Below are 72,089 nucleotides of genomic sequence, written 5' to 3' on the forward strand. Positions count from 1 at the left end.
GATTGATTAAGAACTGTTTGGGAACTATAACGCATGTGTGTACAGTATGTTTTGATTCACTAAAAGAACCAGCTAATAAGAATCATTCATTCTGTAATTGAACTACACTTAATGATGCTTTGTATTCGAGTTGAGTAAAATGGTATGTGTTTGATTCTCTAAATAGGACTGTTTTAGAGGTGAACTACAGTGCATGTGCTATACGTTATGTTTTGAATTCTAACTTCCAATTGGATGTTCCAGTCTAGGAACAGGAACCCATTCAAATAGCGCCCATCTGTTTTTAATGTAGCTGACGAAGGCAGCTTCATGTCATCTACACACTCATTAAACTTTGAGGAGTGAGGCACAGAAAATTGACAGTCATTGCGACATTGCAAAGTGATGGCGCTATGGAGCCATGTGCTTTTTAATAACATTTTAGTAGGTTTAACCTTAGATTAGCTCGGAATATACGCTAATTTGATTAGAAACACTGGAGACCGGAAATGCAAAGCATCCTTCTGGTTAAGAGTCTTCCGCGTTCAGGAAAAATGTCTATACAGTATGTTTTGATTCAATAAAAAGAATCAGCTCAAAAGAATCATTAATTTTGTAATACACTGATTAATTTTGTCTACACTGATGATGCTGACTGTTTCACATTGTCAAATGAACTGAGTTACACTGTATGTGCTTGATTCACTAAAAAGAACTGTTTGGGAGTCGAACTATAACGGTGTAACGAAGTGGCTGACGCGTGAAGCAGGCGGATCCATTTGCATAGCTTTATTGATAAAGAAAGGCATGGTCAAACATAGGCTGGGTCGAACATCGGCAACAGGTATATTCAGGCAAGACACAAGAGTAATCCATAAGGTAGGCGATCCAAGGAATCCAAGGGAGGAGGCAAACGGCTAATCCAAATAGACAGGATAGAATTTATTTGAGGGGCGAACAGAGTCCGAAACGACAAGGCAAAAGGTTAAATCCACGACAGGCGAGATGTCCAGGGCAGGCGGAAGGCAGACAAGACAATATAACCAGGCTAGAAAACAAGACTAGGATAAACTAACTAGAAACACGACTAAACTAAGCTAAGGATGAACAAAGTGGCTCCGTACAGCTGCTATCAATGAGAGTGCTAAACGCACTGCAATACTCGGCACAGAATAGTAGGAAGGGCCTCGTATTTATACCGTTCGTGATTGGCTGCAGCTGTGAACGTGGTGAGTGAGGTGAAGCATGGGAAATTAAGTTCGGGGTGTAGTGCAACAGTCTGTGTAATGGCAAGGCGATTTCTGGAAGCGAGCGGACTGAGAATCAGGACCAGATTCGTGACAAATGGTGTATATAGTGACATAGTGGTATACAGTATGTTTTGATTCACTATAAAGAACTGTCTCATAAGAATCATTCTCTGTTTGGACTAATGTTGGTGTCTCTTTCACACTGTCAAATGAACTGAGTTAAAGGAGAAGTCCACTTCCAAAACAAAGATTCACATATAATGTCCACATCCAAGATGTTCATGTCTTTCTTTCTTCAGTCGTAAAGAAATTATGTTTTTTGAGGAAAACATTTCAGCATTTTTCTCCATATAATGAACTGATATGGTGCCCCGAGTTTGAACTTTCAAAATGCAGTTTAAATGCAGTTCAAACAATCCCAAATGCAGTTGTAAATAATCCCAGCCCTGAAAGAAGAGTCTTATCTAGAGAAATGTTTGGTTATTTTCATAAAATAAATAAAATACATAAAATACAATTTATATACTTTTTAATGTCAAACGCTCATTTTGTCTTACTCTGCCTGGACTGTTTTTTTCTAGTCCATGAGAGTTAGGGTATGTCGAAAACACCCATCTCATGTTCTCCCTTAGCTTCAAAATTGTCCTATATCGCTGTTTTACCTTTTTTGTTAAGGGTATTTGATCATCTTTGCATGTTCACTTTGCAAAGACTGGGTCGGTACTTCTGCAGCGATGTAGGATGATTTTGAAATGATTTTTGAAGTTGAGGGAGAACCTACGATTGCAGTTTTTTGACATACCCTAACTGTCTTGAGCCAGAAAACACAGAGTTCAGGGAGAGCGAGACAAGACGAGCGTTTGAAATTAAAAAGTATTTCAATTGTATTTTTTTTATGAAAATAACCGATCGCTTCACTAGATAAGACCCTTCTTCCTCGGCTGGGATCATTTGAAGTCGCATTTAAAATGCATTTTAGAAGTTCAGAATCGGGGCACCATATCAGTCCATTATATGGAGAAAAATGCTGAAATGTTTTCCTCAAAAAAAAAATAATAATAATTTCTTTACGACTGAAGAAAGAAAGACATGAACATCTTGGATGACAAGGGGGTGAGTACATTATATGTGAATCTTTGCTTTGGAAGTGGACTTCTCCTTTAAGCAGTATGTGTTTGATTCACTAAGAAGAACTGTTTGGAGGTCGGACTATAATGAATGTGCTATACAGTATGTTTTCATTCACTAAAAAGAATCAGCTCATTAAAAATTGTTCATTCTGCAATCGAACTATAGTGATCATGCTGTTGGTTTCACACCATAGATTCATTAGCAGTAACACTTAATGAGTAGTATTTCAGTCTGTTATGGTGTTTTGATTTTATCAGCGAAATAATGGACACGCAAGAAATGTTTACAGAACTAAATGGTATTCAATTTTGGTACTTATTTTCAATGGTTATCAGCTCCCAATCCTACTTTTTAATGGTTCTTTTCATATTTATACATTTTTAGGATGTTCTGTTTTGCTTTCTAAGCAGTTAATTCATGGGCATGGTTAATTCAAGTCAAAAGGGCTGAAAACAATTATTATTCAAATATTATTCAATTAATATTCAAATATCTTTTCAGGTGTCTAACATTTTTCTAATATTTTGGCAACAAACCTATACTTGTATTTTTTTTTTTTTTACAGCAACAGAATTCAAACAATGCAAACATCAATTACAGTTCTCATAAAGGAAAACATAATAAACATCATCAATTGTATCCGTGGCGACTGCATAATTATGATGACCCGAGTGAAACAATGGAAACGCTTCAATGGCGATTTCAGAACTCTCTTGGAAGTCATTTGGGCGCCATGGCAACCAGAGTTCTCTCCGTCTCCCAGCGGCTCAGAGGTCAGCTGTCATTGGCTCTCGTCTGCTGTTCTCGCTAACAAACGTGTCACAGTACATCAAGATAACATTTATAACCCGTCCAAACAACAGCGGTACAGCACAGAACTTTATCCCAATGACAGCCGAATGGGAAAAAAGACTTCAAAAGTACTTCCTAAACTGCCTTTTGGGATAAATGACCGAGTTTGTGATTACTCAAACATCGTCGTACTTTAAATAAGGTCAAACGCAAGTCGCCCTCATCTGTTTTAGACAACAGAACAGCATCGATCTAACTGATGGCACCCACAAACCCTTGCTCTTCATGCAAATGAGCCTGAATATCATCACGATTGGCCTGTGTATTGAGTGCTACCTGAGGCATCAACAGCCGCGTGTGTTGTGTGTTTTAACGCGCTGTGAGAGACGCTTTGGAGACCTGTGTAAGAGAGCGTCTCAAAATGCACCTGAGGGGGAATGAAGATGGAAAACGGTTATTCTCCACAGGCGTTGGGCTAATACTTCACGCTCGCTGATGGGAAAACTGCTGTGACCTTTAGAATTGGCAAAATAGAAGAGAGACGTCTCTGAGGCCCCGTATGTGTGTGTGTGTTTGAGTGTGAAATATCTCCTCTTAGGCATGATGTACGGGGAAGAAAAAAAAAAAAGATAATTGAGAATGAGTCAAAAATTTCCATTGCACTCATAATCTGCATTCATAGCACCATTCACCGTGTACAATAGCTATAATTGCTTCAGTGAAGCTACAAAATAACCAGTCAGATCGGGGTGGCTATTTTTTTCAGCACCCCTTTTGTACCGCTGTTGTTTTCTCTTCTTTGCTTTTGTGTGACTTTTTTCATAGCTCAACTTTTCCCCATTTAATCTAATTCATTATCTCAGACCTCTTTGTCCTCCGATCGAGTCGCACAATGCCGCCAGTTCACTACGGACATGTGATTTCTTTCTTCCAGGCATTCCATCCTCTCCTCCCCTGGGATGCAGAATCCAGGAAAAATACCTGAAGCTGGGGTTTTTCCCCCCTTTTGTGTCTGGGAGGTTCAAGACGGGAAGGGCAGAGGCGCGGGATAAACGTTTTAGAGAGGCACTAAATGTGACACCTTTTTGGCCCCACAGGGCCTCCATATGCATGCTTTTGTGCTGATGGGACTCGAGAAGGAAATGAGGGACTTTCTGCCTTTTGATTGACGGTGTGGACACAATACAGAGAAAGGAGAGAATGGTGGTGTTTACAAAATTTAAGACTAGAAAATAATTCAAAATAATTCCCTCTGGCCGACAAACAAATTAGACAGAAGAATAGATTAACTTTGGTGGATTTACACTTGATAAATGGTGTGTATTGTTGTCTTTCCATGGTTGAAATAAAATTTGTTCTGATGTTCAGTCATTTTTTTTTTTGTGCTTTAAGGAAAGAAGAAAAGACAATTATTATTTATGTCTTAATTAAAATATTAATATAATATTAATTAAATATGAATATTTTTTATTCAAAATAAATATTAAAATAACCCCCTTCAAAAGTTTGGGAACGCTTGGTTCTTAATACTGTGTGGTCACGTGAATGATCTACTACTGTTTTTTTTTTTTGTTTGTTTGTTTTGTTTTGTTTTGTTTTTTGATGGTTGTTCCCTTGTTTGTTAACTGATCACTGTCCTTCAGAAAAATCCTCCAGGTCCTGCAGATTCTTCAGTTTTCCAGCATCTTTTGCATATTTGAACCAGCAGTGACTGTATGATTTTATGATCCATCTTTTCACACTGAGGACACCTGAGGGACTCAAACACAACTATTAAAAAAGGTTCAAACATTCACTGATGCTTCAGAAGAAAACACAATCAATTAAAGGGGTGAGAACTTTTGAACAGGGTGAAGATTTAGTACTGCTCTTCGGAAGCAACAGAAGATACCTGCATGTTTCCCGGAAGACACATTAAGTGCAATTTACCTTGATCTGCAAATTCAAAAAGTTTTCACCCCCGGCTCTTAATGCATTGTGTTTCCTTCTGGAGCATCAGTGAATGTTTGAACCTTTTTTAATAGCTGTGTTTAAGTCCCTCAGTTGTCCTCAGTGTGAAAAGATGGATCTCAAAATCATACAGTCGCTGCTGGAAAAGGTTCAAATATGCAAAAGATGCTGGAAAACAGTTTGATCCTTGACTGACTGCTCTCCTCAAGAAAATCTCCCAAATAGCCAAAGACGGCCACTTGCACAGCTGATCCCATACACCCTAATTCTGCTGTTTCCGTGAATAGGAACATGATTCTTTTGTTCTCACTGTTCCTGCATTCCTCTCACTGTCTCTCACACTCAATCACTCATGCTTTCTGTTTCTGCTCTGGATTCTTTCTCAGTCAGAAAAAGTTTATAAGTATAGTTCACATTTGGGGAAACTAAAACCACTATGACTTTTTCTTTCACAGAACAAACATGAGATGTTGACCAGAATTTATGCAGCTCTTCTCCATACATTGGAACTAAGTGGGGATGGATGTGAGCCACACGTATGCATTGTGGTACTCTTATGAACGTGCGGCGAAGATTATTGTTGAAGATAAATGTTGAAGAATTGTTGAATGAAGTCATTATTTTTGTTTTCTTTGCACACAAAAAGTATTGTCGTGGTGTCACATGGACTGTTTTAACAATGTCCATATTACCTTTCTGGCCTTTAAATGTGTCAGTTGTGTTGCTGTCTATGGAGGATCAGAAAACTCTTGGATTTCAAAAATATCTTAATTTGTGATCCGAAGATGAACGAAGGTCTTACGGGTTTGGAACGACATGAGGGTGAATAATTAATGATAGAATTTTCATATTTGGCTGAACTGTCTCCTTGAAATATACACTCTGCCATAGCTTAACTGCATTGTAATCGGTCAAATGACATGCAAGAACTAATTATATTTGACATCACTGTAGTAAAATATTATTGAACTGAACTGAAACAAGCTGAGCTGAATAATAACTCTACTGCCTACATTAGAGCCTTACAGCTAAAACTGAAGTTGTTTGATAATCGATGAGTTCTGCATTAATATTAACACTGTTAATCTTTTCTTTTTTACTGTAAAGCTGCTTTAAAACAATCAGTTTTGTATAAAGCACTATATAGAAAATGTGGCTTAAAACCTGTCACAACGCATCTAGATTTTATACTGTATCTAAGGATTTTCAGTAAGATCTCCAGTTTTGTATGGATGCTTGTAGTCATCTTTAGAGCCCAACAACAGTGAACTAATGCATCTTAGAATTACTGTAATTATGAGACGACAACTCGTCCTTCAATTCAGAAATGGTTCATTTCTGTAGCAACACACATATACGCCAAAATGGATCCATTAACTGAAGTACATTAATTTACCTCATGAAAAACACTAAAGAACAAAGAAAATGCACCTGGTGACACCGGCTACAAAAAGACGAAAATGAGTGAGAGAAGCTGGACCTTTCATAGTTGCAGTTTCAGATGTAATCATGAATTATCAAGGAGATGAAAAAAAAAAAAAAAAAAAAAATATATATATATATATATATATATGTAAAATAAATAAATAAAAAATACAGTAATTCCAACATATATGGCCTGCACAACACACTCTTATGGCAATTCATAACTATGTTATGCTTTTGGCCAAACTGGCAGCTGATTCATTGATGTTTTCATATGATCTTACATCCCAGTGACAGTTTAGCAGTAAAAGTCATCTGAAATCACATCATAAAATAGTTATGTTTACTCAAGTTTTCAGTTCTGATATATACTGAGAGATCAATCAGAAACATTTTCGGTGTGTGCTTTTCCATCTAATGGTCGTCACTGGCTCAGTGCACAGACCTTACACTATATTTATTGAAAGTGCAACACAGATACAGCTCAAGAGGCCTGCTGTCAGTCAAGCTTTGTGTCGAGGTGGTGTGGAAGATCTTCTCTCTCTAATTACACACCATGAGTGACGGGGAGACGAGAGGAAGGGTTAGAGAGGCAGAAGGGCGACTGCTACAGTGGCACAATTAAAACAAAAAAGGGGGAGCACACAAGATCTGCCTCACACACTTCGACCACACACACATACACACGCTCAATCCATCACTCCCAGAAACACTCACTATTCACTCCTTTGAGACCTCAGCGCTCAATGGCTGAAGGCTTTCTGTTGCTATGAGCAGGAAGACACCACCTGGTGCCTGATCTGACAACTTCTTCCACTCCTGAGAGTCTTCCTGAGGATCACTTTTGATTGGATAGAAACGACAAGGGAGATTTCATTTTCTTGACATATGTCACACACACACACATTCAATATCAGTTCTGTCCTGAGATCCAAAGACTCTCTGATATGCAGGTATTTTACTGTTGAATTCCTCCAAGATTAGACTTTGAAAGAAAGATTAGATGTGACAGGGGGCTGTAATAGAAAACTACAAAGAACTATACAGATGAGCCATTTATGGACCTAAAAATGGAGTTAGGATTGATTAAAAGATTTCATTAAATATAGGAATGTATCTAAAATAATTGGCAGATAGATAGATAGATTACTACGCTCTAAAAAATGCTGGGTTATTTTTTTAACCCAAATGCTGGGTCATTGTATTGGGTTGTTTTTAATATTTTTACCCAGGTTTTTTTCTGCACTCTAAAAAATGCTGGGTTCAGCTTGTTGGGTCATTTTTATTTTATTTTTTACCCAGGTCCTGGGTAGCTTTTCTGTAACTAAGCTGCTGGGTCATTTTGTAAATGGGTTATTAAATATTGGTTTATTTTTTCTACCCAACTGCTGGGTTGAGCCTGTCTCAGATGAAACAACCCAGCTGCTGAGTTACAGTCGGAGCGCTGGCTTTTTGCGTCCTCTATAGAACAGAGCGGTTCTCAGCGCTCATGATTTGGTGCACTTCTTCAGCCAAATAAAGGTTTATATACTTTTTATTTCATTTTGAGTGCTGTAAATTATATTATTTTACGCAACGCAACATACAAGGATGAAATGTCAGCCAGCTGCATCAGCAGCAGTTGTTTGTTTCATATGATGGAAACACCTTTTGCCTTACATAACATAAATTCATTTTTTTTGTTATATATGTTATAATCTATGTTTATATTTGTTATAATATGTTCTCTAATCTCGGTACTCGGTTTGTTTAGCAGGTTATGAAGTATGTTACGGCATCTTTCAGCTACGGCCTGAGGTTTGTAGTTCCCCCGGCGAACAACAGCCTATCACCGTGTTAGAATTTGCTGACACACCGACATGAAAATTAGCACCATTTCTGTGAAAAGTGATTACAGAGAACAGTTGAATAAATTTACATTAAAATGCTGCTTTTAAAATGTTTGTTAAACAAGTTTAAATGTATGTAATATTGTAAACTATGCTGTATTCACCCCCCAAAAATTTTATTTGTCTTATATTTTTGTCCATGGATGTTCCTGCTTAATGTTCATCTTTTGATTATTGCTGTTGCCTCTATAATTCTGTGTGTGATTTTTGACATTTCCAGTCCATTTTAAGCCAGCAATACAATAATTTTTAAGCAATAGTTGGCTTAAATAAAACAACCCAGCATGTTGGGTAAAAACATTTAACTCAACCAGCTGGGTGTATTCTGTCCAATATTTACCCAGTGCTAGGTTGCCAAATTGTGTTGTTTTTAACCCAGCATTTTTACAGTGTATAAACTTTTGATCTGCATGCTGTTGCTGCTTCTTTATGGACTTTATGAGGACCACTGGTGTCTTTTGTTCATCTCATGTAATCATGGATGACTATTTCTGAGAGATGTGAACCTTAGCACATTGCACAAACAATGCAAGCACTATATTACATCCTGAAATGTGTTTTATAGCACTATTACAAAGCCAACAGTTGCACTTGCGGTCTTGATGTGCTCACAGCCAAAAACTCTCTTTATTACCAAGTGAAATAACAGGAAGATAAAAAAATGAAGCCATGTGACAGAAAAACACATTAACTCCATAAATTAATCTCCCTCCAACCCATTTTAATGATTTAAATAAAAAGAGAGATCAATCTGCTAATGGTGCATAGCCATTTTTATTCATTATGGAGATTCACAGCAACAAAACAACACATAGCCATCTTTCACTCTGACAATTAATCCCAATTTGGGACTCGTGGAAGAACACGGAAGAAAGTGCCCGACCAACCCCCCAACCCCATAACGGGGCGAGTAATAGCATTTCATTTGCTGTATAAATTTTATCCTGCGCGACAGCGTCTGCTCTTAGGTCTCTGATTACAGCCTGACCACACCGCCATAAATCTCGTTTGCGCGTGCTCCCTATCAGCACTAAAATCTGCGTCCAATGCTAATGTGTGGGCGGGGCTGAGGAGTGAAAGGCGGGGTCAGAGACCTCTGGTCTCTTTCTGATTTCTGAATGTAATCTACTGCTCTGCACGGTGAATGTTAATTAGATTCGGCGTTGAATATACATGACAGGGACTGCTGTTTACAAAGAGAGCAAAGGGGAGTGTTTTTAAATTCAGCTCACGTCGGCAGACACAATAACACAAACACATACACTCATGCATTGTGTATCTTTCCCTATCATTTTACAGCCAATTCTGTGACTGTGTCCCATCTGATGGAGTCACAGAGACGATTGGAGCTAAAACTGTGCTTTGAATGGCGAATACTGTAAACTCTTATATCAAAAACACACAGTATATAAGCAGGATTCCAATTATAAAACACTGATTATTGAGACATAGGACTGCTATTAGGTTTAAAAATGAAAATATTTTCAGTTGTAAATGTTATGGAGGATTAATAATAGAATGTATTTAACACAATTATCTTCTTCAATTTAATTTTATTATCATGATATCAAAACTGACACTTATTGTCTTCTCACTACATCAAAAACAGTGTCCACAGAGAAGGGTTTAATCATTCATACGCTATAAAATGGATAAAAATATATTGTTAATGATAAAAATTAGCTTGTTTTATCAAAAGCAACACTTAATATCTCATACCAAAGCAAGTTTTTCAGTGACACATGCATGTTATATAAGGTTTCAGGGGCGTCCCCACTTTTTGTCAAAACCGTCAGACATTCGTTAAAATAGATCATTTGTGTTCCAATGATATATCAAAATACTTAAATGTGTATCTTGAATAAAAGCTTTATAAACAATAACAGTGTTTGTTGTGTTTTTTTTTAATACAGTAAGTGATTGATTCAATGTATTTGATAGTTAAAATGACTACAGATTCAGATATGTTAACTCTGTCAGATGAATATTTTGATAATATTTCATTATGATATTTTATATTTGTTGTGGAATTGTTGATCAAATGTGAAAGTGTAATCTGTCTGCTAGCATGAGAATGTGTTTTTAAATGTTAAACACATCTTGATTGCCGTTAAAGATAAACTTAAAATTATATTACACAGTCCAAGGTAAAAAGCACATTTTGATAAAAATATGAAAAGTTGGGAGGTTGCATCAAAGCATATACATAATTGTAGTTTCGTTTATCTGAGTACAAGGTTTTATTTTTTCAATTTTGAACCCTGTTTTGTCCCACTTCTCAAGAATCAGTGAAAAGATGTCTCTATAAATAACTAATACGTCTGTGAGCCATTGTAACATCGTTTTGCAAACCTTTGTCTCTGACATCTTACTTTTTTCTGAGGTAATTTTCTCAAGAGGGCAATTTTATAGCTCAGTGGTTCATCATAAAACGATTGTGAAACACTTACCTTAGGTATTTTAGTTCATTCAAACGAATAGGTCCAAAGAAAGGTCTCCGAGCAAAACACAGTAGTTTCTGAATGAATCAGTGTTTGAACGAATCGGTTGATTCAATGATTCAAACACGCACTTATAAGGACAATTTTATAGCTCAGTGGTCCATCATAAAACGATTATGAAACACTCACCTTAGGTATTTTTGTTCATTTAAACGAACAGGTCCAAAGACAAGTCTCCAGGCAAAACACAGTAGTTTCTGAATGAATCAGTGTTTGAACGAGTCGGTTGATTCAATGATTCAAACACGTGCTTATAATTTCGGAACGAACCAGATGTTTTGATCTAATGGGTTGATTAAATGATTCCGTGACTCACACATATAGGCATTCACTTGAATTTGAATAAATACGATTCGATTGATTGATGACTCATTGAATCGCCACCTGCTGGTTAATATATACCCTGCAGAAAGATTCACTGAAAATCCCAATCAAAATGCAGATTGAACATCACATCTTGTCGTGAACTTGTTCCGAAGCGTAAACAACTTTTCTTTTTGGCTGAGGTCACTAAGTCCTTTTATTTTTCAGCTCCTCCTCCAACCCATATTATAGAAACCACTTTTAAATGATCCAATCATTTCTTGATAGATAAAACAGTAATTTCCTTAATTTTTATTATAGGATATATGTTATTTTATCCCAGTTTAACATGCAAAGACAACAATTAGGAATTTGTATGTTGATTTCCAAAAGAACTGTAAATGCCTGAGGGATGCTAAACATCTTTTTAGGCAACCACTGATGTTGAGTTTGGCACAGGAATGTAATCTCAACCAGTAATTTTGAGAACCAGTTTTAAACTGTCATTATTTTTCCATTTGTCCTCATATGATTTTAAATTATGTTTTATTTGTCCATTTAATCTCACCGCTGTCTCGAAGGAGATCTGATATTTTTTCCTTCATGTGAGTCAGTCTCTATTCTTATTTTATGATAAACACACAAGCCATTTAGTCAGCCCAGATACGGTAAGAAGACCAAAGATCCCATCCAGCAGGGAGTTGAGGGGAAAGGGTGAGTAATGTCCCGTCTATCATAATCATACAGGGAAACAGTACTGTTGTCCCATAGGAACCATTTCTATTCCTCTCTCTAACACACGCAGTTCTTCCACTCTGCCATTGAACAATTAGCAGAGATGGGTCACTAATGAGCCTGAACATTTGATGAATAAGACTTGTTTATGCTAATTAAAAAATGGCTAACGAAGCGACACAGCCAATTATGTACAGGTTCCCTCCACTTCCTCCATCACCAGAAAAGAGACACGTGAACATGGCCCATTACCAGAATCACCTAATGAGTATCTTTTCTCCCAGAGATTTATACTGTTATTTAGCGCAAATGAAAACTCTGCTTATGAACATGCTGCACAAATGCCCATGAACAAGTCAAAATAAATCACGCATGGTTACAAGTTAATTAAATATATGCCTTTAGATTTAAATTCAAAGCTACTCAGATGTACCCATGTGGTCTGTACTAAGTGACTGTAATATTTGTGCAAATTATTTTTTCCAGCTCATTGCGAAGACCAAATTAGAGCACTGATAGTCAGCTAAAAGCTCAGTTAAATGCTATCTTTACCATAGTGTAGCTAAACTTTTTAAAAGTGAGTATCCAAGCCCCAAGGACAATAGAAGTGAAACTATTCCAATAATTGTCTGTGGCCGAGGGCAAAAACAGAAAGAAGGTTGTTCAAATGTATGGAGATTCACTGGGGAGCATAGATGATGGTCTCTTGTGGAACTTCCTCAGGCTGTGTTGTGCTCTTATTACATAATTTGGCTGATTTTGATATGGCAGGCTTAAGGCCACAGGAATATGGGTGCAAAAATTGAATATATGCTACATGGGTGTTGAATGAAATATATAACCAGAAACATAGTTTTTAAATAAGAGAATATATTTCTTCATTTATCAAAATATGCATCTTTTTTAGTACTAATGCTGCATGAGCTTCCAATTTGTAGAGTAAGCTACACCTTATTCTCACAGTGCTGTCTTTTATAGACAACACTAGAAATCAGTGGAATTCGTGTGTTGACTAATAAGTGCTGAATATAACAAAAGCAGATGGTGCTTTGGGAATTTGTGGGCGTACTTTTAAGACACAAGCCTGCCCATTTGCAGATTTTATGAAACCAAATCCAGCAATTAGTTTTTTTTTTTTTTTCTTTGTCTCTCTCCCCTCAAAAGCACTCATTGTAATCGTGTTCTGACTTCTAAACGACACTTAAAACCCCTTAAGTCTGTCATCAATGCATCTAACCAATAACATAACAAAAAGTTGAACATAACAGAACATTGAATAGGGGAGAGCAGGGTGATATGAGTCTGTGGCGAAGTTGAGCCACCCCTTGTTTCTAGGCATCAAAATTGGTGATATGACCACAAATATAAAAGCCACTGTTTTTTGCTGTTCAAAGTGAGAGCTACAGTAACATCATGCTAACAGTATAGCCTCATTTTATAACTTCCTAAAGCACAAACACGTGATTTTTGTTTCAAATTTGTCTGTTATTACTCAGACACAAGAATTATGAGTCCTTGAACATTGAAAAAGCTAATCAAGCTCTTACTAGGCATACAACAGAGACTGTCTATACTATAGACTCTATAGATGAGGGTCTGTATTACATTTTGCTGTTGAAAACAGCATATGCTGGTTAGGTATGTTTTGAAGCATGGCTGCTGGTTTAAGCTGTTTAAGCTGGTCATGTGCAGGTCATGAGCTGATTTAAGCTGGTCATGTGCTGGACCTAAGCTGGTCCTGAGCAGGAGCTAGTTACTTAGGACCAGCTTAGGACCAGTACATGACCTGCTAAGGACCAGCTTAAACTAGCTCATCTTCAAAACGTAACTAACCAGCATATGCTGGTTTTTCAACAGGGTTTCTATTGGAGAAAGCGTAATGGCTTGCTTAGATCACATGTGCCCTGATAACCAATCACATAAGCCTTAAAGTCATTGAATATCAGTCACAGTTGTACAGTACTCATTCGCTGTTTACAGATACCATAGCAATAAATCGGAAGTGTTTTTTGTGATAAACTTTAAAAATAGTAAAAACAGTAATATCCAAAAGTATTGTTTAGTGTAAAACATGTTGAAGATTAGCAGATAGGCTGTCAATTCATGCCGTTGCCTTTAAAAAGCTGTGTATTCAGCATATGAAGCCTCTCCTCCATTGTCATCCATTCAAAAAAATGAATAAATAGATAAAACAGTCTCTGGTCTCCTTTCCCACGTACTGCCACATACTTGGCTAATAGTTGCAGGCTTGCTTCTAGTGGCTTTGCTAGAAACTTTCCGACAGGTGTGTTGAGACAAGCTGGAGCTACACAATGCATGACACTAGCTCTTCAGGACAGAGTTTGGGCACCCCTGCTCTAAACTCTTGGATCATACAAGTTTGTTAAAATGGTAGTATTGGGGTAAATTGAGCCAAAAGCTCTGGGGTAAGTTGAGCCAGTGGATCACCCCTTCTTATGATTATAAAGTACACTGACCAAAATTATAAACACAACACTTTTGTTTTTGCGCCCATTTTTCATGAGCTGAACTCAAAGATCTAAGACTTTTTCTATGTACACAAAAGGCCTATTTCCCTCAAATATTATTCACAAATCTGTCTAAATCTGTGTTAGTGAGCACTTCTCCTTTGCTGAGATAATCTATCCACCTCACAGGTGTGGCATATCAAGATGCTGATTTGACAGCATGATTATTGCACAGGTGTGCCTTAGGCAGGCCACAATAAAAGGCCACTCTAAAATGTGCGGTTTTATCACACAGCACAATGCCACAGATGTCGCAAGTTTTGAGGGAGTGTGCAATTGGCATGTTGACTGCAGGAATTAATTGAATGTTCATTTCTCTACCATAAGCCATCTCCATAGGCGTTTCAGAGAATTTGGCAGTACATCCAACCGGTCTCACACCCGCAGACCACGTGTAGCCACGCCAGCCCAGGACCTCCACATCCAGCATCTTCACTTCCAAGAAAGTCTGAGACCAGCCACCCGGACAGCTGCTGAAACAATCAGTTTGCATAAATAAAGGATTTCTGCAGAAACTGTCAGAAACCATCTCAGGGAAGCTCATCTGCATGCTCGTCATCCTCGTCGGGTTCTCGACCTGACTGCAGTTTGTTGTCATAACCGACTTGAGTGGGCAAATGCTCACATTCGATGGCGTCTGGCACTTGGAAGAGTTGTTCTCTTCACAGATGAATCCCGGTTTTCACTGTACAGGACAGATGACAGACAGCGTGTATGGCATCGTGTGGGTGAGCGGTTTGCTGACGTCAACGTTGTGGATCGAGTGGCCCATGGTGGCGGTGGGGTTATGGTATGGGCAGGCTTATGTTATGGACAATTAACACAGGTGCATATTACTGATGGCATTTTGAATGCACAGAGATACCGTGACAAGATCCTGAGGCCCATTGTTGTGCCATTCATCCACGACCATCACCTCATGTTGCAGCATGGTGATGCACGGCCCCATGTTACAAGGATCTGTACACAATTCCTGGAAGATGAAAACATCCCAGTTCTTGCATGGCCAGCATACTCACCAAACTGTAGTTCTTGAAATTGATTCAACAAAATGTTTTTTAAAAGTAAAAATATTTATAGAATTTGTTAGATACCAGATTGTTTTAATGTTAACAAAAATGCTAAATCCCAAGTTCTGTCATGAAACTCTAGCCACTGGTTTTTACAGACAAAGCTTAAGACTAATCCTAGACTAAAAGGTAAATCTGAGCTGTTTCAACAAAACAAAAAAAAAACTTGCACTGACTGATCTTAAAATATATCAGTATCTTAGTTTTGTCTCAAGATCCACACCAGTAATGTATTTTCTAAGCACTTTTATGAAAATTACTTAAATGACCTAATTGAACTATGGCCTAATCCTGGTTTAGTTTAAGCCGTGTATGTGAAACCAGGCCTAGATGGCGCAGGCTGATGGGTTGTTAACACAAACTGCTGATTTTCACAGCATTAAGGTCAATAAGCATGCTGTTTTACATTTAAAAGGCTGATTAGCATTTACTAAAGCATTTCACAGCACGTTTACAGAGTACCTCTAAAACCCTCCACCTCCCCAGCTCCACCTGTATAGATCCGCTACAGGTTATTATATATATGTTACTTGTGCAGCAGCAGTATGTCTTAAATACTCACAGCACCATATCAGCGTATGTATTGGCTGTAACAAGTTCCTATACTTGCTTTGCAGCAGCAATAATCTACAACAACAGCAAAAACCAACAGCAACGGCATAGCAGATCTATTCCGCCAAGACTAAATACATCAATAGTCATAGAAATTATGAATTGTATTTATGAATTCTATGACTAAACAAATAAATAAATGAATATGGACACTCTGGTGAGCATGGATGGCAGATCATGTGCTGTAGTGATCACCTCTTTGTTTCACTCCTTTTATCTTTTTTCCTCAGGAAAGCAAAACAGCAACGTCAAAGATTCTCTATTCCCACAGCGGTTTTCCTGAAGAATTCTGAGCTGGATTATACAAGCAGAGGAAGACAAAAAAGCAAGGATGGGGTTTGTGTTTTAATAGGTCTGTGCTGATGAGAGTGGTTTCTTTCAGCGAGTTGTAGGATTTTGTTTCTCCAGTGAGACGGAGCCTCCAGGGGCGTCTCGTATTCTCTACCAACCGACTACTTTATTTTCTAGAGGAAAATACTTGATTATTATAAGGGGTTTGTCAAAACAGGGCATTTCTGAGCTGTTTTTTTTAACCCATCAATTTTAGATGAGCTGTAAAATGTCATGTTTCTCAGCCATGGAAATCCACTTGCTATAGAAAAGACCTTCGCTCATGAGTTCACTGGGTTTGTAAAAAAGTGTTTTAGTAGGAATAGTCACTTAAAATTTCCTACACTTGTTGCATTGATGTCTTAAGGTTCTATACTCAACAACAGCAAAAATGAACCCTTCCACATTTTTTCTTTTAGTTTACCACATGCACAGGGTGCATTTTCCTGTTGAAAGGATAAAGGTAGATATATTTTCCCCTTTAAAAAGCTGTGTAGAGAAGCAAAAGTCAGCAGATTGAGCCAGCAGACGCAGCACTGATGTGATCCCGGGCTGTCTTGCAGCTAAATGAACAGCAAAATGTGCAGAGAGGGAGTGGACGATGGTTTGCTGCAGTGATCTTTGTGTAATCCTCTCCATATTACCTTTTATGAAGAAAAACACACTTCTAAACGCCATAAAGGAAGATATGATGATGGAACTGCAGAATCATGGTTTTTCCTGTGGTTTATGGGATGATTTTCAAAAAAAACTCTTGTCTTACCTGTACTTTAGTATGTCACCACTGCAGCTGAGTGTCATATTCTTTCTCAGGCTCAATTTTTATGCATTTCCTTTTTATTTTTATGTCAAAAACTGCTTCTGAAATGTTAAAGCAGTGAAAAAGTAAAATAACAAGAGTATTAATAATGAAATATTAATAATGAATTAATATTTTTAATAAGAATAAATAAATATATTTAAAAAGAAAGAAAGAAAGAAAGACAATTTTAAAGAGAACAAATAAATATATTTATATAAGACAATAAATTATTCAAACAATAAATACATTTTTAAAAGAGAAACATTAATTTTACATTCATGATTTTTAAAGACATAATAAATAAATAAATATTTCTAAATAAATATAGTTAATAAATAAATAAATAAATAAATAAATAAATAAATAAATATAGTTAATAAATAAATATTTTAAGAAGAATAAATGAATAAACAAATAAATAAATTGATTTAACACAAATAAATACAAGAATAAATAAATACCAAAAATGCAAAGACCATATTTTAAGAGAATAAATTAATAATTTTAATTAGGAAAAATAAATAAATAAATAAATAAATAAATAAATAAACAAACAATTTTAAAGAGAATAAATACATTATTTTTTAAAGAATAAATTAATCAAAAATAAATATATTTTTAAAAGAGTATACAAATTAGTTAAACTGATTTTAAAGTAAATAAATACATATTATATATATATATATATATATATATATATATATATATATATATATATAAATGAATACAAATATAATTTGCAAAGAGCATAAATACATTTAAAGAGAATAAATGACAATAATGACAATAAACAAATCATTTGTAAAAAAAAAGAATTAATTAATTTATTAATTATTAATTAATTTTACAGAGAATAAATAATTAAATAAATATTTATTGAAGATAGATAGATAGATAGATAGATAGATAGATAGATAGATAGATAGATAGATAGATAGATAGAATCACTAAATGGTCAAGTCCTTCTCATGTGTAACAGTACTGAGATTTAAGAACTACATGTTTTTAGATGCATGAGGTAAACCGATAATATCACTGCATCAAAACGTCACTCAAAGGCTGCACTATGACATGCTGCTTTCTGAAACTTTTTTCCAAGGATGTTTTAAAATAGCTTTGGAGAGTTGTGCGTCTCTGATATGCATTAATATGACATGCAGAGACAGCATGAGTTTTTCCTCTTTCTTTGGTTGTCTAAACTCACTGTATTCTCCGCTCCTCTCTTCTCTCCCCCGCAGGCATTTTCCTTTCAGCTGCATTCTGCCACACGGCCTGAAAACAACAGACTGTTGTGTGAAGACTAAAGAACAGCGAGCATGAGACGCTCTGCTTTAGAGGTGAGAAGAAAATCCTGCCTGTCAAAACACAGGTTATTCTGCACGAAGGAAGCGTGCTTTTGTGTGGCCTGAGGAGATGACAGGAGGGTGTGTTCAGATGCACCACATTTTACATCTCTCATTTATTTCTGTATTTATCCATTAATATTTCAGTTTTTTATCAGAATCACTGAATGAATAATGACTTCTGGCCAGTGTGTCTGATCTACACTGACATTCTGACATTTCTTGGTAGCTTAAAATGAGACACAAACTGTTATTTAGAAAATATTAATTACCAAGATAATCCCCCGGTTTCATAGACCAGGCTTAAGGCTAATACCGGACTAAATGGATGTTTGAGCTGTCTCAACTGAAAATATCTTGCTCTGACATATCTTAAAATATGTCAGTGCCATTGTTCATTGTCTCGAGATGCACACCTGTAACATCTTCTAAGGCATTTTTATGAAAGCTGCTTAAATATCTTAGTCCTTGCTTAAACTAAGCCCTGTCTGTGAAACCAGGTCAATGTGTTTTGAATGAATTGTCAATTATGAATGAACTGTTGTGATTGTTTTCATGGCAGTCTTTACATTTTGTTTTTCAACATAATGATTAAAAAAAAAAACTAAATAAGCATATCATTTTATTATATTAAATATATAAACGTAAAAAAAAAATTATATACTATATTATATAAATTACATAATTTTATTGTAAAAAAAGAAGTATTAAATGAATGAATGAATAAATAATTAATTATATAAAATAAATTTCTATTAAATATATAAATGAATAAATTCTTGATATAATTTATTATAGAAATAATTATATAATTTATTAAAATCATCTCTTATTATATTAAATATATAATTATTATATATTATATCATGCTAAATATATAACATTGTTATATTAAATATCTAAATTTTATAATTGCACACTTTATTATATAGCTTAACTATATTAATGAATGAATGAATGAATGAATACGCATATCATTGTATTATATTTCATATGTAAACTAAAATAATTCTATATTTTATTATATAAAAAACAATACAATTTTATTGTATAAAAATTTTAAACAAATAAATATTAAATATAAAAAGTAATAAATTAATTATATTCTGCATTATATAAATGATTGCTTAATTTATAAAAAATAATTTGTGTATTGAAATATTTATTTATTACATGTAAACTAAACATAATTATATATATATATATATATATATATATATAATTGGATAATTTATAAAAAAGTAATTAATTAATTAATAAGTATATTGAATTATATATTTATTATATATGTTATTATATTAAATATATTAATTAATTACATACATTAAATAAATAAATGAACAAACATATAATTGTATTATATTAAATATGTGATCTAAAAATAGTTATATACTTTATTATATAATTTAATTAAATAATTTAATTTTACAAATGTATTAAATAAATAATGTATTACATAAAATACAATAAAATTATAATAAATATATAAATTAATAAACTAATTACATACTTTATAAAATAAACAATGATCCAATTGATTAAAAACGTAATAAATAAATTAATTAGTATATTAAATAATTCATTTATTATAAAATATGAAATAAAATATAAAATAATATATTTATATTTACATTAATTATATATTTTATCATGTAAAATAAATGAAATTCTATTAAATATCTAAATTAATTAAATAATTATATACATAATTATATTAATAATCACATAGTTTATTTTATTAAAAAAGAATGAATGATTGAATGAATGATCAAATGAATTAGTGAATAAATGGATGAATGAATGAGTGAATTAATGAATTAATGATTTTACAGATACCGATAACTACACTGGCCGATACCGATACATCGACCGATAGTTTTTAAAATGGATACTGAATGGAAAATAAATAGTGCTCTACTATTTAAAAAAAAAAAAAAAAAAAAAGTAGCCTACTGAACCATACTTTGTAAATGAATAAAATATTAATATTAATTATATATTGATCATTACAGTTAGTTCATTGTTCATTAATGTTAACAAAAGCAACTACAATTTTTAAAATATATCAGTAAATGCTAAAATTAACACTTTCTAACAATGAACAATACTTCTATTCTACAGCTTTTATCAATCTTAATGTTACAAATGAACTAATTTTGTAAAGCCTTACCATTACATCAACAATCAAGCTAGGCCATCTTTAAATATCTACACAAAGGCCGCATTGATATTACATACATATGGATATTGTGTACTTTTACAATTTAACTGCTTCTATTCTAGAACATATGTGGTTATCTAATCAAAATATAAAAATATGTTAGTCACACAACGGGCAAAAGTGCAGCGCGGCATCTAGAAGAACTCACAGCTGTCCGGTATCACACACACTGGACGCGTCACATTCGATTCAAGGGGCAGTCTACAAGACTTTATTTGATCACCAAACCTTTCTCCACTAATGCAGCATCTAGTCAACAAATTCATCGCTTAGTAATGACATGAAAACATGCACTACAATATACTGTACACACCGTTTTGTTGTCGATGTTTTAAATCCGCCTTTGATGTGTCCCGCTCTGTGCAGCGCACAGTGTCACGTGTCTAAACAAACTGTACGTGCTGTCAGTGATTTCCGCTACTAGAGGCCGCTCTGGTGCTGTATAACAAAGACTTTAGGGACTTTGCTGTATAATGACGACCTTCTCAGCCGCTCCATCAACGGACCCAACCTGGAAAAAACTGGCATGGATTTTTGCCAATAACCGATAGTTCCGCCAATCAACTATCGGTGCTGATTAATCGGTCGACCTCTAGAAATTAGTATTCAATTATTAAATTAAAGTGTTGATTTATTATGCAAAATAAATAAAATAATGTATTATATTATAACAATTTATCTAAATAAATATTTATATGTTAAGCAGGTTTAATATTTGTCTCATACTATAGTTTAATTTGTGTGAATTTGTCTCATATGGGGCCAGTGGGGCCTAGTGGTTAGAGAGCCAGACTTGTAACCCGAAGTTGCGGGTTTGAGTCTCAGGTCTGGCAGAGATTGGGGGAATGAATAACCAGAACTCTCTCCACCCTCAATACCATGACTGAGGTGAAACCCTTCAACCCCCAACGAATTCCGAGTATGGGTCACCATACTTGGCCACACGTCATGTCCTTCCTTAATTTTTTTCTTTTTCTTTTATCTGGATTATTTCTAAGAGAACAAAAACCATGTTCTTCATGTTCTATATTACCTACACACATGGTGTAGTTCAGCACGGTTCTGTTTGACACTGTGTTATTGTCCAGACATGGAGCTCATCTGTCTGTCAGCAGCGGCTGCAATCAGAGTGGCGTGTTATCAGGAGATGTCTAAACCCTGTGCTATATTTCTCATTGTCTCCGGGCAAGAGGTTAACCCCGGTTATTAATTCATCACTCTGGAGGGGATGTTTGTGCCTCTGTCCTTCGCCTGTTGCTTTTAAAGGATAAAGTGGCATTAGTGAGGGCAGAGATGGCTATCAGGATTCTGTATGTGTGTGTGTGTGTGTGTGTATGTGTGTGTGTGTAAAAGTAAAGAAGACGCAGAGTTTTTGTGAAGAAGACAATGATCTGTATTGGAGGGTTCAGATTTTATGGATTAAAATTTGTGCATCTTTATCAGATACTGGTGCCATTGAGAAATAAAATAAACTCTGTGAGAACAGGTGCAGGTTACTGATAGAATTTAATAGCAAACAAGACCTCCATACTGATTCTGAGAGGACTGGCATTTTAAAGTCATTTCCAGCCTTGATGGCAGCAGTGGAATCTGTCCTGAAACGTAAGAAACAGCCTGCAAAATAGTCTCTCAAGTGACTTTTGAGAAGAAGACGGGGGTCATTTGAGGTGACAGACAGATTTAGTTTTATACCAGGCAGGGTGTGAGTCTGCTGACCATCGCACTCACAGCAGCTCTGTGGGGAAATAAACCACTGCCAGTATAACCTTTCCTGTGACAGACCAGATCTCAGGAATTCTGCTCTTCTCTTCCCATCACACACACACACACACCATCTGCCCTTCAGTATTTGTCTTTCTCTCATTCATTAGCATTTAAAGGGTCAGTTTCACAAACAAATGTTTTACTAGTTTTTATAGAAAGAGCAGTTTTTCATTTGTGTGATGCATAACAAGGCTATTCAAGTTTTCTCAAAGTATTTTGAACAGCTTGACATTCTTATTAACAATAAAAGTACAATCACAGTTATGATAAGTTAAGTCACATTTATTTATATAATACTGCAAGTTTATTGGTTATGATACAACTTCAAAAGCAGCTCTGCAGAAGACAATAGTTTCATTATCCAGCTTAATTTTGTTTTTCAAATTTTGTTCCCACCACAATTGTGTAAGTACAGTTAAATGAGACCTATTATGCCCCCTTTTTACAATATGTAATATAAGTCTCAGGTGTCCCTAAAATATGTCTGTGAAATTTCAGCTCAAAATACCCCACAGATCATTTGTTATATAATTTTGAAAATGCCTATTTTGAGGGGGAGTAGAAACACGTCGTTTTCATGCATGTCTCTTTAAATGCAAATGAGCTGCTGCTCCCCGCCCCCTTTTCCAGAAAAGGGCTGTACCTTTACAGCTCTTACCTCAGAAACTCTACCTTTAAAAAAAAAACATCTGTTTGTTTTTGATTATCATATCTGTCATGCTGAAATCATGCGTTTTAAAGCCATATCAGTTAAACTGATAATATAATCCAAAGCATGCACACAGAAGCATGGACACAGAAAGTGGCTGTCACACGGCATGTAAGTACTAAACTAAGTTCTCTTTCATGTCTTATTGCGCTTAAACTGTCAAATACACACAAGTTTATGTTAAAAACACACGAGTTACAAAAACAGTCCATTATGTCTGTGAAGGTAAACAGCTGGGAAAGAAATTGCATGTTTATATTAGATCTGTGTGGCAGCAGTTTAACATACAGTAAATAAATCAATAAATGCACTGCTTTCTTGTCTCCTTTGAGGCTGGGACTCTAAATAGTTTTCTTTGCTCGTCTGTGCAGTTAGCATGCTTTGCTTGAACCTTTTTTTCCATGGCGTTAGAACTGGAATAATAAGATCCCCTTTCCACGTCATGGCGGGAGAAAAATCTGACGCGCTCATTTTTGTTTTAAATACTTCAGAAAAAGGCTTACCAAAACGAAGTTACTGGGTTGTTCTGTTTCACATTTTTTTGGGTTGGTAGATGTACTGGGGACCCAATTATAGCATCTAAACACAGAAAAAGTCAGATTTTTATGATATGTCAAATAATTTGTTACCTTGCTGCCTTAAAATTTTAAGTTCAGTCAACTCTAAGTTTAGTCAACTTGAAATGTTAAGTTGTACTAAGTAACAACTTAAATATTTGTGTTTGTTAAACTTAACAGCTGGTAAGTAACTCTGCTGCCTTAAAAAAGTTGAATCAACTCAAATATCTAAGTTGTCACTTAGTATAATGCAACATTTCAAGTTGAATAAACTTTTCTTTTGAGTTGACTGAACTTAAAATTTTAAGGCAGCCAGGTAACAAATTATTTTAAGTTGACACTCTTTTAGCACCACTCAATGGACATTTTACATTGAATATCTCATTAAATGTACATGACAATATTTTGCGTCTTACGTTTTCATCATGAGATCAGGTTGGAAAAGTCATGCATATTTAAAAGCCACAATATTTTAAGAAAGACACAGTGTACAGTATCTGTTTATGTGAACATGTCAAAGATAAACGTTTCCTAAACTAAACCATCTCTGCTCAGAATGCCTGCATGTGTGCCGGCCTCAAACTGTCACAAAGCACAGAATGAGGTCTAGAAGAGACTGAACACTTAAGTTTCAGTCTTAAATGAAGAGGCCCATCAGGTCGTCACGTCAAAAGAAAAGCCATTCTTTAATAAAACCTTGTGTCTCAATCCATAGCTCTATGAGACATGAGGACGGTTACAGAGGCACAGGTGACTTCTTAAAAATCGCTCTTTTGACAAGGGAATGCGGTTTCATTTTTAAGCAGTAACTAAAAATCGATTTGTTCAGTGTCACACTGATACAATACTAATACTGCATTCTGTCGGATGTGGGATAATCCTGTTTAATATTTCGGACTTTTGACCAAATAGATGTTCCATCGTTCGATGCTTTTCATTACCTTTGCAAGTGTTAACTGATAGTTCACACAAAAAAGAAAATTCTGTCATTAATTATCTTTATGTCGTTCCAGACCCATAAGACCTTTGTTCATCTTCAGAACACAAAGTAAGATATTTTTGATGAAATCCGAGAGCTTTCTGACCTTGCATAGACAGAAATGCAACTGACACGTTCAAGGCCCAGACAGGTAGTAAGGGCATTTTTAAAATTGTCCATGTGGTTCAACTGTGATTTTTTTTTTGAAGGTACGAGTATACTTTTAGTGCACAAAGAAAACAAAAATAACTGATTTTACTGATAGCACTGAACCATTTTCTAAATTAGCCTTTCTTTTCTTCCTATACAATATTCTCTATCTTTTATCTTTATAAAGTTAATAATTGTGTCTTGTGTTGCATTATTCCAGACTGTTTCTTCCTGTTTTGTCAGTTCCCAGTCTCTCTGTCCATGCTATATCTTTATCTCTTTGCAGTGATATAAAAGGCAAGCCAAATGGCTGCATGAAATATAAGACTGTAAACATCAGATGCTCTGATAAGGAGCTGAATAGCGCAGGAGACTCTCCTGAGAGACGCCGTAAGTAGATCCTCCCGCTGTGGGCCTGTACGGGCGACCACCCATCTAGAGGCCAACGCATTGACTCATCCCTTCATTATGTAATGCTTATTGCTTTGTTGACAATTCTATTCTTAGCATGTAGGTTCTCTGCAGCACTAGTGCAACTGAACATTGGTATTTTACAGTATAAACACAAAGCAAATCGCACAGTGTTTGGATGGCTTCAGGAGGACTGTGGTTTGTGTTTTATGGGCAATAGCTCGGTGCACATCAGCTTAAATGAATCCTGATGGAAATGTCTCGAATGTTTTAGTTCCCAAACAAGGCTGAGCTGAAAAAGTGATCACACGGCCCAGCTGCTAAATGAGATGGTTAGAAAAAGAAAAGCTGAGTAAAGCTGACACGGCAGCGCCTCCAGATGTTGAAGGTTGGTACAGCACTGATTTTTTTTTTTTTTTTTTTAACAGATGAGTTTTAGGAAATCAGTTTAAAAAGTGAGCATGAAATGGCCTTTGCAACTAATTTTAATCATGCACAGCTTTTAAAAGGGAGAAAACAATAGTCATATTTTTTGTCAAGCTGTCAGAGACCATCAAATAAATCATTTTTATTTCCCAGAAGTTAGTTTTAGCCTGAAATCAGTTTGAAAAGTCAGCATGAAATGACCTTTGCATGCACAGCTAAGATAGGAAAATGAACGTGTATCTAATTTTTAAAAAAGAAAAAAAGAATTATTTTTCATTTGAAGATCAGGGTAAATTTGACTGATTTTGTCTTCTGGGAAACATTTAAGTATTTAAGTACTTCTGTAGCTTCTAAAGGGCAGTACTAAATGAAAAAAGGAATGATATTTAGGCAAAACAAGAAAAATGTACAGATCTTCATTCTGTTCAAAAGTTCTCACCCCCTGCCTCTTAATGAATCATTTTTCCTTCTGGAGCATCAGTGACTGTTTGAACCTTCTGTAATAGTTATCATTTGAGTCCCTCATTTGTCCTCAGTGTGAAAAGATGGATCTCAAAATCATACAGTCATTATTGGAAAGGGTTCAAATACACAAAAATGCTGAAAAACCAAAGAATTTGTGGGACCTGAAGGATTTCTCTGAAGAACAGCAGGCAGTTTAACTATTCAGGACAAGCAAGGGACTCATGAGCAACTATCACTGAACAAAACAAAACAAAAAAACAGTTGTGGATCAAGTGTATGTAAACTTTTGAATAGGGTCATTTTTATGAATTCATGTATTTTTTTTCTCTTGTTGACTATATATGTGAAAATTCTTATTTAGGTCAGTACTAAATATAAAATAACATGCATTTTGTATGCATGTTATTCCCTTTATTTCTGTACAATAATTACCAATTTACTGATTCTGCAAGGTGTATGTAAACTTTTGATTTCAATTATATATATAAAATATCATGTATAATGATAAAATGAGTTTCAGCAGGAAATGGTTTTTAAAAATTAGCACATTACAGCCTTTGCAACCCATTTTAATCATGCATTGCCAAGATAGGAAAATAAACAGGCTTATCGGCTTTTAAAAGGGAGGAAAAACGATTCTCTTATCTTTTTTCATTGACGTCAGAGGCCGTCAAATTCCCTAGACAGACTTTTACTTGAACTTACCAAACTAGATGTCAACATGGACAGGATGTGTGACATGCCATCATTTTCAAAAACTGAACAAAACCACACAACAAAACAAAACATGATCATCAGCCACTAACACAAGATGTTCTGTCGAGCAGCCACTTAAAAAATGTCAGCATTGCCTGGAAGCCATGTGTTTCTCCTTTAATCTTGGTTTCAGAGTCTCTCTCTTGTATTTTTCCTCCTCTCCGTCTGTCACTGATGAATGGAATACGTCTCATATTCAGCTGGGTGGTCATGATCAACTCCATCATGCCTGTGAATGTGTGATTTATAGTCTTGCACAGTCTGTCTCTGATATGAGTGACAATGGAGAGAGCAGATCTACCTGAACAACACAACTGCGTCAAACATTGAAGCTGCTGTCATATGACGTCTGACTGTGTCTTCATGTCTGTTCAACGCAATGTAATCAAATCCATTTTATGAGTTTCCACCATCATAAGTATCTCTTTTATTTATTCCAAAGGACACTTCACAATGCATGCTAGGAAACAACTGGAACTGAAAAAAATTAAGGCAGTTTTTTTATATAGAAACAAAAAAATACGGAAAGACTGAAGTGAGGCAACTTTGCCTGGTAATATGAAAATCTTTTTTTTTTTTTAAATACTTGAGCAACATAATTAAAACAAACAGTAAAACTTTGAGTAAAATGTTTAGCCAAAGGCTTTTTAGTAAACAAACAAGAAACCCCTTCAGCAGTGTCTGTTTATTTCAATCACTTTCAGCGTTTCATAAGATTTTTCTATTATTTTGACTTCTAGTAAACAAACAGTGTACGTTTTGGTGCTAAGGCAAGCATGTTTTCAAGAAGGAATCTCGATTGTGATTGGAACAGTCAGTGTGGGCTCATTTTGCACATTCTGGATGCATCCGTTCTCCCTTTATTGGAAAGTGCATTGGAAATGATTTATTGCAATTGAGTTATTATACATTTTCCGCAGTTTTCCTAACAAATGTCGTATGAATAGATGGCAATCAGACGAAAGAGTCAGATTGCATAAATATTTCAATAACCAAGTAAACATATGGGTTTTCAGCTGAGGATGAGATGAAATTTCATTGTGGGGGTAAACACAGCAAGAGAAGATGATCTGAGTTCAAGAACCATTAATAAATCAGCTCTTAAAGGGATAGTTCACCCAAAAATGGCTGTTGGTTTTTTGAAGTCCAATAAAGTGCATCCATCCATCATAAAAAGTGCTTCACATTAATAAATGCCTCCTGAAGTGAATCTATACGTTTGTGTAAAAAAACAATTAAATATTTAAATGAAGTAGGTGTAACTTAAGCTCCAGTGAGTATATGCTAGTCTCACAAGAACCAAGTTTTGTTTACAGCAAAGTAAAACCAGTCTCCGCTTGGCTTATATTGAAATCCTCCTTTGTACTTCTAATTTGTGAACGAGGTTTTGTTTTGCTCTCTCCACTGAATGTTCACCAACATACTACGTCATCTGCTGGAACGCCACTCTCTTTTGAACACCGGAAGCTAGAGATTATGGTTTATAAAGTGTTAAATATTAATATTTTTCTTACACAAATGCATCGATTCACTTCTGAAGGCCTTTATAAATCCCCCCGGAGCTGTGTGGAGCACTTTTTATGATGGATAGATGCACTTTATTGGACTACAAAATCTCAACAGCCATTCACTGCCATTATAAAGCTTGGAAGAGCCAGGACTTTTTCCTTTTTTTAAATGTAACTCCAACTGTATTCATCTGAATGAAAAAAAGTCATATACAGTGGTGTGAAAAACTATTTGCCCCCTTCCTGATTTCTTATTCTTTTTCATGTTTGTCACACAAAATGTTTCTGATCATCAAACACATTTAACTATTAGTCAAAGATAACACAAGTAAACACAAAATGCAGTTTTTAAATGATGGTTTTTATTATTTAGGGAGAAAAAAAAATCCAAACCTACATGGCCCTGTGTGAAAAAGTAATTGCCCCCTGAACCTAATAACTGGTTGGGCCACCCTTAGCAGCAATAACTGCAATCAAGCGTTTGCGATAACTTGCAACGAGTCTTTTACAGCACTCTGGAGGAATTTTGGCCCACTCATCTTTGCAGAATTGTTGTAATTCAGCTTTATTTGAGGGTTTTCTAGCATGAACCGCCTTTTTAAGGTCATGCCACAGCATCTCAATAGGATTCAGGTCAGGACTTTGACTAGGCCACTCCAAAGTCTTCATTTTGTTTTTCTTCAGCCATTCAGAGGTGGATTTGCTGGTGTGTTTTGGGTCATTGTCCTGCTGCAGAACCCAAGATCGCTTCAGCTTGAGTTGACGAACAGATGGGCGGACATTCTCCTTCAGGATTTTTTGGTAGACAGTAGAATTCATGGTTCCATCTATCACAGCAAGCCTTCCAGGTCCTGAAGCAGCAAAACAACCCCAGACCATCACACTACCACCACCATATTTTACTGTTGGTATGATGTTCTTTTTCTGAAATGCTGTGTTACTTTTACGCCAGATGTAACGGGACACGCGCCTTCCAAAAAGTTCAACTTTTGTCTCGTCAGTCCACAAGGTATTTTCCCAAAAGTCTTGGCAATCATTGAGATGTTTTTTAGCAAAATTGAGACGAGCCTTAATGTTCTTTTTGCTTAGCAGTGGTTTGCGTCTTGGAAATCTGCCATGCAGGCCGTTTTTGCCCAGTCTCTTTCTTATGGTGGAGTCGTGAACACTGACCTTAATTGAGGCAAGTGAGGCCTGCAGTTCTTTAGACGTTGTCCTGGGGTCTTTTGTGACCTCTCGGATGAGTTGTCTCTGCGCTCTTGGGGTAATTTTGGTCGGCCGGCCACTCCTGGGAAGGTTCACCACTGTTCCATGTTTTTGCCATTTGTGGATAATGGCTCTCACTGTGGTTCGCTGGAGTCCCAAAGCTTTAGAAATGGCTTTATAACCTTTACCAGACTGATAGATCTCAATTACTTTTGTTCTCATTTGTTCCTGAATTTCTTTGGATCTTGGCATGATGTCTAGCTTTTGAGGTGCTTTTGGTCTACTTCTCTGTGTCAGGTAGCTCCTATTTAAGTGATTTCTTGATTGAAACAGGTGTGGCAGTAATCAGGCCTGGGGGTGGCTACAGAAATTGAACTCAGGTGTGATAAACCACAGTTAAGTTATTTTTCAACAAGGGGGGGTAATCACTTTTTCACACAGGGCCATGTAGATTTGGAGTTTTTTTTCTCCCTAAATAACGTAAACCTTCATTTAAAAACTGCATTTTGTGTTCAATTATGTTATATTTGACTAATAGTTAACGGTTTTTGATGAGCAGAAACATTTAAGTGTGACAAACATGCAAAAGAATAAGAAATCAGGAAGGGGGCAAATAGTTTTTCACACCACTGTATACCTAGGATGGCTTGAGGGGAAGTAAATCATGGGGTCATTTTTATTTTTTGGGTGAACTATCCCTTTAAGGAAGAGAAGGAGAATATGTTAAACATTACATTGAGTAAAATGTTTCATTCTCTGTTTTCATATGAAAAGGTAGAAGTTTGAAACACCTTACATTTGTATAATGCATAGTGATCAAGTCACTGTTTTTTAAGCATTTTGTTAAACAATCTGCACTTAGACAGACATAAAATAATGTGGAGATAAACTCCAAAATAAACCAGTAACAACCTCAAATGAAAGTGGTTTCCTCAAAGGTGCAGTGAGAACACAAACACCCACTGGAGAGTCCAAAATTAGGCCCAATCTTTAACCACTTAAAGCAAACCCCCAGAGAGCAGGGCAATCAAGAAAGGAAACATTAAATTACCATACTGCAGGGAGTAAAAATAAATAAGCTGTTTCCATCACCCTGTTTTTATGCACATTTTGAAGTATCACATCAGAAACAACTGATGGAAACTCCAAATTTCAAATAAAATGTTTTACGCTTGCTTGAGGTGGTTTTTGACTTTTGCCAAAAAGGGTTAATTCAAATAATGGGAGATGTCTGTCCCAGAACTGTCTTACACAACTGTGTTCCCAAACAGTAAGCATCCACTGAAAAAAATTATCACATTTATTGTGTTTCGTCTGCTCACTCTGAGGCGCAAGTAATTATATACGAAAATTACTATATTCAGTGGTTTCTCTTATTTTTCTTCATAATATATAGTGTCAGTTTATCAGGAAATGATGGTTTTGTTCCCTTTGATTTGTTGGATGGAAATGGTGCTTATTCGCAAATGTTTTATGCGATACTTACATTTTTGTGCATACATTAAATTTGCAACTTTGATGCACCAATGGAGCTTTATAATTTATAAAAAAATCAGCTTTATAAAAGCAGCTCTGATCAATGTGTAGTCAAGTGCTCTGATTGGTGCATTTCAGCTCTCACTGGATAACACAATTAACTGTCTCTGGTGGAGACTATGGCTACATCTACCTTAATCTGGATACATTTGAAAACAGCGTTTTCATTTTAAAACGTTCTCCATCCACACTAGCGTTTTCAAGCGTTTTTTTTCCAAAATGTTTCTCATCCACACCAAAACGTCAGGAAATGTAGAATTCTTTAGTGTGCATGCCTACACCCTCAAAAAGAACTCACTGAGACGATATAGATGGAACAGATATGATACGTTTTTAGACAATTCTTCTGGCAGTATCATTTTATTTATGAAAATATCTTACTATTCACTGATGCGTCCAGTTCGCACTCACTTACATTTGTATGTCTCTAAGGCTACATTACACAACAACAATGTAGTCAAAAACAGAATTTTTTCCCTTTTTTTTTTTATTATACACAACAACTTTTTGAAAACAATTTGTCCATATCCATGAAAACTGCCAAAAATGCTGTATTACGTATGCCAGGCCAGTAGTTGGCACACTGTTTGTTTGCGCTTGCCTTCAAAATCTAAAAGGTACTGAACATGTCTACATACAGTACTTAATACATACTACGCATGTCCTCACCATTTTCAAAGACTCCCATATTGGGTGTTTACACAAAAACAATCATGGTGGAGTTCTCAAAAACTTGCACTTTAAAACAGTTTTCAAATGATGTTTTCAGTCCCCAAATGCCATTGCCGCGTAAACGAACAGGCAAAACTCATAAAACGTTTCCTGTTTTTGGCTGAAAATGTTATGTAAACGGCCCCTGAAACTGCCTTCATGTTTTGCTGCAAACAGCAATCACAAGTATATTTTCTGTCATGTTTGTAGGACTGTGATATGAAGAGTGTACAAAGTAACACATCTGTAGTGTGAAAGTAAATAGCACATAACAGGTATAAATATAGATATCTATTTGTACAATGTGTCACATGACAAAGCATGGGTCATCATTTTCAAAAGCCTCTATTTTCACAATCCACACTACAACTTGAAAACAGCGTTTTTAAATTTATCCACTTTGGAAAGCGTTTTCAAAAAACCCAGTTTTCCTTGACAAAAACATTGTCTTAATGTGGACAGAAGGCCAAAACAGAGAGAAAAAGATGCATTATAAACAAAGACGTATTAATAAAGCCTATATGACATATAACTGCTCTTACTTCTGGTTATATACTTCTGCAGCATTACACTCCCAGATATAAAAACTGTCCTGAAATCTTGAACAATACATGGACTGTGATTTTGAGACCAGAAAATCCCTCAAGTGCTCTAGAATGAGAATCCGACCTGCTGATGGCATTTGCTTTGAACTTCATAAATATAAATACTTGTTAATGATCACGGTGACTGTACTGCAGGATGAATGTTCCTCTTGTTTTCTCACCTTTAGACCATGAGAGAGAGAGCTGTCTCTTTCCTCCTCTCTGTCTCTCTGGGAGGGGAAAAAAGGCTCTTGACTTTCAACAGTCTGTTCTATATTTAGCTTCCATGTCATGGCCCTCATCTTTGAACTCTCTTCAGTCTTGAATAATGCTGTGCACTCAACACACACTCCCAGTGCCGTTCCTACTGAGTCTGATCTCTGAGTCAAAGCTAAACCAGTGCGGGCAGCTTGCATGTGGTAAAGCAATTACAAGCATTCAGTGCATAAATGCATCTATGTGAGGATACTTATAATGTTTTTCTCAGACAGGTGTTATTTCTTCCATCATTAGTGCTTGAAAAAAATAAGCTTATTTAAATATAAAATATTGTGGAAAATGTAGTGTCTACTAAATGCACAAATGTAACTGTTTATCACTTATTTTTTTAAGAAAATAAAAAAGAAACATGCACAAGCAATTCAAACTTAAAAATATATAGGCTACATACAAATTACATCGTTTACATTCATTATATCATATCATTTGCTAAGCTGCTTTTCTTTTTAGATCCAATCACAAGTGGTCAGTGCTAAATATAGGTGTAAATGAAGTCTAAAACGCTTGTTGTCAGATCACGTCAACTACATTTGCTGTGAAAACACTCTCTAAATGCGTCGCATCCAGCTCCACCTACTCGCATTTATCAATATTATTCTGGAGGCAATCCAGTGTCGCTGTGAGCAGGATTCGAACCTGCGCGGGGAAACCCCATTGGATTTCGAGTCCAACGCCTTAACCTCTCGGCCATCACAGCTGTGCCATCCCACTCTCATCCACATGGATGGATTTTCAGAGCCCATCTATATTTTATCCAGCATGACAGAATGAAACTGAGAGAATGAGAATGAAGCTGAGAACGTCTGACTGCAGGCATTATAATGGATCTCAGTTATTACAAGCTCACAGACATCAGCAAAAAAAAAAAAAAAAAAAAACCCAAAGGCCCAAGCATCACTCCTTTACCCTAGCATTACAGACCCTTTTACCTTCAGCAGCACTTTTTTAGAGAAGGAACATAAATTCATTATCATTAGTGATTAATCTTTAAAAAGAGCTGAGGCAAGATTAGCCACTAGGCAAATAACTAGAAAAATGCAGTAACCCAGCCAACTTGTCCATGTGGGCCCCACATGGGATTTATCTTGGCTATCAACTTGGCATGGGCTCAGAGTGGGCACTTTGATAGGATGAATGTGAGCTCCAGCTTGGATAAACTTGTGGGCCCCAGTTAGGTTGCCCATTATTGTTTATTTGTGGGTCCCATATGGGCCACATTTGTGCTATATTAGGCTATATTTATAGTTACAAAAACGTTGGGTTGATTAATTTATATACAGTTATGGGTAACTATAACCCTAACAATTTAATAACTTTTTATGTATTTTATGTGTGTGTGTGTGTACTTGTTTTTGCTACATTGTGGGGACCAAATGTCCCCACAAGGATAGTAAAACCTGAAATTTTTGACATTGTGGGGACCAGCCTGCGGTCCCCATGGGTACAAAAGTTTATAAATCATACAGAATGAGATTTTTTGAGAAAGTAAAAATGCAGAAAGTTTTCTGTAAGGGTTAGGTTTAGGGGTAGGGTTAGGGTAAGAGGATAGAAAATACAGTGTGGACAGTATACAAACCATTGCGCCTATGGAGAGTCCCCACAAAGATAATAAACCAGACATGTGTGTGTGTGTGTGTGTGTGTGTGTGTGTACTTGTTCTTGCTACATTGTGGGGACCAAATGTCCAAATGTCCCCACAAGGATAGTAAAACCTGAAATTTCTGACATGGTGCAATGTAAAAAAAAAAAGATTAAAAATAGTAAATGATGTTTATCTGAAAATGTAACAATGCAGACATATTTTCTGTAAGGGGTAGGTTTAGGGTTAGGGTTGGGTTGGGGGATAGTTTGGTCAGTATAAAAACTATAGAAGTCTATGGAAAGTCCCCACAATTTACAAAAACAAACGTGTGTGTGTGTGTGTGTGTTTTAATGGGTCATTCTATAATTAGGGGTCCATTAAGAATTTTACAATGTGAAGAAACTTAGTTGATATTTTTAGTGTTTTGGGCCTATGCTCAACATGGAAGCCTAGAACTACTGAACATATGGTATGTTTAGAAATATATTTTCATAAACAAAATATAAGTTTTAGTTAAACTGTCTTGTTAAAAACCGCAGCAATAATACTTGTGTAACACTGTTGACAGTCAATTAATCCACTGTTGACAGGTTTGCTAGTTTAACCAATATGAGGGGAAAGAGAGAGAACATAACGTCTAGTGTTTCATCCATGTGCTTGTAGAGGAAATATCATCATACTGTGCAAATTATGTGAGAATGGGACAAAAAATTCCTTTTTGAGGGGAGGGTTTAGTGGGTAACTTAGTTGACAATGGTTTTTCGGACACAAATAAAACAAGTTATATCACAATAAACACTTATTATTTTGAAGCGAACGCCCAAATGTCTTGACAACCTAATCTAACTGAAGGCAAAACTAAATGAATTTATATTTGAGGTAATTTTCATGCTTAAATGCAGAGTAGAATGAGCAACTTTACAAAATCATTTTTGAACAAAAGATATGGCTTTTTCAACATATAGTAGTGTGATTGGGAAAAATATAATTGTGTATTAGAAAATTAAGTATTGGGGCTTTATATTGATGAAAATATATTAAAAATATACTTCACGGACATGAGATGTATATGCACAATTATAGAATAACCCATATATATCATAAAGGATTATATCATAATGTACTGTAAATATAACAATCCAAGACCATTTACTTAAATACTTTAATTTTTTTTTTTTTTCAATTTTATTTATATAAGTATCTCAAAGTTTTTTTTTTTTTTTCTTATACTCTAAAAGCACTTGTGTTATGCAGTCATTGCGTCATGCGATGATGGCGTGCGTCTTCCCGCCCCTTCTCAAAAAAAAAAAACAACGGTTGCCACTCGCCACTTCAACACGAGCACCTGCTGCTTGTCAGTTTTTATTTAATTAGGCAGCCCATGCAATATACACAGTGATATGGATCAAAAGAGCAAACCCTTATCTTAGATTTTGATTTCAGATGTTTCTGAAGCATGCTGAAAACTGCTACAGCAAGCACTAGTTATATATTTGAATGCTGAGCAGCAAGCTCATTGGCTATTGATACAGGAAAGAACCAATCAGCTGTGCCGCGTGATAATGATGCCATTGTGTCAGATTGAGTTAGACCTATTGGACTGCACCATCTAGAGTTTCATGCCAAAATTTATATTTAACCCTTATTTAACTAGGAGATAAAACTCTTGAGATACAAAATCTCAAAGCAAATAAAAGTCAAAGCAAATACAATCGGGTAACTCAAGACAAAATCATTTAAAATACACTTAAATTCATTGAAGACAACAACTATCTTGTAACTAGTTCTAATCAGATGAAAAGACAACAATGTTGGGAGCAAAGACCATAATTCTTTACATTTTTTTGGAGTAATATACTGTTGTAAATAAAAAGGAAACAAACCCAAAATAATATTTAATATATATGTAATAAAAATTGATTTTAACCAAAAGTTTGAACTATTGTATGTTCTTATATATATATATATATATATATATATATATTTTAGTTTCCAAATATGTAATGGTTTAGTTTGTGTTGCTCTGAACTAAGTCTTCCACCTCTGCGGGGAAAGTTTTTGCCTGGATTTTAGCTTGTTGCTTACAAAGAGGAAGGTTTTTGTCAGGACTACACAAGCGGCGCCAACGCTGCCAAGAAACACAGACAAAGAGAAAAAAACATTAGAATTTAAGGTAGATTTACTTTTGGTTAGTGTTTTTGGATTGCTTCGGATAAAGTTCAAGTCCCTCTTTGAACTGTTGTTCCTTGTTGATTTCCAAGGGAAATGCATGAATTGATTAAATGCATACCTTGAATGCAATATCTTTACCTGTTTTAGGCTTCCTTTCCCAGCACACATTTGGCCTAGCACCCATACAGGCACCAGCAGAATGGAAGACAGGGCCAGTAACCAGCCTAGTATGTATGCCCAGTCTGGGTACACATACCAACGGTTAAAAGTGAGGGGCTTGTACTTGACCACAGAACAGACAAAAGACACCTGAGAATGGACCAAAGAGAAAATAAATATGCTGTGAAAAAAGAATGGAAAATTACTAAATGTTACAAATTAATATTATTATTGTATTAATTTGTATGAAATCAATAAAAATGTTCACATAGATAGTAATGAGAGGCTTGATTAATTAATTGTTTATAGACTTTTATAAAGTTGATTTCATGATTAGATGGCACAAAACATGCTAATTTCTAATTAGTACTCTCAAAATCAGTTGAAAAAAATGGTAGGTTGTTTATTGACTTTTTGCATCTGTGAATCCTAATGTAGATACCTACCAGGGATACGAGAGGAGTCAGGTATTTCCAGCACAGTATGAATATATAATTGGGCCGTGAATTTGTCATGTCTTCAATGATGTTAAACATCCTCTCAGCCCCTGTAGAGGAGAATTGAACAAATGCATTTGCAGCCTTTGATATTTTGTATTTAACTTCTCTTTTCATTATAAACAGAATCTCTGTTAAGGTACAACTCACCAAAGATCCAACCCATGGCCAGAGACTCAAACACAGATAGCAGGAGAATACAGGCTCCATTACAGGCATAGTTGTCTAGCAATTGGAATACATACATCCCCCCCTGCAGATCACAATACATCATTACAACTCTAGATATAGTAGTACATTTGGAAAAAGGTTGAATTTTACTGTAATACTTTCAAGGTTCAAAATACGCTTTAATTATAGTTTAGCAGTTTAGCAGTTAAGCATTTTGGAATTTCATTGTTAACATTAATTTCTCTCTGTCTCTCTCTGTCACATACACACTCCTCTGACCTCTGTAACCATGATGAGTTGTCCAAGGAAGCAAGTGAGACAGAAGACCAGCAGAATCATTTCTCGACGACCAGCTCTGCGCAGCACCGCGGGGAACATATCCATCACTGATGTAATTATACAATCCATTCCAACAAACTTTGAAGGAAACGGCACAAATGCATTAGAAAAGGCATGTCCAAACCTGTTTCTGGAGGGCCACTGTCCTGCAGAGTTTAGCTCCAACCCTAATAAACACCTGAACCGGCTAATCAAGGCCTTCATTAGAAACTTCTAGGAAAGGATGTCTGCAGGACGTTGACCCTCCAGGAGCAGGATTGCACAACCCTGTATTTGAACCATGAACTATTAGAACTATGAACAGTTTTATTGAGCATAATATTCTAGAATCTATCCACCAATATCAGTGAAATTCATTTAGTGTTCATTGTGCTAATAATAATAAGTGCCTTGCATTCATACCCATATATCCATAAGTATTCATACCCCTTTACATTTTATGTTGCAGCCTTATGTTAAACTGCTTTAAATGACTTTTTTCCCACATCAGTGTACACTCCATACACCATAATGACAGCAAAAAAACAGATATGTGACAACTTTGCAAAATAAAATACTGAAAGAAGTACATTGCGTAAGTATTCATGCCCTTAACTCTGTACTTAGTTTAAGTACCTTTACAGCCTCAAGACTTTTTGGGAATGATGCTACAAGCTCTGCACATCTGCATTTGGCATTTATCTGCCATTCTTCGCCTCACCTTTTTACCTCTCAAGCTCTGTCAGGTTGGATGGGGGCTGGCAGACATTTTTAGATTTCTCCAGAAACATTTGATTGGGTTCAAGCCAAGGCTCTGGCTGGGCCGCTCAAGGACATTCACAGAGTTGTCTATAAGCCACTCTTGCTGTGTGCTTAGGGTCACTGTCCTGTCAGAAGGTGAACCTTCTGTCCAGTCTGAGGTTCTGAATCCTCTGGACTGCGTTTTCATTAAGACTATCTCAATATTTTGAAGCACTGAGCTTTCCTTCTGCTCTGATGAGTCCCTTAGTACCTGCCACTGAAAAACAGCCCCACAGCATGTGGCTCCTACCACCACACTTTACTGCTGAGATGGTACTCTACAGCTGATGAGCAGTGTCTGGTTTTCTTCAAACATGATGCTTGGATTCAAAGTTCATCAGACCAGAGAATTTTGTTTCTCACAGTCTGAGGCTCCTTAAGGTGATTTTTGCTAATTCCAAGTGGGTTTTCATGTGCCTTCACTGAGGAGAGGATTTAGTTTGGCCACACCACCATAAAGACCAGATTAGTGGAGTGTTGCAGTGATGTTTGTCCTTCTGTAAGTTTCTTCCATCTGCATATATGATCATGGAGCTCAACTAGAGTGACAATTAGCTTCTTGGTCACCAGTATAACCAAGCCCCCTCTCCATCAATTGCTCAGTTTGGCCAGGGGGCCAGCTCTAGAAATAGTCCTAGTTGTTTCAAGCATCTTCCTTTATGGATAATGGAGATGTAACCTTCAATGCAGCAGAATTTTTTTCTGAACTTTTCCCCAGATCTTTAGCTTGTCACAAGCCTGTTTCTGAGCTCTACAGGCAGTTATTTTGACTTCAGGGCTTCGTTTTTATGATATGCATTTTTAGCTGTTAGGCCCTTTCTGAGAAATGTGTGCCTTTCCAAATCATACTCATTCAAATAAATTTGCCACAGTTTAACTGCACTTGAAGTGCAGTAACATCTACAAGTGATACCCTTATGAAAATTAACCATGGTTTTACTACAAATAAAACCAAAAACCATGGTTACTAGTTAAACTAATATAACTATCAACAATATAAATTGTTGAATCATTTCAAAAAATTTTTTTACAAAAGTTGTTACAAACCTGTTTTCTGCTTTGTCATTATGGTGTATGCCATGGAGTATAGAATGATGTGGAAAAAAGAAAACTTAAGGCAGTTTAACATAAGGCTGCAACATAACAAATCATGAAAAAATGAAGGGGTATGAATACTTTCGCAAGGCACTGTAGTTAAAAGCTGCAAGAAATATAACATGTACCTCACAGATTTTAGTTTTAGTACTTTTAGTTCACCTGTGTATCTAGGCCCAACAAAATAATCATGATGAAGAAACAAACAGCCCACAACTGAGGAAGAGGCATCATAGCTACTGCCTGTGGATAAGCTATGAACGCTAGTCCTGGACCTGTCAGAGAAAGACCAAAATCTAATTATTTATACTGAAACTTTTTAGTCGTTATTTTAATTTCAACTACACTTGCCTTATAATACCTCCTGTGTTTTACGAAGTGTTTTAATACCTGATTCTGCTACCTCCTCAATGGGGACGCCCTGTGCATTAGCCATGAACCCCAGGACTGAGAACACAGCAAAACCAGCCACTAAACTGGTGGCACTGTTTAGAAGGCAGAGCCACAAAGAGTCCCTGGTAGACGTAGATTATAAAAACACATAAACACAACAGGTTTAGCTATTCATTTGTGCACTCATTCATTTTTTAAATTAATTTTCTAGTACCAGTACTAACCTGTAGCAGTTGTTGTTGTATTGATTATAACTGCCTAGTGAAATAAGAGTGCCAAAACACACACTGTATGAGAAAAAGATCTGAGTTCCTGCCTCCATCCAAACCTAAGCGAACACACAGAAACCCAATTTGTATATATTAAGAGTATCATGTTTTAAAACTTTAATATGTTGTTACTCATAGAATACTCATACTCAAAAAAAAACATATGGTGGGGTTACCTGTGGATCAGAGAGACGGGCCGGTTCAGGGTACAGGTAAAACACAACCCCCTGCAGAGCTCCAGGGAGAGTCAACCCACGAATCAGCAACACAAGCAGCATCACGTAAGGAAATGTGGCTGTGAAATACACCACCTACAAGCACAATACAATAATATAATAATACTGACACTTGGAGCAGAATAAAACATGAATCCATGACAACAAACATCTTAAAAAATAAACTAAATAAACAAAAAATAAGTGGCCATAGTTTATGAGACAGAAAAATATGATGAAAAATGGTCTATGCCCAATGTATATACATACAAACAGGGTATATAGACTATAATATTATCTGAAATACAGTTGAGGTCAAAAGTTTGCATCCACTTTTCAGAATCATTACAAATTTTAATTATTTTACCAAAATAAGAGGGATCATAAAAAATGCATGTTATTTTTAATTTAGTACTGACCTGAATAAGATATTTCACATAAAGGATGTTTACATATAGTCCACAAGAGAAAATAATTGAGTTGAATTTATAAAAATGACCCAATTCAAAAGTTTACACCCCCCTAGATTCTTAATACTGTGTTTAGTACTGTAGCACTGTGCGAGTGATCCACAGCTGTTTTTTTTTTTTAGATTTTGTTTAGTGATAGTTGTTTTGTTCATGAGTCCCTTGCTTGTCCTGAACAGTTCTGCTGAAAAATCCTTTAGGTCCCACAAATTCTTTGGTTTTTTAGCACTTTAGTGTATTTGAACCCTTTCCAACAATGACTATGATTTTAAGATCCATGAGGACAACTGAGGGACTCATATGCAACTATTACAAAAGGTTCAAACACTCCCTGATGCGCCAGAAGAAAACACAATGCATTAAGAGCCGGTTTTTGAATTTGAATTTTAAATTTAACTTATTTTGTCTTCTGGGAAACATTTAACTATCTTCTGTAGTCTCTAAAGGGCAGTACTAAACGAAAAAATATAATATTTAGGCAAAATAAGAAAAATTTACACATTTCCATTTCGTTCAAAAGTTTCCACCCCCACCCCTGCTCTTAATGCATAGTTTTTCCTTCTGAAGCATCAGTGAGCATTTGAACCTTCTGTAATAGTTGCATATGAGTCCCTCAGTTGTCCTCAGTGTGAAAAGATGGATCTCAAAATCATACAGTCATTGTTGGAAAGGGTTCAAGTACACAAAAATGCTGAAAACTAAATAATGTTTGGGACCTGAATGATTTTTCCTTTACAGTTCAACTGTTTAACTGTTCAAGAAACTTTTGCAAACTTTCAACCTCAACCGTATATTCTTGCTTACCTTGCCTGTAGATTTGACTCCTTTCCAGATGGAGAAATAACATATGATCCACATTGTAATGAGACACAGAAGAATTTCCCAGTTGATCTTACCGACCTCCTCAATACCTCCAGAGAGAGACAGCACTCTGCGTCTGTACAATGTGATCAGAAAGACAGAAACAATAAAAACCTTTTATTTCTTTTTTATTTTAATAAAAATCAAAAGTTTTAGACTTCTTATTGCTAATGTTAAAATCTATTTGTGTTTATTTACTCCCAGAATTCAGTAGCTGCAGGTGTAGAATGAATCAGTGTTGTCCAGTTGAGGGTCAAATTTGTTTCAGCATGATTTAGACAGTCATCTAAGACAGAGAGTTTTTTTGTTTTTTTTATTTCATGTTGTTTAATAGCAATTTCAGCTATAATTATGAGTAGATAATATTTTTTCATGTAATGTTTATTCATTTTGCAGATTATCACCTGTGTTCCAGGTGTTGTTACAGCTGGCCCATGGAAGTTGGGAACTAAAAGAGAAGAAGAGGTAGAAAAGCGCCCAGGCCAGAATGATGATGTAATATGTGCAGTTGTACAGCAATGTCAGCTGTCCTGCATAGCCAATACCTGACAAAAGGAAACAGATACACAGACTAAAAAATAATCAAAACCGGAATCAATTTGCCCCAGGACAAATGCAAATTTGAGTGGGCCAAATAACTAGTCTAAGTTTAAGGCATTAAGGCAAATATAATTTTGAATGTAAAATTTGCATTAAGCAAAAACATTAAAAGTGTTTTTAATCTTTTAAAAAAAATTGTAAAGAAAAAAATAATCAATCAGGAGTAAATTAATATTTACTTATTAATTATTTTTTTATGACTCTCACCTTCAGCTAGTGGACAAAGGGAACGCCAACATGTAATAACCCCTTCCTGTGTGTACTGTCCCATAGCGGTTTCTAGCAGGAACAGAGGCATCCCACAGGTAATCACAAATACCATGTAGGGTATCAGGAACGCCCCTGAGAACACGCAAGATAAATAATACATTATCTAAAGCACAGTTGTCAAACTTAGTTCCTGGAGGGCCGCAGCCCTGCAGAGTTTAATTCCAAACCTGCTCCAACACACATACTATGTAGTTATCAAATAAGCTGGAAAGACATAATTAGCTGGATCAGGTGTGTTTAATTAGGGTTGAATATAAACTCTGCATGGCTGTGACCCTCCGGGAACTGAATTTTAAACGCTTTTAAAATATTGGTACACTTTTTACATGGTGAACAAATGTTCCTTTTAATAATGCGTATTTGCAGCACTGAGCATTGTAGCCATCCTTGAATGCATGAATGCAATAGTTTTGTTAAATGAGAACACAGTTTTTAGAAATAATCTCATCAGAAACTAAACTGTAAACACAATATAAAAATTTAATTTATTATAGGAGTGTGGGGCACAACCTAACACTTTTTGAATTCTCAGTTTGTGTAAATCCACGTGGGGTTTAAAGTATAATTTTTTATCCACATTAATTTCACACTTGTCTAGTACAAATATGTTGCTTTGTTTCACAATTAAAGTGTATACGTTTTTCATTATTTACCTCAAAAGAAAGAAAATGTGACAAAATGCCCTGGAAAAAAATATACAAAATAAGCTAAAAATTTGTCAATAAAATTCCTAACTTTTTAAAACAAAATAATGGCCATTTTTATAAATTAAAAATAATCTAATTTTGGATTTTGACAATGAACATCGCAACCATGTTTGGGACGGCACTGATCACAACACACAGCTATATGGTATAGTTTAAAACAATGAGGGCAAATTGATGAAACACATTCAGAAATTCAGAGAAACACTCTCCTCTCTCCAAACACAGCTCTCATAGAACACGAGACACATAAACGAGCCAAAATGCTTTACATTTTTCAAAATATTCATTTCTGAACATTAAACATCGATTGTAAACAGTGGAAATTACATTGTTAATGTCATAGAATAGCATAGTTTAATAATAGCGCAGCACACTGTAATGCAGTGCTACATCTGAATTTCTTCTTCATCTTGAAAACTTAAAGCTGTATAATCTGGATATCTGCAGTCTAAGAATTCCCGAACAAAAAATCTGCTGTTTAAAAATAGATGTCTATTAAAAAAACAGCCATAAAAAATTGTATTGTGTTTAATTTAATATGTTCAATATTTAAGTAAAAAAAAAAATCTAATTTGGAACTGTTAAATGCCACATAATATTTAGTTTTGTTAAATGACACATCAATAAATCAAATTTACACAATTCAAATGCACATATTTTTGTCATACTAGCTCCATAAATGTGCAGCTATAATGAAATCTATAATTAGGCTGTATCATACCTCCTCCATTCTTGTAGCAGAGGTAAGGAAACCTCCACACGTTACCAAGACCAACCACATTCCCGGCCACAGCCAGAAGATACTCAGCTTTACTGCCCCAGTACCCTCGCTCCTGCATTTGTCCTTCTGTTCTGTTCATTTCTTCACTCTGTTTCCAGATCCTGCTCTCTAGACTGCTGTAATTCTGCGGTGTAGGAGGATCAAAGGCATCATTTGTGAAACAAATAGTCAGTGGGGGGGGGTCTAAAATGACAAAATGTGTTGTTTAATATGATGCTTGGTGTGCCTCAGGTAAAATGTGTGCCTGTGTAAATAGCCTAAGTAGCGTTATTTACACTTAGTACAAATAGCCACTGCCGTAAACATATTTATTTAAGGCAGCGGCTATTTACACTAAGTGAAAATATCCTTTCCAATGTTACAGAATACAGAATGTGCCTTTCCAATGTTCGCAGACGTGAACTTGGGTCCTTCGCATTAAAAAAAACACTAGTTACTCCCTTTACTACTTATGCCACTGGAAATCCCTGGTGAAAAAACCAGCATATGCTGGTAGGTATGTTTTGATGCTGGGATGCTGGTTAGGTAGGTTTTGATGCTGGTTTAAGCTGGTCCTTTGCTGGTTTATGCTGGTCCTTAGCTGGTTTATCCTGGTCCTTAGCTGGTTCATGCTGGTCCTTGACCAGCAACATGACCAGCAAAAACCAGCAAAGGACCAGCTTAAACCAGCTAAGGACCAGCATAAACCAGCAAAGGACCAGCTTAAACCAGCTAAGGACCAGCAAAAAACAGCAAAGGACCATCTTAAACCAGCAAAGGACCAGCTTAAACCAGCATCAAAACCTACCTAACCAGCATTCCAGCATCAAAACATACCTACCAGCATATGCTGTTTTTTTCACCAGGGATGTGTTTTAACAGCCGTCTTTTGTAATGTGACATTAGTGGGCAGAGGTAACGTACATAACCCCTGCCAGCAAGGTGACCTATTCCGTTAATTAAAAGGGACCAGACTACAGAAAATAGCACATACTCCAGTAATTTTTTGGGGGAAGGACCCACCCACATTTATTTTGCTTCCGACACCCATGTGTACAACATGGCGGATTCAAACCCTGGTCAAGTGCGGTGAAAAGCGCACAACACGCTTTCCCATCTACACCACTGGAGATGATGTTTAACAATGGTCTTTTGTAATGTTGTCTAGCTCAATCACACGTTGGCAGGCGGAGTTAGTGTAGCCTCTGCCAACAAAGTAAGCTATTTGCACTTAGTGTAAATAAACATTCTGATAATATAATGTCCTGCCCCATTACCTATTTTGTGTTTTGGTTGTCATTCCAGCTAGAGGGAAGTGGTCAAAACGGTGTGACAGAATTGGACTGGGTGATGTGTGGAGATTTCCCTACCTGTGCTACAAGAATGGAGGAGGTATGAAGCAGACTAAATACACAAATATTTGTTGAGATAAACAATTAAATACCATACCTAACGTTTCTGTGACATTATAATAATATATTATTGCACTGTTGTGTTTTCAGGGGTGTTCCTGATACCTTACCTGGTGTTTGTGATTACCTGTGGGGTGCCCCTGTTTCTGCTAGAAAAAGCTATAGAACAGTACACACAGGAAGGGGGCATTTCTTTTTGGCGTCACCTTTGTCCACTGGCTGAGGGTGAGTCAAAAATATTTAAACAAATTTTTTATCTGCATTCATTATTCAGGTTTTGTACAGGCAACCACTACTTACATTTTCTACAGTAAATATGAGACTGTATGAAAGAATATGACCAGCAATATTTAATTTAAAATGCAAAATGGCAATGCAATATGTAAAATGGCAAAACATTTCCCCATACATACAGTGCAGCTTGAAAGTTTGTGAACCCTTTAGAATTTTTTTGTATTTCTGCATAAATATAAAGCAAAACGTCTTCAGATATTTCTTAAAGTCCTTAAAGTTGATTGAATCAACCCACTTTCTCTTTACGTTTTAGTTCATGGACAGCTTTCCTGACATTTTCCTTTAGAATTTTCTGGTATAATTCAGAATTTATTGTTCCATCAATGATGGCAAGTCATCCTGGCCCAAATGCAGCAAAACAGGCCCAAACTATGATACTACCACCGCAATGTTTCACAGATGGGATACAGCTCTTCTTCTGCTGGAATGCAATGTTTTTCTTTCTCCAAACATAACACTTTTTATTAAAACCAAAAATTATGGTCTAATTTTGGTCTCATTCATCCACAAAACATATCTCCAATAGCCTTCTGACTTGTCCACATGATCTTTATCAAACTGCAGACAGGCATCAGTGTTTTTTGGAGAGTTGTGGCTTTCTCCTTGCAACCCTGCCATGCACACCATGGTTGTTCATTGTTCTCCTGATGTTTTTATTTGCTTAAAAGCTATCCTGGGGTTCTTTGCAACCTCTGAAACTATTAAACATCTTCCTTTGGAGTGATCTTTGTTGGGCAGCCACTTCTGGGGATGGTAACTGTGGTCTAGAAGTGCATTAAAATATGAAGGAGCTCTATTATTGATAATCGTATGCACTATTTTTAATTTAATGTTTTCTGATCTGCTTTCTATAGGTAACAAATCAAGACACTTAAAATGTGAAACCTCCACATGCAGTCATTTTTTTTTTCCCCCAATGGCAAAAAATTTACATAATAAAAAATTATTAAACATTACAATTTCCCCAATCTGGACTAAACTACAGATATTCTCTATAAATGCATTTACACTGCAAAATTTCAAATGTATAAAGAATTTTATAAAATGAATGTTTAAAATATTTTTTAAACATACAAATAAACATTGTGAAAAATGGACTGATACTTTTAAATTAGGGCTGGCAAGCATACAAAATAAAAGTTTGAGTTTGCCTAATATATGTGTGTTTACTGTGTGTAATTATGTGTATATAAATCCAAGCACATTCATGTATATATTTAAGAAATATTGAAGTATATGCATTTATTATAATTTTTATAGAATTTCTATTATATATATATATATATATATATATATATATATATATATATATATATATACAGTGGGTACGGAAAGTATTCAGACCCCCTTAAATTTTTCACTCTTTGTTATATTGCAGCCATTTGCTAAAATCATTTAAGTTCATTTTTTTTCCTCATTAATGTACACACAGCACCCCATATTGACAGAAAAACACAGAACTTTGACATTTTTGCAGATTTATTAAAAAAGAAAAACTGAAATATCACATGGTCCTAAGTATTCAGACCCTTTGCTGTGACACTCATATATTTAACTCAGGTGCTGTCCATTTCTTCTGACCATCCTTGAGATGGTTCTCACCTTCATTTTCCAGCTGTGTTTGATTATACTGACTGGACTTGATTAGGAAAGCCACACGCCTGTCTATATAAGACCTTACAGCTCACAGTGCATGTCAGAGCAAACGAGAATCCTGAGGTCAAAGGAACTGCCTGAAGAGCTCAGAGACAGAATTGTGGCAAGGCACAGATCTGGCCAAGGTTACAAAAAAATTTCTGCTGCACTTAAGGTTCCTAAGAGCACAGTGGCCTCCATAATCCTTAAATGGAAGACGTTTGGGACGACCAGAACCCTTCCTAGAGCTGGCCGTCCGGCCAAACTGAGCTATCGGGGGAGAAGAGCCTTGGTGAGAGAGATAAAGAAGAACCCAAAGATCACTGTGGCTGAGCTCCAGAGATGCAGTCCGGAGATGGGAGAAAGTTGTAGAAAGTCAACCATCACTGCAGCCCTCCACCAGTTGGAGCTTTATGGCAGAGTGGCCCGACGGAAGCCTCTCCTCAGTGCAAGACACACGAAAGCCCGCATGGAGTTTGCTAAAAAACACCTGAAGGACTCCAAGATGGTGAGAAATAAGATTCTCTGGTCTGATGAGACCAAGATAGAACTTTTTGGCCTTAATTCTAAGCGGTATGTGTGGAGAAAACCAGGCACTGCTCATCACCTGTCCAATACAGTCCCAACAGTGAAGCATGATGGTGGCAGCATCATGCTGTGGGGATGTTTTTCAGCTGCAGGGACAGGACGACTGGTTGCAATCGAGGGAAAGATGAATGCGGCCAAGTACAGGGATATCCTGGACGAAAACCTTCTCCAGAGTGCTCAGGACCTCAGACTGGGCCGAAGGTTTACCTTCCAACAAGACAATGATGCTAAGCACACAGCTAAAATAACGAAGGAGTGGCTTCACAACAACTCTGTGACTGTTCTTGAATGGCCCAGCCAGAGCCCTGACTTAAACCCAATTGAGCATCTCTGGAGAGACTTAAAACTGGCTGTCCACCAACGTTTACTATCCAACCTGACAGAACTGGAGAGGATCTGCAAGGAGGAATGGCAGAGGATCCCCAAATCCAGGTATGAAAAACTTGTTGCATCTTTCCCAAAAAGACTCATGGCTGTATTAGATCAAAGGGTGCTTCTACTAAATACTGAGCAAAGGGTCTGAATACTTAGGACCATGTGATATTTCAGTTTTTCTTTTTTAATAAATCTGCAAAAATGTCAACAATTCTGTGTTTTTCTGTCAATATGTGGTGCTGTATGTGCATTAATGAGGAAAAAAATGAACTTAAATGATTTTAGCAAATGGCTGCAATATAACAAAGAGTGAAAAATTTAAGGGGGTCTGAATACTTTCCGTACCCACTGTATATATATATATACATTGTACATAAATAATAGGGGTGTAACGATACATGTATTCGTACCGAACTGTCACAGTACGGGCATCACGGTTCGGTGCATGAGGCCTTACAACGAATACAGGAAATTCATTATAATTTGATATAATATTTAGTATTTTCACATCTAGGTGGAAAAAAAAAAAAAAAAAAAAATGAAAAGAAACTTAGAATGTTAAGCATAGTAGATTTGCTTGTTTTTTTTTCCTGTTGTACCGAAATCGTATCGAACCGTGATCCCCGAACCAAGATACATACCGAACCGTGACACCTGTGTACCGTTACACCCCTAATAAATAACATATTTCTCTTAAATATATACATCAATTTGTGTGTATTTATATATACATAATAATTACACAAAGTACACACATATATTAGGCAAACTCAAACTTTTAAATATGAAACCATACCACCAGTAGGTGGCGGCAAAAGACTGTTTTAATGAGTGAGTATGTTTTTGAATCATTTAAACACGTGAATTCATTAATGAAACACCGCTGTATTGCTGGGAGACATGCATAAGTTCTGCTGTGGGTTTGATTGGAACTATTTTCTGCAATGAAATTCAATATTGTGTCTAAAATGTAAGTCGCTTAATTTAAATTTCTTGTTTATTGAACTACTATTGTATAAAATCAGTGGCACATTGCAGTTGTGTTGACATTTAGGGAATCATATTGGGCATGCAGTGTTGCGTACCTAAATTATATTATAAATGTTTGGGGGGTTTTTTGAGTTCCAGGCCACTATGAAAATGAAATCTATGAAATCTTTTGTGTTATTCTGTGTTATTTTTCTCTCTTTAATAAGCGTTATTGTGTAGATTATTTTCTTTTGACAGAGTTGCTATGGAAGAATTACGTGACTGGTGTTCTGAGGAGTGTATTGACCCACAACATGCCTTAATGTGAGTGTTGTGAAAAGATACAGTAATTCCCACAAGAGTTCCAGAGAATGTTCTTCCTGCACAGGGAAGTGCCTATATTGTGACTGACAAAGAGGACAGGCCTGATGCAGGTGAGTCTGAATGTGAAAAGCTCTGACAGGGACAAGCGAAAAAGGTTAACAGATAGTGTCAAAGGTCCAGCATTGGAGATTGTTAAAGCCGCAAGACTCTCTACTCCCGATGCTTCTGCACTGGATTGCATTGAAGTACTAGAAAGGAGGGCTGAGGAGGGGTAATCCCCCCTCATTTCTTAAACTTCTTAATGAAATACATGAGGAGAAAGAGAATGAATCTGCTAGGCGAAAACATTGAGGTACCTAGACAGATTGACTAGCCAAAGAGAAAGGGAAAACGACTCAGTCGGAAATAACTGGAAATAAAGCTGAAGTAAGAGAGTTGCATCTGATGCTTGGTAATGAGAATGTGCCCTCTTCCTCACGGAAGGTAGGAGAAGCTGCCAAAAAGCCAGAGGAGGAATACATGGACCATCAGCTAGATACAGAAGTGCAGACTCTGAAAGCTCAAATTCATCAATTACAGCAGCAGGTATCTGTGTTGAGTGTAGGGTGGGAAATTCGATATAGCCCTGAATCTCGATGGTCCGATGCTGCCACTAGGTACAGACAGGGAGTGTCAGGTAGGAACAGTGAAGGGTTTTCTGTTATAGGTGTGGGGAAGGGGGGCACATAGCCCCAAGATGTCATGCCCCTGAAAACCAAGCACTGGTGATTCAGAAATTAATAGGTCTTGTGCCCAAATTCAAGAAAAGTGGGGTGGTAAGTAACCGGAATGATATGGATGGTAGAGAGAAGGGTCTTGAGAGTTCATCAGCCACTATCGACATCAAAGGGAATGGTCAACCCTGTGCCACTATACTGGACAGTGGGTCACAAATGACCATTGTTTTCGAAAAGTGGTACCATAAGTACTTACCCAAGGTGCCTATTCACCCTACTGAGGGGTTGGTAGACTATGTAGTTGTGGAAAAGGAATTTCCTGCTACTTTTGTTGGAGCTGCTGAAACTCCTTTGGTTCCGGCATTGGTTTTGCCCTGAACCAAATGACCCTAACCAAGTGCTACTTATTGTGGGAACTAATGCCAGTTTCTTCCAAAGATTGGCTGAGCTCTGTAAATGGGACCAGGGTGGACAAATGAGTCACACTTTGAGGGTTCAATTAACTCTCTACCACCCACAGGGAGACCCACAACCGGAGAGGTTCAACCGTACCCTCCTGTCGATGTTGGGAACTCTGGATCCTGCAAAGAAGAGTCTGTGGAGTCAACATTATGGATCATTAGTGCATGCATACAGTTGTACGCAAAATGAAGCCACCCACTGCTCACCATACTTGCTGGTTTTTGGTAGAGAAGCTTGCCTGCCAGTGGACATTTGTTTTGGCTTTCCGTCTCAAAGTAAAAAAAGACTGACTATTCTTAGTGTGTTAAGCGCATGAAAGCAGGGTTACAGGAGTCTTATCAGCATGCCTCGAAGGCTGCTCTCAATAATCATTTGAAGAATACGAAGCACTACGATGCGAGGATAAAGCACCAAGTTTTAGGAGAGGGAGAGTGTTGATTCATAACCCGATTCCCTACATGGTGGTTAAGGCAGAACCTGATTTTACCAAGTACGACATGTTCCTGGATCAACATCTTTGTTGACCCTGGAACAACACTGTAATTAACCAATCAGATTTGAAAAAACAGTTTATAGTTTCTGTGAAGTTTAAGCTTACAATCAGTGTTTGGTGGTTGTACATCGGTGTCATTCATCTATCATTTCCTCTGATTTTAGGGATTACTCATGGGTAAGTTTAGGTGTAGGAATGTGGTCAAGATTAAAATTTTGTTCCAGGGTCAACAAAATATGTTGACCCAGGAACACATCTAACTCAGCAAAATCAGGATGTGCGGTGGTTAAGAATTTTCCTAATTTGCCTGTGCATCAGTTGAAACCGGAGAGTGGGATAGGCAGGGAGCGAACTTTGCTTAGGGATCATTTACTCCGAATTGGTGAGTTTGTCAGATTGTCAAGTCCAGGGGGCACTCAGAAACCTTCCTGTAGGCCTGTTACAAGGTCTGGGTTCAGTGGGAGGAAAGACTGGGGAGGCTGGGAGGCTGGAGGCTGTATTTGACTGTTCAACCTGATACTGTTGTTGTTACCACCCAAGATGAATTCTCTAGTTCAGAAGAAGAAGGGCATTTGTGTTGCCCTGAGGCTGAAAAGGATGAGACAGGTAGTGAGAAAAATCTGTTAGATCTGATTGAAGAGGAGTACAATAATAGAGAAGTAGCTGATGTATCAGTTGAGGAGGACTCAAATTCGGTAGAGGAGGAAAGAGAGGAAGAGGGGATTTTAGCAGTAGTTGAGGAATCCAAAGTAGAGGGAGGAGAAAATCCCACTGATGAGTCCAAAAGGGAGGAGAAGCCTGTTAGTCCCCGCTCAGGAAAAGGATAAAGCCATTCCTCAGACTGAGCTATGATGAGCCTGGGAAATCAAGAGACCATCAGATTATTGGAGTTTATCGTGGTTTGATCATTCAGATGAACACGCATATTCAGCACAAGAAGTCAGTTTTGGGTAAAGAAAGTAGCTGGATGTATGCTTGAGACTGCTCAAATGGGAGTCTGTAATGTCACAATGTAGCTTTAAGGAAACTTCTCGACTACAGGAGTTAGTCAAAAACATACAAAAACAAAGGACAAAATGTGGAATTAGCAAGCAGGTTAGGTTGCTTTAAAGTGATTAGTTAAGATTTTGACAGACAAGCATCTGGGGATATCCCATCTAAAAAACTTTGACAATTCAACAGTTTGATTTCAGGTCATCTCAGCCCGTTTGTACAATAATTTGTCCATCAATACATTTATCAATACATTTATTAATACACTTATCAGCTCTGTGTCTGCTTTGATTATTTCTTATTTGGGAAAGTCTAAGCAGTACAGGTTATTCAGAAGACAGAACAGGATTCCTAAACTACATTGAAACTCTGGCCCTTCGTATAAATAACTTACCTTAGAGGTTTTGGTAGGCTGGAAGGGTCTACACCTATAAGGGAAAAAAAGGTTACTTTTTTGAATAAACTGAAAAACAGATTCTTTTCACTACTCACTATTGCTGTTTATCTCCATTTGTTTTTGTGGTCTTTGTAATATAATCAGCTGTTCGCATAATCAGCTATTATTGCATTGCCAGTGTGCTTACACACCTTGTACAGTTTGTGTAGTTTGGACACACAGAGACATAAAGTGAATATTTTGTTTTAGGTGTTGACATGAACAGTATTTTGAATAATCGCCAAATTTGATAAGTTCTTGTGTCAGTCGCTTTTGTGTGTGTGACTATAAAAGGTTATTGTGTCACAACACACAATGAAAACCTACTACTGCTAATTTTGGCCTTTGTCCTCTTAATCTCATATACAGCTAATATTTACAGATGCAGAGTGTCTGTTTGCACTTAGTGTAAATAGACACTCTGTATCTGTAAATATCGGCAGAGGCTAATTACAGAAACTGTTTGAAACTATATGAAACTATTTACTATTTACACCAACGTGTGATTGGGCTAGTCAACACTACTAAAGACGATTATGAAACAACGGTCTCAGTGGCGTAGATGAGTTCATGTCACAGGACTTTTGAAGTGATCGACCCAGGTTAGAATCTGCTTTTTGCAAAACCTTTTTCTCCTCCCTTTTCAAATCTCACATCACATCAAAAAAGGAATTTATTTTTAATTGAAATGAAATGAATAATCAAAAAATTCAAATAAAGTATTAGGTAGGGTTAGGGTGAGCGTAGGAAGGGCTGTATTGTCCTAATAAGGTGGCATCCATTTAATAATTTAAATTAAAGTTATAATTTACACTCAATACATTATTGTTGCATACTGTTTTATAATGTACTACAATAATGAGGTGCAGATAATTGCCACTATTTGGAATAAGTAGTATAAATAGCAGAAAATCCTGCTATTTTAACATAGTGTAAATAGAATCTAGCTATTTGCACTTAGTGTAAATAGCATATTGCTAAAATATACTGCTATTTTCACTTAGTGTAAATAGAATCTATCACAAAGAAAATAGGCTACTTTGCCTTAGTGTAAATAACATTTAATTGCTATTTGCACAGTGCAAATACAGTGCCCTCCACAAATATTGGCACCCTTGGTAAATATGAGCAAAGGCAGCTATGGAAATAAAGCTGCACTGTTTATCCTTTGGATCTTCCATTAAAAAAATCATACAATTCTAATCTTTCATTGAAGTAAAAAGATAAAAAGTGGGGGGAGAAATCTCATTATGAAATAAATGTTTTTCTCTAGTTCACGTTGGCCACAATCATTGGCACTCAATTATGGCAAAATCCTTTTCCCAAGATAACAGCTCTGAATTTTGAACACCTAACAAGAGATCAGAGACCATTCTTTGGCCCCTCAACGTCTCCTCCCCCCCTCAATTTTGTATTTTTTTTTAATGAATGATCAAATGGATAAATAATGCACATTTATTTAAACAGTTACCTTTGCTCATATTTACCAAGGGTGCCAATATTTGTGGAGGGCACTGTGGTGCACATCCCCCCTCAGATTTTTAAGCCAAGTGGATTTTTAATGCAGCTTCCAAAAGACAAAAAATAGCAGATTAATATTTGTATGCGCCGTGCATTATAACCAATTACTCACGATTCCATTGAGCTTATGAATGCAGTGTCCAATCAGAGGTGTTCAGATGAGTCATCACTGAAATGCTTTGTTTTGTTCAGGGCGCGCGCTCGCTGACTGAATTCTGTTCTCAGGCGATTTCTCATCAGAAACAACTACGCACAAAATGGCGTAAAATGTAAGTAAGAGATTCATTTCACAGTGCAGACAGCTTCAGTGATTATAATGGGAGTTTATGAGACCGAAGTCTTGATACTGAAATAACAATGTTCTTTGATAATGTAAATGTCTTTTTCTGTGTTTCTGTACAATGAAAGTGTTATAATTAGTAACTAACAATGTTTTTTATTAAATTCATGTTAAATACAAAGTCAGTCGTATTAAAACTATTTTATTTTATGGACGGATTTTGTGTGTAGTTAATAGAACATTAGGCTAATTTGCCCATTGCCCGTTATAGATTAACTAACATGATATAAAGTTGAAACATTTACCTTTACAACACTACTTAAGTTTAATTTACTACATTTACTTAATTACTGGGTATTTTTCGAATAGCCTAAAAACGAAAAATGTTGTAACACATAAGCCTGCTTCCTTGTCAAGCACATCCACCCCACCCCCCCCCTCCCTGATAAATTTCCATGAAAGGTTATTGTGCCACAGCCTATGAAAACCCTAAACCCATGAAAACCTATTACTACTAATTTTGGCCTTTGTCCTCTTCATTTGGTATACAACCGATATTTACAGATATGAAGTGTCTAAAATAATAAGTGCATGGCATGACGCAATGGACCTCGGCAACGCTTGAGAGTTAACAGTGATGCCTCTCCATTTACTTTGTATTGTGGGAAGCTGCCTCGTTGTCATTTCTGATTTATAACCAAAAACAGAACAATGTCTAAAAGCTGCTATGTGACAAGGTGTACAGTAAACAAGCTACAAAGCAAGCAAAAAAGCAAAAAAAAAAAAAACTACATTTCTATAACCTATTTATGGGTAATTCTATAATTGTGGGTACATATCATGTCTGTGAAGTACATTTTAAATATATTTTCATTAGTATAAAGCACCACACTTTATTTTCTAGTACACAATTATATTTTTCCCAATCACACTACTATATGTTGAAAAAGCCATATCTTTTTGTTCAAAAATGATACTCATATCACATACAACCTTGGTATTCAGCTGTCCGATTTTGTAAAGTTGCTCATTCTACTGTGCATTTAAGCATGAAAATTACCACAAATATAAATAAAATTCATAGTTTTGCCTTCAGTTAGATTAGGTTATCAAGACATTTGGGTGTTTGCTTCAAAAATAATAAGTGTTTATTGTGATTAAAACTTGTTTTATTTGTGTCCGAAAAACCATTGTCAACTAAGTTACCCACTAGAACACCCCCCCCCCTCCAACAAAGGAATGGTTTGTCCCATTCTCACATAATTTGCACAGTATGATGAAATTTCCTCTAGTAGCACATGGATGAAACACTAGAAGTTATGTTCTCTCTTTCCCCTAATATTGGTTCAACTAGCAAACCTGAGTCAAGAGTGGATTGACTGTCAACAGTGTTACCCAAGTATTATTGCTGCAAATTTTAATAAGACAATTTAACTAAAACTTATGTTTTGTTTATGAAAATGTAATTCTAAACATACCATATGCTCAGTAGCTCTAGGCTTCCATGTTGAGTGTAGGCCCAACTTCTGAACATCTGAACCCTTCATATATATACAGGGGGTACGGAAAGTATTCAGACCCCCTTAAATTTTTCACTCTTTGTTATATTGCAGCCATTTGCTAAAATCAATTAAGTTCATTTTTTTCCCTCATTAATGTACACACAGCACCCCATATTGACAGAAAAACACAGAATTTTTGACATTTTTGCAGATTTATTAAAAAAGAAAAACTGAAATATCACATGGTCCTAAGTATTCAGACGCTTTGCTCAGTATTTAGTAGAAGCACCCTTTTGATCTAATACAGCCATGAGTCTTTTTGGGAGAGATGCAACAAGTTTTTCACACCTGGATTTGGGGATCCTCTGCCATTCCTCCTTGCAGATCCTCTCCAGTTCTGTCAGGTTGGATGGTAAACGTTGGTGGACAGCCATTTTTAGGTCTCTCCAGAGATGCTCAATTGGGTTTAAGTCAGGGCTCTGGCTGGGCCATTCAAGAACAGTCACGGAGTTGTTGTAAAGCCACTCCTTCGTTATTTTAGCTGTGTGCTTAGGGTCATTGTCTTGTTGGAAGGTAAACCTTTGGCCCAGTCTGAGGTCCTGAGCACTCTGGAGAAGGTTTTCGTCCAGGATATCCCTGTACTTGGCCGCGTTCATCTTTCCCTCGATTGCAACCAGTCGTCCTGTCCCTGCAGCTGAAAAACACCCCCACAGCATGATGCTGCCACCACCATGCTTCACTGTTGGGACTGTATTGGACAGGTGATGAGCAGTGCCTGGTTTTCTCCACACATATCGCTTAGAATTAAGGCCAAAAAGTTCTATCTTGGTCTCATCAGACCAGAGAATCTTATTTCTCACCATCTTGGAGTCCTTCAGGTGGGCTTTCGTGTGTCTTGCACTGAGGAGAGGCTTCCGTCGGGCCACTCTGCCATAAAGCCCCGACTGGTGGAGTGCTGCAGTGATGGTTGACTTTCTACAACTTTCTCCCATCCCCCAACTGCATCTCTGGAACTCAGCCACAGTGATCTTTGGGTTCTTCTTTACCTCTCTCACCAAGGCTCTTCTCCCCCGATAGCTCAGTTTGGCTGGACGGTCAGCTCTAGGAAGGGTTCTGGTCGTCCCAAACGTCTTCCATTTAAGGATTATGGAGGCCACTGTGCTCTTAGGAACCTTAAGTACAGCAGAATTTTTTTTTGTAACCTTGGCCAGATCTGTGCCTTGCCACAATTCTGTCTCTGAGCTCTTCAGGCAGTTCCTTTGACCTCATGATTCTCATTTGCTCTGACATGCACTGTGAGCTGTAAAGTCTTATATAGACAGGTGTGTGGCTTTCCTAATCACGTCCAGTCAGTATAATCAAACACAGCTGGACTCAAATGAAGGTGCAGAACCATCTCAAGGATGATCAGAAGAAATGGACAGCATCTGAGTTCAGTATATGAGTGTCACAGCAAAGGGTCTGAATACTTAGGACCATGTGATATTCCAGTTTTTCTTTTTTAATAAATCTGCAAAAATGTCAACAATTCTGTGTTTTTCTGTCAATATGGGGTGCTGTGTGTACATTAATGAGGAAAAAAAATGAACTTAAATGATTTTAGCAAATGGCTGTAATATAACAAAGAGCGAAAAATTTAAGGGGGTCTGAATACTTTCCGTACCCACTGTATATATCTAAGCTATGTGTTTTGATCTTTGTTAGGTGGATTGAATGATGTTACCTGGTAATTCGATCAAATAGTTGTCAGAGTATTTTACATTGGGCCATTCAGTTGGATCATTTCTCCAACAGAAAGAAGGTAAGAAATAGGGGCACTGACACAGACCAATAAAATGTAGTTTCTCAATATATCTTCTCATCAGGTTCGCACAGGGTGGTGAAATAATCCTTTGACATGGTTAAAAATAATGAATTTTTCCTGTCGCCGATTACATTTCCCTCCAGTGGGCGTAGTTCTCAGAGTAATTAACAGATTGTGCTCTACTCTTGTGTCCTCAAACCCTCACTTTTTCGACCCTCGTCGACAGCTTATTAAAGAAACATAGTACTGGGTTTTTCAACTGTACACCTGGTCACATAGCAGCTTTTAGACAATGTTTTTTGTTATAAGTCAGAAATGCCAAGGAGGCAGCTTTCCACAATACAAAATCAATGGAGAGGGTTGGCTAGATTGTCTCTATAGTGTTTCACTCCTAGTTATTGTGCACACAAAGAGAAAAAACAGAGTCCAAAATAAATATAACATTTATTATCACTGGACTAAATCTTGTGTGTCCCCAAGCTATCTATTAAACAGATATGATTGTAATCTTAAAATCCATAACTGCTGTTGTTAGCTGGCTGATAATACTATAGGTCAGCACACTGTTTTGCTAGCATTATGTGGCTTATATATTGCATAGTAAATCAAACTAGACAGTAAGGAAGGGCTTTCGTATACCAAACACCGAAACTTTCTTTAGTAGTTAAGAGTTAAATTGAATCCTGCTCACAGTTAAAAAGAAATGTGCTGGTGGTTATTATAAGGTGAAAATTTAAGTTCTCAGGTTGTTCTTTAGTAGACTAAGATGTGTCACACTTGAGATGAAGATTGGTTGAGAGAACTCTAAAAGTTCAGTCAAAGCCACCGGAAGGCAAGCCTGCAACTTTTAGCCAAAAATGTGTAATGGCTAATGTGGGTATGCAGGGAAGGAGACCAGAACTCACTGTATGATTGGCTGTGGTGCCTCATGTGATCCAACAATGGTACTTACTACAGACCCTTGCATCTTCCAGTAGTAAGACAATCTCTGGTTTCATTCTTTTGTCAGAATTTGACTCTTAACCCCTTTTTACCACCACAATGAATTGGCCACAATGAGTTGCAATCGGAATTGATAATATTCTAACGATACCCAACCCTACCTAGATCCCTGTAGAATTAATTTCAGCATGCTTTTTTTGTTACTCTGTGGCTGTGTTCGAAATGCCATACTATCATACTACTCTTACTATTTCTACAGTATTCAGTATGTATACTGTGCATAGTATGCAAATTTTCTCTATGCATGGAATACCCGGATGACCTACTATATTTGTCAGAATCTGCTAAAAAATAACTCAAATACACTGAAATCAGTATAGAAGCTGTGTTCTGAATGACATACTACCATCCAACTCTCTTCTGTATGCATGGAACACTTGGATTACCTGCTACATTTGCTGAAATTTGATGTATGCATCTGAAGACACTGCATGGGATACTGTTGCGGTTGCCCAGAATGCAATACACTCCATGTGATGTTTCATCTTCAAATGTGTGAGTGAACTGGAGGTGAGGAATAGCAATTATAAATGTATCATGTATTTGTACATATATGCATATACAGATGCATCTCAAATTAAAATGTCATGGAAAAGTTCAAATAAATTCAGTGCACACAGACTTAAGTAGTTTAAGTCTTTGGTTCTTTTAATTGTGATGACTTTGGGTCACATTTAACAAAAACCCACCAATTCATCAATCTCAACAAATTAGAATACTTCGTAAGACTTCGTAATGTTCATTTACTGTATATGTACTCAATACTTGGTAGGGGCTCCTTTTGCTTTAATTACTGCCTCAATTAAGCGTGGCATGGAGGTGATCAGTCTGTGGCACTGCTGAGGTGGTATGGAAGCCCAGGTTTCTTTGACAGTGGCCTTCAGCTCATCTGCATTTTTTTGGTCTCTTGTTTCTCATTTTCCTCTTGACAATACCCCATAGATTCTGGTGAGTTTGCTTGCCTAGCAAGCACACCAGCACCATGGTCATTTAACCAACTTTTGGTGCTTTTGGCAGTGTGGGCAGGTGCCAAATCCTGCTGGAAAAGGAAATCAGCATCTTTAAAAAGCTGATAAGCAAAAGGAAGCATGAAGTGCCCAAAAATTTTTGGTAAACGGGTGCAGTGACTCCGGTTTTAAAAAAAAACACAGTGGACCAACACCAGCAGATGACATTGCACCCCAAATCATGACAGACTGTGGAAACAGTCCATTCCTTGTGAAGTTCACCAAATTCTTGATCGATTTTGCTTGACAAGCCTCTCAAGGTTGCAGTTTTCTCTGTTGGTTGTGCATCTTTTTCTTCCACTCAACTTTCTGTTAACATGCTTGGATAATGAATGTTTGTGGCTTACCCTCCTTGTGAAGGGTGTTAATGATTGTCTTCTGGACAACTGTCAGATCAGCAGTCTTCCCCATGATTGTGTAGCCTAGTGAACCAAACTGAGAGACCATTTTGAAGGCTCAGGAAACTTTTGCAGGTGTTTTGAGTTGATTAGCTGATTGGCATGTCACCATATTCTAATTTGTTGAGATAGTGAATTGGTGGTTTTTTGTTAAATGTGAGCCAAAATCATGACAATTAAAAGAACCAAACATTTAAACTACTTCAGTCTGTGTGTATTGAATTTATTTAATACATGAGTTTCACAATTTGAGTTGAATTACTGAAATGAACTTTTCCATGACATACTAATTTATTGAGATGCACCCTGTATATGATAATTTACACTCAATATGTTATTGCATGCTGTTTTATAATGTACTACAGTACTGAAGAATACATATCTTCCACCTAACTACTATTTACATGCTAAAGAAATGCCGCTATTTTAGTGTAAACATAATTTATCATTATTTGCAGTTCTGTCCAATATGTAAAGTTCATAAACTATGAAATGAGTTAAACTGGGCAATATAGCATTGCTTACTAGTATGAAGCCTTAACAAGCCTTTGTAAAAAGAGCTGTCAGCACATTTCTTTGTAATGTAACAACCTTGACAGCTGTGCTGAATTAAAGTATTTGTCATATGACAAGCATACTACTCTGAAAAATATTTTGCTTATTGTATACTCTTTCACACACTATTCTTCAAAAAATAGTAGGCAGTATGCACTGTGTACAGTAAGCAAGTATATGCCATTTCGAACACAGCCTGTGTCTGTTTAGATCTTACCTGGCCTTCTTTTATGCCACACCAGGCAGATCAGCTTCACATAAACCCATCAAAACATCTTTATTGATTTTTTTTTGTCTCCAAAGTGTGTTTTTGTATTTCAGCCAGTTTCTTTTAGTAAGAAATCAGTCAGTGCTTGCTATTTTCCCCTCTATATAACTATCTCAGAGGAGGATCAAGAAAAGGAAATGTTTATTTTCAGTTTGCCACTGAACTTAGCTGTAATGGACCTTTCTCACATTTCCGTGTTTCTCATAGGGTAAGTCGTCATAGTTGGGTAACATCCGAGAGCAGTATGGGAGTGCACCACAAATATATTTTTTTGCATTCCCATTTGCTCAAATAGCAAAAGAAAAATCAATGATAGTGTTTTCAAAACCTTTAATCAAAGGGAAAAAATGAGGGACTGATATCAGCAGTCAAAGGAGAGAACAATGTCAAATTTAGCATACCTCCCATAGATGCGTAATTAGAAAAAAATAGTTTTTTTGTAACTTGAAAAGTTGATATAATGCAAAGTGTAGTGTTATAAAAGTACTTTTTTTTTTTTATCAAAATATTAAAAAACTTTCAAGGACTTATGATGATGATGACCATTGAAACGCGTGATCACAGTCCGTGAAAAGGGTCCTGTAATGATTAAAAACAAAAACTTACAACAATAAACAATAGCAGGAATCTTAACGGGAGGTTGTTGTTTGCTGAAATTCTTTCCAGATATCTTCCGCCTCATATTATTCACGTGATGACCGGTGAAGAGGTCATTTGTTTGGAATGACAAAACGGTGAGAAAATATTCTCTGAATGGCAGGATTTTCATTTTTGTGTAAACTATACCATTAACAGTCTTAAACAATAGATGTCAAAAAGTCACCAACCAAGGCAACTGAATGCTTTCATTCAAGTTCCTTAGTTTCTTCATATCACTATTAAATCATTAGTCATACAACAGCAGGAAATTAGAAAAGCGTAACACATTTTTATCTCTACCGGTACATTTCCCTTCCTCAAGCACTGATCTGAGGCTGTACACTTTCATATGGAAGAAATGAATAACACATCATAAAATATCTGTTACTGAAACTGACGTTGGTTTCATTTCATTAGACCACAATTACGCTATTGATCAAATAAGACCATTAATGTCAGCCTCTCTCTCTCTCTCTCTGTGTGATTGTGTGTGTGTGTGTGTGTGTGTGTGTGTGTCGTATATCTTCATTTTGGTTTCCCTTCTGAGCGTGTGTTGTTGGAGCTGCAGACAGGAGAGAAAAAGAGCAATTTATTTTTACCTCAAGGCTCTTTCCCCTGGGCCGATGCTTTCGTCGTGTGAAAGAGACAAAAATCCCTGTATCACTGCGCTTGTAAGAAAAGAGAGAACTCTGTGACCTCCAACCGAGAACCCTCAATCGCCTGCAGCAAAACTGCCTATAATTCATTTGCACTAATTGAAGCAAATGCAGAACAAATTATTGCTTTTGTGGTTAACTGAACTATATATGATATAATAAATCATTTGATTATTCATTATCATTATTTTCATTAGTTGTATTTCACACAGGGATGCCCAGAGCTCTTGCCGTTCGGCAGGCGTGTTTGTTTCATTGATTTAATTCGTGAAACTACATCGCCACCTGCAGGTTAATTTGTGTCATTATAGTAAGTGTAGCGCCTGACCAATGAAATTTACTAACATAGTATGATAGATATCAATCAGAGGTCAATCAAAAATATTACTACCAAAACACAATTGTGGTGTAAAATGAACAAGCATAAAAGAAAATAAGAATTTCTCTGGATTTTGTTGAGAATGTTGAGATCTCATATATCCACTGTTTACACCAGGGTTGCCAACTTTTAAGTTTAGCTTGGAGTGAAAATTTTTGTTTGTTTTGGAGTGGTGGGTTGGGTTTGGGGGAGGGGAGGGGTGGGGTGGCAATCTCGATTCCATATCTATTTATATGTGTATATACTCTACATATAAGGGGATACAAATGCAGCTGAATGCCTTTTTAGCACTATTTTAAACTTGGTTTAAATTCAGTATTTGCTTGCATTCATTGTGTTATCGTTAAAAAAGGATGCAAGTTAAATTTAAAAATATAGTGTTTAATCATTTATAAATATTTATTCAAATGAAAAACTTAAAAGCAAACAGGTATGACCTGCAATATTCTAGATACATGTATATTTAGTAAAGAGCCATACATATAAATAATGTGGGTAAACCACGGCATTACAATTTTTTTTTTCTGACCACAAAATTACTCCAGTTTGCTTCTTTGCATTGGAATTTAAAACCTTTTTCTCTGTTTAACCTTGGTCCTTATTTTTATATTATTTTTTTTTTTTTTTTAAGTCATTAATGGACCATAATTATTGGACAAATAGTATTTAGTACTAAATGATCTCCTTAAAATATTAAATAAATATTATTAAACTAAAATATAGAACATGCATGGTCACATTATAAGTAAGCAATATCTGAGAGTAACCCTTTTTATTAACCATGGTTTTATTATAGTAAAAGTGTAGAAACCATGGGTTTTTTTTTTTTTGGTGCATTAATTACCATTTGTATAACCATTGTATTACTACAAATACCATGGTTAATTTGTGGTTACCATGGTTTAACTATAGTAACTATGTTTTTTTTGGTTTTATTTGTAATAAAACCATGTTTAACCCTATTTTTGTTTTTTTAAATAAAATGAGCCACCCATTTAATGAATCAATGCTATCTTAGTAAAGAAGAAGTCAAATACTAACAAATGAAATTGCAAAAAAGTGGTCACATGACCCATAGGGGTCTATTTTGCTCCCTCTTTCAGGACATGTGCACATGTCACATGACTCCATATTTTGTCCAGAGAAAGGTGCAGTTTTCATCAATTTTCATTCATATAATTGCCAACAAAAAATCTGAATCACCTTCACTGATTAGTAAAGATGTATTTTCAAAAACTTTTCATAATATATCATCAAATATATCATAGGAAATTACAAAAAACTGCATGTTGCCTCAAGGCAACATTGTACCGTAATGGAATCACATATGGCCATACCAGGCATATAGCATAGCATACATGTATATAATATTTGTAAGAAAAAAGTTAGAATTATCTAAATGTATTTGAATTTTTGCATGATATTGTAATGCATTTATAAAAATTGTAATTCATATACAGTATCTGCACATATTCTGTTGAGAGGAAGTGCTTTCACAAGCAGTGAGGAGTCATTAGTGAGGAAGGAGATTTTACATGCATGTGCTTGTGTGCGTATGTGCATGCTTGTAAGGAAAAGTTATATATTAGCATAAGGTTATGATAATTTTATTTCTTTTTACTTTGAAACAACACTAATTATAATGTTTTGGTATGATAACAGATATGATAGTTTGGTTATACTTGTGATCCACGATGGTACAGTGTTGCCTGAAAGCAACATGCAGGTATGAAATCTTACTTTTTGTTAAATATGAGATGTGCAAAACATCAAAAGTGTGATAAATCTATTCCTTCAAATGTTTGATTAAAGAAACTGGTGATTTAAATAAATTGATTAATTTTTTTCTGCATGAAAATATCAAATGTTTAATTTTGTCCATTGTGGTACAATGTTGCCTTGAGGCAACAAACTTTTAAAAATTAAATAAATAAAAAATATATAAAAATGTTTATTGATATTGTTATAGTGTCCAACTTTAAGCTGGAAAAACATCACAAATAATTTTTTCCTCATTGATATCATATTGCGTACCGTAGAGGATTAATATTTCGTAAGGGTTGCCTCTCCATCACTCTCCAGAATAAAATTATGCTGTAAATGTCATCGACATAAAAATCAATGCATATGCTGTAATGCTTACCAAAAATTGCTGCAAATACCTGTATATTGAAGCTGTCTTCTCTGTCCTACTTAAACACATTCAAATGTCAACGCTGGTTTGTTTGCGGAGCTCCGTGAATCACGTGACCACATGGCGGCGACGCCGGCGAGATCAAAGCTTGTCGCAGCTCTGTTTTACAATGGCTCTGGCGTTAAAAGCGCTACATTTTACGATTTACGCCACATTAAGTGCGCTAAAACGGTATCGTTTGAATTTAGTATTAAATTTAGTATTAAACTTACTTACAACATTTGAAAGCTGACTTCATTTAAAATCGCAAGCAGGGTTGCCAGTTTGACGTGAGATTTACATGGGCAGAGAGCGTGAGACAGAGCCTGAAAGCGTGTGTCTCACCCCAAATGTGTCAGAGTTGGCAACCCTGGTTTACACCCCCGAACGTGATTTTTACTTGGCACCCCCCTCGAACCGCGATTTTTGGCTGCATTTGAGTAGCAATTGAGCGAGTTTTGTTTTGAAAACCTGGCAACCCTGCCTATGGGTGAGACTTCTGGTTAAACGCTATATCGTGCAGTAAACTGTAAAACTGTTTGCACTACAAACCAGTGTGCCCATAATTAAGAAGATGCATTAAAATATGTTAAGGCACAAAAAGTTGCAATATCAAACAGCAAAACGAGCTGTTTTGTACTAGCTGGATGCGGATGAAACCGGAAGCCAGACGCATAAAATTTACAAATGGCCATGCCCGCTCTTACAAGAAGAAGAATGTGGATAACCAGCTAATGCAACATGGGAAGAAGAAAACAACAATACCTGGCATGTGAAGTTTTGTTAACAGGGCAAAGCAATGAGACTAATATGGATAAAATATGCAGAAAAAGTAACTGAAAGAAACTAGTTTGTCAAAAGTGTTATGTCAACACACCCACTAGAGAGCCTATGAAATCTAAACTAATAAAGCAAGCCAAATATAACCACAGTGAAGATAGAAACAAAGAAGGCAGGAGATTAAAAGGAAATTAAATGACCATTTTTAACCGCAGAAGAATATACACAGTCTGAACCCAAACTAAACAGACCATATTACGTCAAATTCACTTTCCCTCATAAAAACGCAGACAGACGGGACGTAATGACGTTATTTGTTTATTAGCAGTCAGATCTAACCCAAGGTCTCATGTAATGTAGTTTGAAATTATGAAAACTGTAGTTACATTCAGTTTTTTCTGAACTATGACAGGCTTTACAAACACTCAGAAAATAAAATTGTTCTGTTGAAGAGTTGGGAATCGCTTTGGGAAAAACTCCTGGCTCTTTTTTGGAATGTTCAACATTGGTTTAATGATTTTTATTTTCCTCAAATCAAGAACATCCTTTAGTATTTCATTCACACAACATACACGCTTGCTATAATACAAAAAGGCCAGGTAATAATGGCAAATAGTCTCAAATTTCCATTTGGGAGTCTGTTAAAGCTGCTAACCCTGCAGTAATTTAGATACGTTACCAAAAGCACACGTCTTCATTGCACACGATGTTTACAATCACATAGGCGTTTAACTTCAACCAGTGGACAAACATTCATGTATCTTTGCATAACCCAAACTCTTCAAACAGGACAAGCTGTGTGGTCAACAACCTCAAAGGACAAAAAAGCAAAAACAAACACTGCATTGATCACACATACTTTACATTCAGATGACATGAAACGTCTTTTTTGAGGTGTGCTGGTAGAATAAGAAAATAACGTGACATGATTGTGCTGTACAGAAGCGCTTGTGCACTGATGTTCGAGACAACACTACTAGATTACAGACCTGGGCCTCCACTCTTAAAGGCCTTTAGTGTCTTTACAATCCATTATATACAGATAGGCATTCATTTAAAAACATTAAGTCGAATTCAGACACCAATCTGAGGGAAATATGGGGGTCAGAGGAAGAGGGTGTTCAATATGGCAAACAGAAGAAACAGTCAATTTTATGAGCATCCAGAGACTGACACAAATTCCTGATCGACTGATCACTGTTTCATTCTAACAGAACAAATCAGCTAATACCCCCCTAACATCCCCAAAACCAAATGGAAAAAAAAATAAATAAATAAAAATATAATAATAAAGAAAATATACACATATTTTAAGACCATTGTGATTATTTGTGTGCCATTAGTATAAGTGACATTACAATTTTTATTATTTTTTATCACATTATAGGAAAGAAAATAAGACGTTTTGGTAATAAAATATAAAGAACTAGTGATCAAAATGTGCTTAGTTTTTATAAAAATAATGTCACCATGCAATGCAATGCAAAAAAAAAAAAAAAAAAAAAGAAAGAAAGAAAAAAAGGCACGTGACAATATTTTTCCAAATTACAGGAAAGAGAATGAGATGTTTGATTTAATAATACAGTAATAATCATTTGTGGTCGAAATGTGTCAAATAAAATAAAAATAATGAAATAAAATGAAAATGAAAAGCTTCATTTTCTTTATGCTAAATATTTCTTTTTGAAATACAAACTGGACATGTTTCTGAAAAATTAGGAGGATATGCAAATCAAATCACTGATATTTTCTAGACATACTAAGACATGAGTTCTTTCATTAACATCCGGATTATCAAAACCAGAGGTAGCATATGAAGACTTATGTTTCACCACAAAGTATGTTCCCTCTTCAAGATCCATTTTGTCCAAAAATGTGTGAATTACAGGCTGTTTTACTAGCCATTTCCAAGAAGTGTTCACCACAAACCCTTAGACCCACAGATTCATACAGACAAATAAACAGTGACCAATTTAAAAGCACTTAAATGTGTTCCAATGCATTTTTTCCTTGAGGCAATACATTTTTAGAGAGAAGTCTTTCTCTTAAAACTGTCAAGTGTCTCATTCCCAGACAGTCACACATTACATGAAAGATGGTCCCTGTCTGATGTGACTTATCACAATAACCATAAATAATAATAATAAAAGAAAATCTTACAATGGTTGTGGAAAACATCAGTTGCTTTTAAGAAATTTCCCTCATCTCCTAAAATTGCACTTTATTCAGTTCTCCATTGAAAACTTCTGAAATAAGGCTGAACACATTTTAATCAGATAAAGTACTAACGCAAGACACTTTCAGAGTTCATTTAAAAACTTAACCCAGTTACCAAAAGGAAATGAATATAAATCAATTACAGATGCATCTATGAAGTCAAAACAGGAGCAAATTAATCTGTGGAAAGCAAATCTTAATGAATCTGTGACCTAATGGAGTGAATCTCATGAAATCTCTTTAAGAACATGACCAGGTCATATTTTATTTAGAATGAAATTAGATTTTGCGTAAGGAAAATTAAGCCTTTTGTTAGGTCCATTAACATTTAAGTGTTTTTTTTTTGTGACCACTCAGCTCTTTTCCCAATGTAATGTAATGCAAAAATAATATATATTTAAAGGAAAAGTTCACTCAAAAATGAACTCACCCTCATGTTGTTCCAAACCTGTAAGAACTGAACACAAAATATGATATTTTAAAGAATAATGGTAGCCAAACACTTGCTGGTTACCAACAGTCTTCAGTCTATTTTTTTTTCTCTATTGAACAGAAGAAACCGATACAGATTTGCTACAACTTGAGTGTGAGTAAATGACAAAATTCTGGGGTCAACTACCCCTTTAAATGAGAAACATGCTTTCATTTACTGTATTGATTGATTGATTTGCCAATTTAAGTAAGAAATTCTTGTATAACATTGTTTTTTTTATTGCAATACAGTAGAAATTACAGCATGACAAAAAAATCTCAAATTAAAACATTCCATATATATCTACCAGTCAAAAGTTTTTGAATAATAAGATTTTTAAAGTCTGTTCTGCTCACCAAGCCTGCATTTATTTGAATATTAAAAAAAATAAAATAAAATATTTTGACTATTTAAAATAACTGTTTTCTATTTTAAAATATTTAAAATGTATTTTTAGCATCATTACTCCAGTTACAAAAATCATTCTAACATGCTGATTTGTTGTTCAAAAAACATTTTTTATTACTATTATCAAAAAGTTACATAAAACATACATAATGTTACTTATTTCAGATAAATGCTGAATATTTGGATTTTTAGCATGGATGCATTAAATTGATCAAAAGTGATGATATTTTATATATTTATAGATGACATTTATAACGTAACAGAAGATTTCTAATTTCAGATCATAATAATAATAAAGGTTTTTTAGCAGCAAATCAGAATTTTAGAATGATTTCTGAAGGATCATGTGACTGGAGTAATGATGCTGTAAAATTCTGCTTTGAAATCACAGGAATAAATTACATTTTAAATTATTAAAGTTATTTTAAATAGTAAAAATATTTCTAAATTTTAATATTTTTGCCGTACTTTGGATCACATAAATGCATGCTTGGTGAACAGAAGAGACTTCTCTATAATAATAATAATAATAATAATAATAATAATAAAAAATTAATTTAATTTAAATATATAATTTTTTTGGGACAGATCATGACCGGATTTTCATGATATTCACCCACAAAGTAGAAATCATATGAAGCATTTCTGTTCCTTGTATTTTCACTTGCACTGAGAATTCTGAATTTAGTTTTACACATTAGAGTTAAATGGACCATCTGCAGTCATTTCACACTGAATTTGAATGAGACATTTGAAGTTAATGTAGTCTCACTGTCTCTTGCTGTAGACTATCTCTCCTGTTGGTCAGAGCTGGCCTTTTGCCCCGCCTCCTCAGTGGGCGTGTCCAGTACTGGATTAACAAATCCCTCAAAGTCCTCGTCGCCATGATCGCCGCTGTCCTCGGGATGTGCGCTGACAAAGTCATTCTCCCACTCCAGAGCGTTGGAGTCTTCAGAGGTGGAGGTGGGGCCACTGTCCAGCTGTTTCCCACCGGGACGAAGCGCAGCTCGTAAAATGTCCTCCTCTGTTTTGGAACGCTCCCATGCAGGACCCATCCTGTTCATTCCTGTAAAACGCCACATATTAAGTAAATTATGAATTATGTTTTTCTTTACAAAAATCTGAAATATTCACAATAAGGTCTCATTTGTAATATTTAATAAAGTAGATAACATGAACTAACAAGGAGCAATATATTTTTACAAAATTCATTGATGTTTGCTAATTTGAGGAAAAATACAAATTTTCCTTGTTTGTTTACATTGTACTGATGTTAAAATATACAAATACTGATTTCAGAACTTTATTAATAAATGTTAAAATTTACATGAACCTGTGTATTTTAGTATAACTGATATACTCATAGTGTTTGTTCATATTTTAAATTAGATATTATTTTTGATTGTTTTCACTTTAATTTTAGTTAAGTTAATATTAAGTCATTAATTCTGTTGTGTTTGTCATATTTATTATTTGTCTTAAAACATGTATGCAGTTTGTAGTAATTGTTATTTATTAGTTTTAGTACTTTATTAAAATAAACAAAAATGAGAAATTGTTTATTTTATTCCAAGTAACAAAAATGTTTTTTTTCTATGGTTTTACTTTGTTTTAGTTAACAAACAAGGAAAACATATATTTAGTTTACATTGCATTGATGTTAAAAGACAAAAATATTGATTTTAGAAGTTTATTAATAAACTGATATACTGTTATAGTTTTTGTTTATATTTTAAATTGGATATTATTTTTGATTGTTTTTGCTTTAATTTTAGTTAAGTTGCATTAATTTTGTTGTGTTTTTTGTAATTTTAGTCATTTTAGTGTTTCACATTAAAATAAACAAAAATGAGAAATTAATGTTTATTTTATTCATGTTTATTTTATTCCAAGTAACATTTTTTTTTTTCCCCTATGGTTTTAATTTTGGTTTTAGTTAACCAAGTATACAAATTTTCCTTGTTTCTTTACATTGCATTACCATAATACAAAGTGTTATGGAAATGTTGAAAAATGCCTAGACAGACCTGACTTGGATGTGGCATTTAAAGGCCTAACTGACCTTGTTGTAACTTGCCTAACTGGCCTAACTGGCATGTTGTGACTTGCACAGTTTGTATAATAAATAATTACTAAATCATGACAGGAAGCAAGCGTTCTGGAGGTCCAGTGTAGTGACTCACCCTCCTCATCCTCCCACTCCAAGTCCAGTGAGGTGGCGTCAGTCTTACTGGTGAAGTCCCAGCTGCTCTCTGTGTTCGGGGTCACCACATTTGTCTCAGAGCTGAGCCCTTAACACACAAACAGAAAAAACAGAGATTTTTGCATTTAGAGATGAATACAGTTTCACTTATATTAATGTATTCTAAAAATATTCTGTAATATCGTAATTGAAATGTGTTAATGGGAACTCACTGTTACTGCGAAACGCTTCAGATTGAGCCTTCACACTCTGCAGGTACACCTCGAACTCTGCATCAGAAGCTTTGCTGCAGAAACACACACACACACACACACACACACACACACACAGTTACATCAGCCATCTGCAAAACACTGCTGTTATCACCATAAACGCGTGTAGAGAGACTGTGGACAGCATGACAGTCTTATGAACCTCGTTACAGTAAAACTGTAGAAGCGGCGGTTCCATCTGATGCAACATCACTGTGATTTTTTTATCAGTTTCTGACAATTAAAAAAAAACAAAAAACACACCATGAACCACTAGCACACTTTAACACGTTGTTTTGTTTTTTTTGGTGAGCCGAACCCCTTCAACAATGTTTTCTTTTAGCACCCACTGAGTTATAAGTCAATATTTCAATAATTTAACAACATACTCACATGTTGACAGTTCTCTGGTGTTGGTAACATGACATGAAGGTAAACAACTAAATATTTCATCTTTTTTTCCAGTAAGTGTTTTGATTGTTAATTTAATTTTTTATTTAATATCTACATTTATTAGCTATTCTCTCTACAGATCCCTCATGAACCCTAGTTTTTCAAAACACTGCTTTAATGGAACTAGTAAGAATAAGTTTTATTATTTAAAACTAATTATGCTATACTAAATAATATATAAATAAAAA

General features: G+C 35.9%; 2 protein-coding genes and 1 non-coding gene across 4 annotated transcripts in view; all 3 read right to left on the reverse strand.

Moving 5' to 3' along the window:
• Nucleotides 1-33,514: 33,514 nt before the first annotated feature.
• On the reverse strand, nucleotides 33,515-33,596 carry trnas-cga (transfer RNA serine (anticodon CGA)). The gene has a single exon. It is a non-coding gene; the product is annotated as a tRNA-Ser (tRNA).
• Nucleotides 33,597-36,489: 2,893 nt separating this feature from the next.
• Nucleotides 36,490-44,351, reverse strand: LOC127175746 (sodium- and chloride-dependent GABA transporter 2-like). The gene is made up of 14 exons (XM_051126994.1): nucleotides 44,198-44,351; nucleotides 42,707-42,841; nucleotides 42,304-42,444; nucleotides 42,098-42,185; nucleotides 41,843-41,975; nucleotides 40,533-40,667; nucleotides 40,312-40,415; nucleotides 40,085-40,209; nucleotides 39,857-39,969; nucleotides 37,760-37,897; nucleotides 37,460-37,562; nucleotides 37,259-37,359; nucleotides 36,792-36,962; nucleotides 36,490-36,609 (listed from the first exon to the last, which is right to left on the reverse strand). Exons 1-14 carry the CDS (start codon nucleotides 44,334-44,336, stop codon nucleotides 36,490-36,492), a joined length of 1,746 nt encoding a protein of 581 aa, XP_050982951.1. The 5' UTR covers nucleotides 44,337-44,351.
• Nucleotides 44,352-66,202: 21,851 nt separating this feature from the next.
• The window catches only part of ap1ar (adaptor related protein complex 1 associated regulatory protein), a 13,373-nt gene continuing 7,486 nt past the window's right edge, over nucleotides 66,203-72,089 (reverse strand). For both annotated transcript variants that reach the window (XM_051127394.1, XM_051127393.1), the window contains 3 exons: nucleotides 71,410-71,483; nucleotides 71,178-71,285; nucleotides 66,203-70,060 (listed from right to left, as the gene is read on the reverse strand). In XM_051127394.1, the coding sequence (XP_050983351.1) occupies nucleotides 69,783-70,060; nucleotides 71,178-71,285; nucleotides 71,410-71,483 (460 nt within the window). In that variant the 3' untranslated portion in view covers nucleotides 66,203-69,782. The remainder of the gene's footprint in view (nucleotides 70,061-71,177; nucleotides 71,286-71,409; nucleotides 71,484-72,089) is intronic.

Source organism: Labeo rohita, chromosome 14 (assembly GCF_022985175.1).
Source record: "Labeo rohita strain BAU-BD-2019 chromosome 14, IGBB_LRoh.1.0, whole genome shotgun sequence".
Classification (NCBI taxonomy): Eukaryota; Metazoa; Chordata; class Actinopteri; order Cypriniformes; family Cyprinidae; genus Labeo; species Labeo rohita.

Bases quoted from the DNA above. Each gene is read 5' to 3' on its own strand.
- LOC127175746 (XM_051126994.1), bottom strand. From the start codon at position 44,336: ATGAACAGAACAGAAGGACAAATGCAGGAGCGAGGGTACTGGGGCAGT. The intron at 37,563-37,759 runs GTCAGAGGAGTG...TGTGATCTGCAG, and splicing joins AACTCATCATGGTTACAGAG to GGGGGGATGTATGTATTCCA. The intron at 37,360-37,459 runs GTGAGTTGTACC...TCTCCTCTACAG, and splicing joins GGCCATGGGTTGGATCTTTG to GGGCTGAGAGGATGTTTAAC.